Below are 72089 nucleotides of genomic sequence, written 5' to 3' on the forward strand. Positions count from 1 at the left end.
CACAAGGAGCAGAGAACACTAAGAATTCCAAATAAGCGAACAAGGCAATAGGGTTTTCTAAATTCCAGAGAGGGTTAAATGCCTCTCTTGAAACTGGGTGAAGCCTTGAGCACCCTTGAGCTCCATGAGACCTTTGCAATTGCCTTTCAATGCACTGAGGATTTCAATCATTAGTTTGATTCCTTGTTAATAGACTGCAGGATGTGATCCAAGAGAAATGCCAACAAACAGGTTAGTGCATTCAAGGAAAGCTGTGAAGTGTATAAGGCTCCAGCCACTTGAGGGAGTCTCCTACTTTAGCAAGTTCTACAGGTTTATTAGACTGAAGAGTAGTATATCTTTTGAGATTGAATCCATGCAAAAGCACTGTCCAAATAAAAGATCATGGTTTCAGTAGTCCAGTTATCAAAATGGGATCAGTCTGGCTAGTTGAATGAGAGATGATTGATGGACTTTGCAAAAACCATGTTGTTTCCTTTTTTTTTTTACATCTATACTGCTTAAGTGTCACACTATATTTGCAGTATGACTGATACAGCTTGTAACATCCATAGTCTGATAGACTGAATGAAATAAACCGGTGCAGCTACTCCAAAAAATATTGATACGCATTTCTTTTCCTATACTAGATAAATTATGAAACACATTACAAGTGGTGTTGCAGAAATAAGTTTAGATAACTTTTTATTTATTCTGGTAATCATAAATCACCTAATCCACACTGATGACCATTGTGAAGTAATATTTTATTTCTATGACATTTTTTCATTATTTGGTATATTTTAATTGAAAGGAATAGTTTTTATTTATACCACTTAAGAATAACAAAAGCAGAGAACTAAACCAAAAACCTTTACTCATAACATGTAAATATCATCATGTTAGTTCTAGATAACCCGTGCATTAAAACATGAAATATTTCTTAATTATGGATTCCATCTGTTTGTATTCCAGGTATCAGAACTGCTTCAATTATGTGTTGGCACTTTGCTGTGAGATTGCTTTACAGCATGATCTCTTGTTGACTGCAGCTTTATAATAGTCCCATGAATCAACACACTGTCATATACTTGTGACAATGACCCAGTATGCAACATACAATTGCATATGGCTTTCTCTCACACACAAAACCATGTCAGAAGAACTGCAGGGTTATCACCAACACTAGATTAAGCCATCCACATCCATCATTAAGATGAGTCTTGAAAATCTCCAGTACAGATAGCCCACATCTGCTATACTAAACCTCATCCAGTGCTGCACTCCTCTCCTAGTGAACATTTTTTTTCCTAACCTGAACTTTGTGAGAGACATACATGGCCATTATGCTGCCTTTCACTGTTTACATGAAATTAGTTGTCTTTATTGCCTTATAACCCCAGCCCACCTCAAGCACACACACCCCTTACACTTTACATGTCTAAACAAGTCCAAATCCCCCAAATAATCCTATTATATTGTTGTCTCCCATGCTCCTCACCGTCACGGTAAGCCTCCGCTGGATCCTTTCCAGTGCCTCGGTGTCTATCTTGAGAAACTCAGTCTCACTTCTGTTTTACCAGAAACAAAAACTTTGTAGAAAGAAATATCCTTTTGTTAGTTGGCAATGTTTTGGGCCCTATTCCTAGGGAGTCATGTTTTTCAGGCTCTAAATTAGGTTGGCTAGTTGGTTTGGTGATTTTGTTTTCCAAGTCCAGACACTTGAGGAAAAAGATAACACACAGTTACATCCATCAGGCATGGCCATTGTTTCAGTATTTATTTCTGGTTGGAGTCTTCAGCTTTCCACCTATTCAAACAGTGTGGAAGGGCATGAGATCAGAAGCAAAAACCCCTCTGAATTAATCAGGAAAGAAACTGTAACATTATGTAAGATTAGTACTTCCTATAAGCTCTGAACCAATTAGCAAATCACAGAATCACTGAACATTTGAGGCCGGAAAGCATCTCTGCATGTCATGCAGGCCAAGATCTTTGCTCAAAGCAGGTCCAACCTCAGAGCTTTGTCTGGTTGGGTTTTGAATATCTCCACAAACGGAGACTCAACAACTGCCCTGGACAGTCTGTTCCAGTGCTCAAAACCCCTGACAAATGTTGCTACTCATAACTTCGGCGTAAATTTAAAAGATGTGATGGGCAGATCAAGAACAGTATTGGAGCATATGTAGGGTGGTTTAAGGTGCTGAGGTGTGAACTATTAATAGTTCATTAAGGAACCAGATTTCCTTCCTCCTCCTACTATCCATATCCTGGGGACAGATCTGTACTTTGGCTACTGGGCTACATCATGATACTCACACTACTTTGTGTCTACCTGAATATCTGATTTTACATCAAATACAGATTGTTAGGAACTAAAAGGGAGAGAAAGGTTGCAGGAAGCAGAAACATTGCACTTTAAGTTTTTTTAATTCATAAGGGACTGAGATGAAAAAAAATGTTGCGTCTATCAAAAAGTGGATAATATTGGTTTATTTGCAATTAATTTTCTAATTCAATATGATTTTTATTTAACAAACTAGGTCATATAACAGTTGCTGTCATCGATACTTGTTAAATGAAAACAAAACAAATTTTGACCAGCATGCCAGACCTTTAAGACCCTGTTATGCATTATTAGTATCCAGGCTTTGAGTTCTGTCCTGAACCTTTCAAAATATTCTATTTTAGTCTCTTTTTTTTCGAATTTATGGCCATTTACTGGGTATGTGACACAGACACTAAGACACCAATGCATCTTCTTCTTTACCAAACACTGCCCTTTAAAAAAAATGCTTGTTTGTTAAATCTGAAACTCTTGTTGTTTGATCAGTTACCCAGCAAAAACATAATGTCAGTAACAAATAATTTTGGAATTGCCATACTAAAACCTGCTAAAAATAACAATACACTTGCAGATACATATTTATTGTATAGAGCAATGTTAAAATTTAGAATAATTTATATATCAGTCAATGAGACCTCCCTTTCTTTGATCTTATTCTCCCTCGTTTCTTTCATAGGATTGAGTATTTTCCTCCACATCTTTTTCTTCTCTCCTTTATAACTTAGGCAGCCTATTTTTCTGCCCCTATAGCTCTAAAAAATATAAAGATTGAAGAAGTAAGATCTTGCGATGATATAACTGGGCAGGGAGGGCATGATTTGCAAGTAACTGATTGTAGTCCTTTACCTTCTCCCAGAAAAATTTCATAACACAAAAGCTGATAAAAAAAACTTCAAACTAAAATCCTCTCACCTCCTGTAAGTTATTTAACTATGAATTTCATTATGACACTTAAGTAATTGAAATCTTAGTTCCTAACTTTTTTGTGGATACTTACATCCAGATACAAACTGGGGTAGGGACGGCTCAATTTAAGTAGCAAAGTAAAGCTGCTAGATGCTGAATTTAAAGAAATATGGAAGTTATTCTATCTAGAAATCCAGAGAGAGGAAGAGGGAAACAAAAATTTATAATAAGTTAACAGAATCTAATATTACATAGAAATCTACCCATTTCTGAGGCACAGAATAATTGAATTGTCACCTAGATATCAAAAAGGTGCAGGTATAACTTCTTATAGACAAGGCAGAAATAAAATACTGTATATCATATGCATATACATAGCATATTGCATACATATAAAACTATAATTAATCGCATTTACATTCAGATATATAAACTTCACTGTATGTAAATAACACTTATTTTCCTCCATAAGAGTGATATCTTAGTTCTTTGGAAACATTTAGGTGTTTGTTATGTCAGCACTCTCTCTGATGTCACAGGAATTGTTTTACAGTAAAGTATATAGACCAGACTATGCTCTTAAGAGATTACTCTATCTAAAGGATTTATTATTTGGATTTACTAATATATCCATTTGTCAACTGTTAGCTATGGAACTGAAGAAAATATCACTCTCCTCAACTGACTTTAGGAAGAAGACTGCTTCCATCTTTGGCAGTGGAGAAAACAGAGAGAAGAAAAGCATGCAATTTTACAACTAAAGATAAGTTGAAAGATAAGTAGCTGCACATTGGAAGTACCAATGAATGGAGTGTTGTAGGAATCAGTGATGTTGAAGAGGTTCATCAGAACAGATGTATCCAGTTCAACTCTGGCTTTGTTGCTTTTCCTTCTTCTCTCTGCTTTAATGCAACATCTTGATTAATTGAATTTCCTTTCAGAATTAAACAGTAAAGGACAGAATGCTTTTACAATTGTAAATGACTGGCACTTTTTTTTTATTATTATTATATCAATAGCAGCAAGCAATTACACTACATTTGGTGTGAAAAGTACACATAAGTTTGGTTCAATTCATACTTCATAAAATTGTTTAAATCTCTTACTTTACTCCATTAATTCTGTTGCCTACTGCTGCTCAGTTTATGGTGGCCTTGACACTGTTAGAATACAGTAGGATCTGCTTTGAAATACACTCCATCTATGAAAAGAAGGAGGCACAACCAAAGATTGACATGAAACAAGGAGAGCTGTCTTTTTTGCTTATTATTCTGGCAACAAGGAAAATATAAGAAGGAACACCTTCTTTTAAACTGTCGGGATGATTGCCTTAATGTGAGGCAAACTGCCTCCTGTGAGATCGAGTACTAAAACATGGTTATATTATGGGACTGAAGCTTCCTTAAAACATCTGTATGTTACAGTATTTGTCTGAGGCAGCTTAAGTTCTATTTAGACACGCTGCAAGTGACAGTGACACACTACAAATTAAATAAATAGCTACCTTATTTGTGGCTGAGGCAGTTCAGTTGCTTTAAGACAGACAAATAGAGCTATTTGGTGTGATCCAGCATATCTCCCCTTGTCTCCAGCTGCTACTTCAGAACTGCATAGGTCATCTGTTCACCTTGTGTCCTGTCTATCAGCCCCTTCACAGTGTCTCAGAGACTATGTGATGAGAAATATTCTTAGTGATGCTGGCTAGAAGACTGGCTCCTACCCTCATGAGTGTAGAGGTGGGATACAAACAGTCAGTTTTTCACGTTTCTTTTACGATGGGGACAGATTTTTTCCAAAGCTCGCTTCATGTACAGACAGGACACTGCAGTCTGTACATTATGTATTTATGACATCTGTGCAAGTAGTTTTCATTTAGCTTACATATAAGCAACATGGAAGAAAATCTATCTCTGAGCTTGTTAACACTTGCAACTCTTAATTTGTCTGCACTGAGGATGAAAAATGAGGTCTCAGACAATGCTTGAGTGAGTGTGGCTGTCACTGCTTTTCCTAGCAAAATGAGAGAAGATCTATAAGCAGTGTTACCCAGAAGCAGTTGCTACCTGCTCTGGATTTTCAGGGTTGTGGCGTATACTAAGGACAACTAAAAAGCACACCCACAGGATGCTACAACCCTGTGTGACTAGCTGCTTTTCTTTTGAGCAGAGCCAGTTCAAGATCAGAAAAATAAATGGGAAGTTGACACAATATCAGAAATCTTCTAACAGTAACAGTATTGTTCACATATTTAATTTGAGATAAATTAATTATAGCTTTTATAATGAATGATTGCTTATAGTGGCTCTATCTAGGCCAAGCTGTATGTTACTTGTTACTCCAGCTCAGGGCTCAATAAAAAAGGTGTTCTTCAGGGAAGGGTTAAAAGAGACAGTTCTAAAATAAAAAGCGTCTCTGACAGTAGAAGTGATTTTAAACAATGCACCATATTCCAATAGAAACGTCATTTTCTGACACTGAAAGAAGAAAGGGTATCAAGATTCAGAGTTGAGCTGCACAGCTCTGCTTCAGGTTGCCACTTCCACAATTTCTCCAAGTTCTGCCACCTGAAATGTTAGGGTACTGAAAGGACTCATTTTCATTTTTTATCTCAGGTCACTGCTCACTGAGTAGATCTCCATGAGAACATTAGTCATGTGCCAAAGGCAGGAGGCTCTTTGTCTTAGCACCACCACCTATCACCCCCTTATCTTACTTCTGATAGACTCCTTTCATTTCCATTCTCCCAAGGATTTAAAGTGACCGATGTGAGTGATGTTCTCCTTTTCTAAGGAGAAAAATGAACATATTTGAAAAGCTATAAAATAATGCTCCATTAAAGCAGACTGAAAGAAATAAAAAATTATAATATGCAGTCGCTCTTCCATCATGTCCAGGTGACATCATGTCTGAGTCATGACTCACTGACAACAATGCCTCACACCTTCTATTTTAAAGAGATGTAGATAAGCTTTTAGACAAGCTATTGTAAGTGTATTGCTTTGCATAGAGAAAGATTTCTTCCATGCCTCAGGAAGTGATCATTGCAAGAACTAAGCATGAGACCAGATTCTCATAGCTTCTGTTATTGCAAATGTTATTCATAGTCATAAAGTTATGTAGACCTTTTTAAAGTTTAACTATCCAGTGAGTCAAGGGCTTGCTAAAAAAAGATATGCATTCCTTTTCCTGTCACGTGAAACAGAACAAAGTTTTGTGGTTTCTTTTTTTTGGTTTTTACTTGTTTGTTTGTTGGGGTGGTCTGGGGGACTTGTTCATTGGTTGGTCTGGGTTTTTTTTGTTTGTCTTGTTTTGAGTTTTTAGCCTTTTTTTTTTTTTTGCATCATATGTTGTCAGCTATAGGTCCTATACAAGGAAAAAAAAATAGAAAAATAGATTAAATCCATGTGACTTGATGCCACAAAAGCTTGATATGAAGGATCATCCTTTTATCCTTTATAATCTTCAACTACTACTCCATCAAATAAAGCTCTGCATTTTGAAGTCTTTGTTGAAGCAGCGTAACACTGTTAGTTTGTTACTATAGAGACAGTCATGCAACAACACATGCATTTAGGCAAAACAGAGTACAATTCAGGGCAAAAGTTACCATTGTACTCTATATGGGGATCAAGCAGCATGTTGCAATCTAGTTACCCTTTAATTCATATCTAATGTTTGTGCTGCTTTACTTCTAGGCACTTTTACTATTTAAAAAGCAATTACAGTAGTCTGATGGAATTTGCTTTTCATTTGCACCTGTTTTGAGCAGATGATGCAAAAGATAAATGCCCACTTTTACTGATTTATTTTATAAGAACATTACGGAACTTAAAAGGAAATCAATATATAATCAGGAAATCTGTGATATAAACATTTAAAGACCTCAGATAAGTGCATAAAAGCCAAATATGTTGGGTTTTAGAGAAGCTTATGCAAGTATTTTAGTGGTCATCAGCATAATTTTTTTTCAAGTTAAGAACTACCATTTCCATTAAGCTTAAGGGTTTACAGATAAGTTAGACTACCAGCCTGTAACTTTGTGATATTATTATTATTTTTCTTTTAATGGGAAATTAATTTCATAGCTCGCTGATTATTTCTTTGAAGGTCTGTCAGATCCTATGTTTGCTCATTGCTTGGGGGTATCTATTTGACATGAAAGTAGCTTAAAGAACCAAATATTCAAAAGACATTTTATTCAAGAGTAGACTGGGAGAATCGTTTACAGTAGTTAGGTGTCTCTTGATCACTTCTGTACACGTGGTGCAACCAGCTTTCATCAACGTGAATTTTCTTTATAAGTTATTCTTGTGTTTTCTCAGTTCTCATATCCATTGTGTGTGTTTTGCACTCTATGAAGCAAACTGTAATGCAATTATTGTAATCTCAACTTGTTTAAGGACAGAAATGCAAAGAAGTAGACTAGTATAACCTTGTCCAAAATCCTTATTTTGTAAAGTCCTGGGTTTCTGTTTTAAAGGGTAAGACAGGATCTAAAACATTTTTCTTGGGGTTTCTCAGACCTGTCCTTTTGCAGGGAAAGAAGGTTTATGGCTGCAACAACTATACTATTTTAGAAATCATAACTTACCATGCTGGCAAATGTATGATACCTAATCTTGCTATCATTGGAGATAATAGTGTAGAGATGGTATAAGAAATAAGTGTACTACAAGTGAGGAATGGAGGGAGGGAAGAAGGGAAAGAGAAACTAGCTCATATTCCTTTAAAGGATTTAATATTACATGTTTTTGAGGGAAATACAAGCTAACAGCATTGGGTGGGATAATAAAACTCATAAAGGACCCTAATGGGAAAAAATTTATGCATGTATGTATATATGCATGCATATACGTCTTTATACATATACATAGATGAACAAAAAGAATAGTTAGCCAGACTTTTGAAATTTTCTTCTCATGAAGAAGTGCACACATGCTCAGATATATACATACTCTCAGACAAGTTGAGCTGAAGCTCAGTTTTACAAGGGTGTATTTAAAAAAACCAAGACTTTCCAAGGGTCTGGTAGTTCAATTATTATCCATAACAAATGCTTTGAGCTGGCATTGAAAAAAAATCTATTCCTCATTTGCAGAGCTGCCAGACTACAAGTCTCCTGTGTACATTTAAATGAACTGATGAGTGAAAAAATAAAGAAAACAACATTTAACTATTTGTATGTGCCATGCTCAGGGTGCAGCAGCAGAGTATGAAGATTTAATGGTGCAACACTTTACAAAAGCTTTTGCTTGTATTCAAAGGATGCAGAGTATATCATACCTTTATTTTTTAGGTAGTGCATAGATGATTGAGAACGCTGTGGCAGTTGCTGTTTACCCACCATCAGTTGTTTTAATGTCTGGGAGTAAAGTAAAAATTCCACTGATTTGAGGATTTGACACAAATGTTTGTATGGATCCTTAGTCCATATGCTAAACAACTCCTCAGAAGCTCAGCTGCACATGAAGTGCAGCACCGTCAGCCTAGTCTTTCCAGGTCAGATGCTGTTGAAAGCACTTGGTGACTTTTCATTTGATAAAACAATAATTCAGAGATGACTGAACACGTCTAGCTGATGAAGAGAGATCAGATATTCTCCTGATCCATGAGATAATATTTCTGAGTGAAAAGTACAATATTTATATTAAATAATTATTTTATGCTAATGTGATCTGGAAAATAGTGACTGTTATCTATGTTTGTTCCATGAACTCAGTCTTTAGCATTACTCTAGCATTAGCTATTCGTCTGATTTTTCTTTTTATTTTTCTGAGATATGTATGCATGTGTATGTCTAGATTCCACTTTCCAAATGTCTTGCTTTAAAAAAATAGAATTATTCAAGTCATCTTTCAGATGAGATAATTCATAGTGCTGACTTCCTGATGGCTGCTCATAAGATTGTTTCATTGAACCTGAGAGTGCTTTCTTGAATTTTAGATTGGCTTACCAAAGTGCATATACAAAGTACATAGAAAATACATGTTCATTCACCATCTTAAACTTGTATCAGTACTGCTCTTCCCCTGACAGTTATTGGCTGTCTTCTAGTTAGTAGTTCTTTAAGAGTAAATGATGGCGGCATCTATAATTAGTGGGGACTACAGAAGGTAGGGAGGAGAGTGAAGAGTGTCTCTGAACCATCTTCTGTGCAGCAGAAAGGAGATCCACATGGAACTGAGAAGATGAGAGTTGCTTTTTTAAGCTTTTCTCAGAAATATCTGGAACTCTGTTCTAAAATTGACAGAAGGTTCATAATCTCACAAATATTTTTCAGTCCTCATATTTCTAATCTGGAGACTGATTCAATACAATGAAGAAGTTGAAGCCTTTATTCTTGATGTAAAATAGAATCTGGTTTTACCATGTGCCTTATTCCCAAGTGTTTTCCCAAGAGTATAAAACTCTGAGGAAAACAGATTCAGAGAAATATGAAAGGGCTCCTAATGTCTGGTGACAATAAGATTATAGCAACACAAATTGTTCCACATTAAATCTTCCTAAGCTTGAAGTATCTTCCTTCCTTGAAAAGGACTGCCTCCAGAAGTACGGTAGAAGATTCAAGAACAGTATCAAGAACCAGGTAAAGTGAGGGAAAACCCAAATGTTTCAATGTAGTTTATCTTTAAAAGAACAGAAATAATATATCCATACCTTTTCCCAACCTTTATGTTTACTTAGACATACAAATAAATGTAACATTTTAAAAGGGGGTGAAAGGTAAACCATACGTTTCATTTCCAGTGAGAAAGAAAAAAATTGCAGTGTTTATGGTGGGAGTGCATTCAAATGAAAATGAAATCTCTGCAACAGAAATTATTCAAAATGGATTAAAAATGTTTTTTTCTCTCTATACAGGTCGAACTATGCTTTCATGGGAGGAGGAGTAGACAAAAATGTTGTCTCAGACACACAACCTTTGCTGAATGAATAACTTGGGCCGGAGGTCTTGGCTTTTATAGTTCCTTAGTTTGGTCTTTCCCTTCATGTTCTCTCAGATTCATTAATCTCTCTCTGTCTACCAAGGCTTTCATAGTGTTTGTATCACCTGAGTCGATTTGCCATTGACCTTCAAACAGAGCCACCACAGTCCTGGAGATGAGGCATGAAACTGACAGACAGGAGAAGAGAACTGTATTTTGTCCTTTCTTTGTTTCTTAAGACAACACAGTCCATCAGATCCCTTTTGGTTTAGGTATAGTAAAGGAATGGTAATTCTTTATTATGAAAAAATACTTTAGCACTGATAAGTTTAACAATTAAAGATAGGAGTAATACTTTCATTACCCATTCTATTAATTTATACTTTTCTTTCTGTTTTTGAATTTCCTTTGCTCTTTTTGCCTGTAATTATTTCAAGACTTTGGCTTTTCCTTGTTTTGTGAGAACTTACCTTCTGACAACAACATAAAACAACTGTAAAATAATCTCACAGCCATTAAAAAATCAACAGTTGTGACTTGAAGTGAGCAAATAACCTGAAGTGCTGAAGTTATTTATTTGTGCAAGTATTAGATGCATCTCAGATGTCATGAAGCACTGAATGTAGGCAACTGTTGCCTATTTAATGCAGAACAGCATGTGATTCATACTACAAATATATCATGCAGCAGGCGGAAGAATCTAGGTACTCCAAACTACTCACACTTGATCTACTAAACTATTGGTTCTCAGGCTGTCTGTCTGAGCAGGGACTGAAGTGCTCTGGAAACTGAATTATCCTTTCCATTTATGAGCTCATCTACCTAACAATCTGCTATTCAAGCAGCTGAACACAATGGAAAGGAGCTGAGTTGACATGATTCTCCCCAGGACTCTAGCCCAGCACAGGCTTTGTAAAATCATGTTTGACATTACTTAAAGCAACTACTATTTGAAAGGCTAACCATGTTGTATTTTACTCCTGATTGGTTGATGGGAAAATAAGCACAATTCACTTCATTGTGCCTACCTTGTAATCTAGGCAGACTACTCAATAACAACTCACCTTGTTTCAAAATAATCTGTAATACGTTGTAGCAGACATAAAACTTTCTTGGTCAGCTTCTCCAAATGAAGGATAAATTCCATGAGGAGAATAGCAGCAGCATCTTGGTGTGTCTGATCTGTGAGCTATACGTTGCAGTATCATTGATCTAGTGTAATTCTTTTCCACAATAACATAAAAACACAAAAAGAGCTGGGCTTTATTGTTGTGGTTGTTTTTTGCTTGTTGTTTGTTGTATGTGAGTTTGCTGGTTTTATTTTTTTTTTTTTTTAATAAGTAGTGGACGTGTATAAAAGTAAAATTCCAAATTCTAAGAAAGATTGTACAAGATGAAACAAGAAGCATTTAATATATCCGTAATTATTATTTTTAAAACAAAAACTCTTTACTCTTTGTTAATTAATTAATTAATCACCATTTTCAGACAATGATCAGACAGACTTACTTGATTACATCCAGCCACATTTCATGTTTGCAGAGATGAATGTTACATGGTGGAGTAAACAATGACACCCAGTGGCCATATTGACTCAAGGCCTGTTTGTGCTGTTTTGGATTTTCTCAGCACAACTATTTCTGTTGTTTAGATGAGTTAACATTGGCATTGTGTTGACTTGTGTTTTGTTTTGTTGTTTTTGTTATTTGTTTGGGGGTTTGTTTTGTTTTTACTCATGATAGTAACGACACAATAGTTGAGTTTTCTTTGGAAACAAATGACGTAGCAGGTTTAATATGTAGAACTCCATGCCTCCAGTAAGAGAAGTGATGACTATCTAATCAGTGACAAGAGTCACACATATAATACTGTACAAATCATGATTATTAAAGAAACCTATTGTTGAAAAATGTTGGAGTACAAGATGTACTTGATTGGTATGATGAGGACAGACAGTGGATATTTATACTGTTTTCCAAAGGATGAAAACTGTTGGATCGTTGTGTGGCACTATCGTAACCTCAGGTGAAAAAAAAAAAAACAAAACACCAAAACCAACCTGGGAATCAAAACAATCCCCCTCTCAAATGAACAAACAAAAACCAAATACAGAAACAAAACCAAGAAACCCAGACAAATAATCAAACAAAAATAACACAACAAAACAACCACACAAAACCAAACACAAACACCATGAAAATTAAGCTTATATTAAGGATAAAGATTTTAATGAGTTATGGTTTATCAGGAGATACAGTGTATCTGAATCTAACTGAGAGCGAAGTAAAAGCCAAGAGCAGCTGACTCTAATTAAATTGGCTAGAAGATGCAGATCTGGAATGCTTTGTGTGTTCCTAACTTGCATGGTATGAAACCACATATTTATTACTTATGGCTTCTGCAGTGCATCAGTCACTGAATTATCTCTTGGACCAAAGCTAGTATGCCATTTCTGTCATGAGCTGCACCCATGTCTGATCTGATTACAGACTTTCTCAGTGATATAGAAACAAGGAAGTAATTTTTTGAATAAAATTTGCCTCATAAAATACTGGTTTGCTTAATGATACTATTGTAAATTGGGCTTTCCTCTTTTTCTGCTCTTACTTCCCTCTCTGCCTGAAACCACTGTATATGCATCCCAAGATAGTGAAGCCACAAGATGAAAATTATTTTATTTTCCACCACACTGCTCAGGAAAAGCAATGCTCCTAATGCCGCTAATGATGAATGTTAGCCAATATCATGCTGTATAGACTGCAGTAAAAAGGCTTCAGTAAGAAGTGAATGCCATGTGCAACTGACAGTGCAAGATTCAGCCAGGATGATGATGTCATAAAGCGTTTTACAAGCAACAGCAAAACTTCATGCCTCTACAATACAGAGATGATTGCAGTGGCTGCTGCAGCTGGAAGGTAGTGATCTCCTTCAACAAGGGGTAGATGACAGACCCACAACAGAAAGTAGACCTAAGTAATTGCTAAGATGGAATGAAGAACTGTTGACAGGTAGAGCCTGGTACAGACTCTGCTGGGAGTTAGTATCACTGGCAGAGACTGTGGCTACTCTGTGCAGCCAATCCCCAGAGCATACTGCATGTATCATCCTAAGTACAATAAAAGCAAATTTAAAAATAACTATGAGTAGGAACAGGTGAGTAGGTATGGAGGGAAAAATTGTAACTTATGTGTTTCTGTAGTATAAATAATAAATTAATATTAGCCAGTAAAATGCCTTTAATGCTTTAGTATAATTCCTTTCTTCTCAGTTACTTTGTACCTGTATCTGAAACTCTGTTTTCAGACTGGTTTACCCTGGTTTACCAAATTAATCTAGGTCATGTCAATGCCATTCTCTGTTCTGACACTTTCTGACTGTTTCATGCAATTTCCGTTGAGTGACAAACTTTCTCAGAAACAGAACATCTAGAATACCCTATCCATCATGTACAAGCTATACATCTAAAGACCTATAGTAGACTACTGTGATTTATACAAAATCCACTAGATTACAAGCTAATAGAACCAATGTAGCTGTTATTGCAAATGGTGAAAGAGAAGAAAGACCAATTCATGCTGAGAAACTGTTCTGGTGAGATGATTGCCATGTCATTATGAACCTCTGTAAACTCATGACGTCTGCTGAAAAAGCTCTGGTAATATTTCTGTTGAGAAATACAATCACAGAATCATTCAAGATATGAAAGGACTTCGGGAGGTCTCTAGTCCAAGCCTTTGCCCAAATCAGGGCCAGCTCTGGGGTCAGACCAGGCTGCTCAGGGTTTGGACCTTGAAACCCTCCAGGGACAGAAACAGCATGGCCTTTCAGGGTCACCTGCTCCACTGCCTCACTGTCCTCATGGCAAAATAGTTTCTCTTTCTACCCTGTCTGAAACTCTCTTACTTCAGTTTATGCTTGTCTCCCAAGTAGTACCCTTGGCTAACAAAAGACAACCACACTCCCACTCAAATCAGTGAAAATTTTGTGATTGGTTCCTGTAAGAAAATGATATTTCTCTTTTTCATTAATATGATTGTCTGTTCCATACAGAGAGCATGTCTGCATGGCCACAGTCTTCCTCAGAGTGAAAATGAATCTGATGAGTCTCTGAGTTCATACACTGTATGCCATTCTCTTTGTTTATTCTGTTTTCTTTACAGCCAACTTCTATGAATCAGAATGAAATACTCCTGACAGTAAAGGAAGGGGAATTGCAGATCTTCAGATTCATTAAACGGTATCTCCTATGGGATATATTGGACAAGCTTTTCATTTAAAAGGCAAGTGAAATCAAACTGTCAGTTCTGTTCAATAAGAACGAAATGAAGAACAGCAACAACAATAACAAAAGGTAACTGTAACTGCGACAGAAGCTGTCTCTTCATGAGATGCTTGTGAGACACTGTACACAGCTTTTCTGAAAAGAAAAAAAGATCAAAACCAACCAACCAACCAAAACAACAACAAAACAAACAAAAAAAGCCCATATCAAAATCAAAACCACAAACCCAACACCAGAAACAACTTGTCTGTAAAAGAACTCTTATTTTCCTCCCAAATTGCTTAAAGGGATGTGTGAAACCTGCTGCTACAGCTGTCACTCCTACTTACCTTTTCTCAATTAGGGAGCACAGCTGAGACCTTCATCTCTCTCTATGGCCCTTCCAGTCATGCCATGTGTTGATTTAATTATAGTATCCCACTGATGTGTCCTGAGAAAATGCTCTGCAACTGGGCAGGGTGGCTTTCAGTCTGGGAGTAGGAAAAAGCCTCATCTCTCACAGGGATGTTGTTTGAAATAGATTATTACTTACTTTTTAAGAATAGCCTACAATTACAGTAATAGCTTATTGATTTCTCAGTAACCCATAAATATAATATGTATGAGTACACATTTAATATTCCTTTTAATGCACATTCTCATAGTATTATTTTATTTATTTGAAGGAGCAGAAAAATGAGAATGTCATCACTGAGTTTTCTCCTCTCTTTTTTCTTATGGTTCCCTTTTCTAATTGTTCAAAAAACTCCCAGAATATCTTATGGCCACCATTCTTGCCAGCATAAGGGACAAATCTGATTACGAATAAGGGAAATAAAAAAAAAAATGATAGGATATTGCGAGTGAAAACCAAAAAGGCAGAGGCTTGTAAGTAAGTTGACCAGGCTGCTGTGCAAAGACTAATGTTCTGTTCTCAGGGAGTTCTGTAAAAGTACAAGGAAGGCGTAAGAGCAGCATGAACGGGGCTCTGTCTATCACCACCCCCAGCTGGATCCTCCAGCCAAACTAAATTTAGGAAGTACATGTTTTGGCTTCAACAGTGAGTCATATGATAATGATTATTGTCATATTAAAATTTGGAGCCTGAGAAGACACAGGATAAACAAAAAAGAGCAATTTTCTTTGTTTGCACAAAAGGAACATTACATCTTTTGATACATCTTCTCAGAAATATAAATCTTGATGTTATCACACTTCAGAATATGCGGGAATAATTAGGATGTAGATTCTAAAGCTAGCTGGAGTATTGCTTTTATTGGGTTTTTGTTTGTTTGTTTGTTTGCTTAGCTGTGTGGTCATAGTTTTTCTCTCATTGGCACAATTAATGTATACAAGACGTGAATACATACACTTCTACAACTGGAAACAACAATAATTTTCATATTGCAGACCCTGCTCTATAATATCAACTTACACAGCCTTCTTCTGTGTCACCAGCTTTTCTCCTTTTAAATGAGACAATTCTAAGATTTCTTTCCTCCAATAACTTAATCTGCTTCTTTCTGCCATATTTTGTATTACAAAAGACCTAAAAGACAAGGTCAGTTGATAGAAGCTGGGCCTGAAATTCATGTCATATTGAATTTTAATATATTTTTACTGCTACTTCTTTAACTATGAACCTGAAAGACATATTAAATAAATTTCTTAAGTATGTTGATTTATTTCATTTTCAAAAAATTTTTGACATCCAGCAGGAGAGTCTGAAGTTTCTTAAGACTTTAACAATTGTGGAAAATCATGTATTTTTAAAAAGATCAGAATCTCATATCTCAAAAAATGAAATATGCAAATAAGGAATCACTTTGGAAAATGTGGGCCATAACCATTCCCAATCAGTAAAATGTAGATAATGATTTTTGTCATGCTACAAGGATGATGTGAATATTAATCTGCTAACAGGGACAAGATAATGATTTTGTCAGTTAAGCATTATGAAGTGTTGATGTTATTTTGCCTGTAAATCTTTTCAGTAAGATCTTTATTCATTATCCTGCATTGGAAGACCAAGGTTTTTAAGATAATAAATTTAGGAGAATCTCTGTAGTGCTTCATTGGACTTCTCCAGCATAGTCCCTACCCTCCTGGCTAGAAAGAACTGCATTATCTTCACAATGTTAAAGTATACTTTTCAAAGAGCTGTATCAAGCAAACTTCAGTCCCAATTAGATCAGTAGGTATATATGCCTCGACAGCTATAAAAGTAGAAGAAGATCAAGAATGAGCACTTCTGGAAAACCCATTCATACTAGTTTCCAGGCTGATTTAAAGAAGAAAAAAATCTGTTGGCTGGTTTTCGGTTGGTTTCCCCACCTCAGCCCCAAGCTATGTAATTACATGCAGTATAAAATGGAAGAAAATATTTGTTTGTGGGAGTACTACAGGCACCAATACCTATATGTGCAAAAATGTATATACATTTTCAGGCTGATGTGTATGCATGTCTGTGATTATATTCACACACATACATACACTCACAGTTATGCAAAATACTTTTTCCATCCCTTCTCTTAATTTTGTTCAGTTTTAGGTATTCACTGTGGCAGTGATGGAGTAGAAATGATGCAATACTTCATCTGAGAAGAATAAGGTCCATTTTTCAGCCCTTTCTCCAGACGTGATGAAAATCTTGTTTTAAACAGGCACTAATACTTCTCTCAAGCCCAGCAAATACCATGACATCTAAAAATGCTGGAGTCTCTGCATGTCAGTGGACATGTGAGAGCTGTGGATTTAAAGCCATCTCAGAGATAGTGACAAATAGGACACAGGTGTCTTGTACCTCAACCGCGATGAAATAGAGACTGGAACAGCGATATTTTCTCAAAGCCTGAATCAGCTAGATAAGTCCAGGATCAAAACCGAAGTTGTGAATACTGAACTAGAAAAAGACATTTACACCTTTCCCACATCCAGGAGTGCACACAAAGGAACTCAGGTAACCTGTGGATACCCAAGTGCCACTGGATGACTGTCAAAGGACCTGCCTACCCCCATAGGAACTCTGTTGTCTTAGCACCTTCATGCTTCACTTCAGGAAGACTGACCTATAAAAACACCTTCTCTACAAGTATTCAGACAGAGCCCCTGTGTCTTTGAGGATCCTGCTCTGTTAGGCAACTGCTTAAACGTACTGATGCTGAAGTCCTTGAAGCACAACTCTTAATTGCGGATCCTGATGTCACACTGTGAAAGGGACTTTAGTCAGTCACTGATCCTCTCCATTTGCTTCTAGGTATTTTGAAGTGACTGCCTACTCAACAATCTCGCTCCCATGGATTCCAGTTTGGGTTATTATTCTCTCTATTCATTGTAGCCTGTTTAACCATCTCAAGCTAGGCAGCAAGTCATTTAAAAGTTAATCAGTGGAGTGCTCAGCATTTCAATAGCTGTTTCCTTTTATGTGTCTAGACATTAGTTGAGGAAACCAACTCAAAGAAATGAGCTACAGTTGCTGTTTGAAACCTCATACCTCATCCTTTCTGAATTTCAGAAATGGTTCATCAGGAAGCTTGTGTTCCAGACCTTATGTTTTTTCTAAGTCAAATGCAAATCTGAAAGAGATCTTTTTTCCATGCAGTTCACAGCAATGGCAGTTTCAATAAGAGAGGTGAATTTGTAAATTTTCCATCACCCACGCTGTGAAGTGATTGTGTATTCATTTTTCCCATTTAAGATCTAAATTTTAGGAGAAGTGCTGCATGTAGGCCCTTACCATTAGATAACTTATTAAACTGGAACTGCAAATATTCGTCTAATCCTAACCAATATATAGATGTGAGCATCACCTCTCTGAATTATTTTAAAATAAGAGCAAACATTTCTATGGCTAACAGGAAGCAATAAAGAGTAAATAAGCTCTAGAATTTTAGACTCACATACACATGAAGTTCATTCCAAAAAGTCATATAAAATGCAAACAGTAGTCTGTTTTCCATGTCCAGTATAAGCAAATAAATCCTGTTGACATCTTTGGGAGTTACATAAGGTATAAAGAGAAATTAGATACTCTTTGGTTTTGGCTGAAGTAGAAAAATGGTATTCATGAGGTACCTCATCTTCATATTTCCCAAGCCTTTATTAGTTATTGCTTGTTCTCTTATGTGTTATTGTTCCTGTAGCTCTTGCATAATGGGTGTGATTGCTACATTACATGTTCTTTTATAATTGTTTCCAGGAAAATTAAGCCCTGGATTCCTTTTTCTAAATAGATGTTTTATTAACTAAAGTAATTATATCAGAAAGTATTAAATTCTCCAAAGAAGTAAAAGCACCATTTCTTCAACCTTTTTATTTTCTTTTTTTTTTTTAATTTTTTTAATGATCATGAATTAGAGCTGCAGCGGGGTGGAAAGAATGTGCTCTGGTGTGCAAAAGCTCTCTATCGAAAAAAAACAAACCACAAAACAAAACCAAAAAAACCCAACTAACAAAAAGGCCTCCAGCTTCTCAGAACACAAGAAAGTGGTATGCATAAAATTAATGGACACATAAAGCAAACAAATAAATTAGTATTGTAAGTGCTGGTTTTGTAGAGGGTCACAAAGTTTCTTTCTTTTTTTTTTAATTAATTACTCTTACTAATGGAAAAATAACTAAAAATTGTCAGTACCTCAGTTAAGGGAATATTAGCAAGTCAGTATTAGTGCACTGTTGCACTTTTACTGGCTTAATCAAGAGACCAAATCAGGGAAACCCAACATTTTTGCAGTTCTTAATTTAAGTGGGGAATCCAGGCCACATCTGTTTTTTTGGCTATATCTCATTCTGAGAAGGAATGCTCCCTAATGATATTAAACAGTAGCCTGAGCTTCTTCCATTCTCAGGCAGCCAGTTTCCCTTTCATATATTCCGTCACCTATAATAGAAGAAATACATGCAAATAACACAGAAAATGACCATTTATAATTACTGTGTCAACATTTTTATTAAATGTGTATTTGGTTGAACATTTTATTTTGGTTTCATTTTGTCGTTCCTAGATGAGATTTTCCTATGATTGGAAAAAAAAAGGAGGGAGAGAAAAAGAATGTGTGACATTATGTGACATTTGACTATGCTTTCATCTTTTTCATTTTGGGAAATGCTGCTTTCACAGAATAAAAGTAGCTCATTTGGAATATATTAACTAGAACAGATTCTTCACTGAAACACTGAATCATAGCAGTGTGTTACAGTGCACTCCAAAGTAAAATTGGTCACAATTCTTTCAACCATTGCATGGGAGTTTTTAGCCTGTCAAAATGTGTTCATAAAATCTGAAATGTTTCACATGTAAGTATTAATTTTGATGAAAACAATTATCATTAAGAAAATTTTTTTTAAAGTTAAATAAAATACCCTGCCTTTCAAAATGTGTACATTCTGCCAAAATTCTTTGGGAAACATTCAAAGGGTTCCTTTTATTCTTCTACAACACTGAAAGACAACAAAAAAATAAGAACAACAAAACTCTTTTTATTATTAATCTAAGATCTCTGGTTAGCTTTAGTGGAAATACTTTCTTAAAAAGCCAAGAAAAAAATTCCTCTTCATTGCAAATATTTCAGTAATGTCTGAAATACTGTCACACAATGGAGTTTCAATCCTTTTATTGTTTTTCACTATTTCCAGATAGCTCTAAATTAGGTAAAGTTTCAGGCTCAGACTTTAGTTTTGTATTTATACTATTACTTTGTCTTATTTTCTCTAAATTATTTCTAATTCACAGTGTACCTCAAGCAAGACCTGGAAGGACCACCTGCAAAGATTACATGAGAATGAAAATTGTAGCCTATTTACTAATTACTATTTACTAATTGGCTTTCCTATATCAAATTGACAATTGCAGTTAGAGGAACAATTACTGGCTTTTAGGGTGGTGTTTTTAGCACATAAACTATGTCTACTAGAAAATGAGCCAAGCTTATGGAGTACTTTTTCCAAAATATGATATAGCAACTACATATAACCAAGCATATATCGTTCCTAACGTGAGTAACAGAGTGGGCAGAAATGCAGCTAATCACTTTGCTTTGAGTTGTTTGTCTTAATGTTACTGTAAAGAGTGATACAGAGTGAGCAACAGAGCAGCAAGACAAAGAAAAGCCACATTGTGCAGAGTTCATCAGAAAAGTTAGTGGTGATTTAAGAGCCACTAACTCATAGAGGCTGCATATAGGCAGCACTACACTTGCCACTCAAGCCTCTCATATAAAACAAATAATCTCCCACCTTCACATAATTGTTTTCTTAAAAAATAAATTAAAACGAAAATGATTAACAACTTCAGGCTGAGTTGTCAGCTCTGGGTCTTGCAGAAATGACATGGACAGTTCAGGAGATTTTCCAGAGTGATAGAGAAAGTCGTAATTTTCATTATTCCACTTCCAGGTTGAAATTGCAATTTTGGCACTTGTTTATTTAGGGTCAGACCTCAGCCATAGCAATACAGTCTCTCTAGCTTAATTTCTCATTTAATTCCCTGTGCTTGTATTTCTACAGAAAAATGTTACCTTCAGACCATGAAATCTGTTCCTTTTAGTGAGAGACAGAGGGATGCTGGGGTTTGCAAATTGAATAGCTCAAATTTTAAGCTAAACAACACTGTAGAGGATCTCCCATGTGTTATAATTTCACAACTTATTTATCTATACTCATTTATACAAAAAAAGAAATAAAAACCAAACAAAACCAACCAACCAACTAAACAAAAAAAAAAAAAAAAAAAACCAAAAAAACCATCCAACCTTTGTCAAATTCTAGATGAGCTCAAAAGGCTAAGAGGAACACTTTAATTTACAACTTTTTCCTAAATCCGTTTTCTGACTAAATTTTTTACAAGCTTGTGCCTAACTCAGTTTTTGAAAATGCCACTTAGCAATAGGAAAATTGAAGTTGCTTTTCAAAAATTCAATTTTATTAATTACATATGGTGTCTAATTTCTTTCTGGTATGGAATTGTAATATACATTACTCACTTAAAATGTGTTGCAATGAAACATAGCTATTATTAATCAGTATTTTTTTAATTTAAAACACTATTTGGTATAGAAAAGATGTTCAGCAAAGAGAGCTTTTTCTCTGGTCTCATGGACAGAGCAGTGAAGACTGCATAAGTATTACTATACTCTTAAAACCTTCAAACCAATTTGTTAGGGATAGAGCAAAAGACCAGGAAGTAAACTGTATAATTGTTCTGTATTTTACAGTGGAATATCTTGAAATAGTTCTTTTTTCCTTAATAAACTAGAGGTTGAAAAAGGAATGCAAAACCCAGAAGCTGTGAATTGGGGTAATAATAAACCCCATAAAATGCTCCATTAGGTTATGGCTTTCTCAATGTAAAACACTGTAAGAAAGTCCAAATAATTATCACTTCCATGAAGGATTTATAACATAAATAGATACAAATATTTAGATGAGTGATGACTAAGCTTGATTTTTTTCCCCTGCACAATGCTCAGTTTTGGCTTTAGGATTGTTCATGAGTGATTTACAATGGGTTCTGAAAAGCGACCTTCAAAATGCAGAAGTGGAAGAGAACAAAGCTACACAGAAAGCCCTGTCTTCAGATCTGCTCAGACAAGACTGTTATAAGTGAACCGACTTTCTGGCCACCGTACTGCTCCCTGGCCTGGCCTCAAAGGCACTCAGCCTTTCATCACATTCAAGTTTAATGTTGCCATATTCTTCTTTTTTTTTTTGTTATGTCACCTGGTATTGGCTAGAGAAGAGCAAGATTATTTCATTATTATTATTATTATCAGTATTTTACCTATATCTTAAGCAGCTGGTTAGAAGAGCAAAAGTTTTTAAAGAACATTTTTTAGAGTCCTGGAAGTTCTCTTACAGGCACGCTGGAGATAGGAAGACATAGCTAGCAACCTAGGCTAAAAAAACAAGAACCTTCCTCAGAATCTTTCAATTTTGAAAAGTGTAGATGTTCTTCCTGTTATTTCTGACAATGATGATGTGTGTCTTTCAGAACTTTTAACTATGGTGCTTTTTGTCCAAAGAATCACCAATATTCTTCTACACTTGCATCTTTTCCCTTAGTTACAGTGCATGTGAGGAAGAAAAGTAACATGAGCCAAAATATTTCTGACTGCATTTAAGATTGCTCTATAATGTCAGGTTCTCAGGGAACAATAAGCCATGTTTCTGAGCAGGCAAAGTATATTTGCTTAATCATTTCTCTGTAGTTGCAGCAAGAGTTTGGAGATGTGTTTTACTCTGGTAGCTGTAGTATGGAGCATTTTTTTGCAGGGTACTTCAGAATGTTAATGATCTGATGAAGCCAAAGACCTGGCATGAGTCTGATACTCTGGAAAATTATTAGAAAGTTCAATGCATTATTTCATCTGTGTCTAAATCATCTGCAGAGTTCTTTGAAAACTCATAAACAATTCTGTGACCTGGGCCTGCACTTTATTGATATTCCTAGGAGAAAATGCTCTTTCCCTTATTTCTGATTGCATTCACTTCCAATAAAATTTAACATAAAAACAAAGACTAGCGAGAAAATGAGAAGAAAAAGATCCTCTCCCATTTAAAAGAAAAAAGTTAGGAGCTAATAAAAAAAAATTTCGAATTTGCTTACAATATAAATTACTTCTAAAGTCCGTAGGACTTTAAGATCTAGATAAAGATTTGTTCATTGTTGTTAATGTATCTGAATAAGATCTTTTGACAAAATATTTATAATTGGAAAATTATCATACAATGAGCCTGAAAGAGTTTATGAGAAAGGGTTAAACCTGCCCCATTTTTTAATGTAAATTTTTAAAAAATGAAAAAAATGTTCAAAGTACTCAGGACATATTAAAAATGAAAAATACAGGAGAACAACCCCCAGTATGTAAAAGCTATTAATTTGAAAATATAATAGAGCTACAATAAAAAAAATCATTTAGGATTTTTAATTGTTCATCTATAGAAGCCTTATTTATCATAAAATAATTATTTCTAACAAATTGTATTTGATTTATGAAACTGAGATTAAAATGTTAGAATTAACTGCAATAAAACTTTTTAGTGAAAGTACATATATGTATTTAGCAAATGGTTTCAGTAAAATTTGTGATGCCAATCTTCACAGAATCAGAGAATCACAGAATGTTAGCGATTGGAAGGGACTTCGAAGGATCATCTAGTCCAATCCCCCCACTGGAGCAGGAACACCTAGATGAGGTTACATAGGAAGGCATCCAGGCAGGTTTTGAATGTCTCCAGAGAAGGAGACTCCACAACCTCCCTGGGCACCCTTTTTCCAGTGCTCTTTTACCCTTACTGAAAAGAAGTTTCTTCTCAAATTTAAGTGGAAACTCTTGTGTTCCAGTTTGTAACCATTACCCCTTATCCCGCCTTTGGAGCCTGGCTCCATCCTCGTGACACTCACCCTTTATATATTTGTTAATATTAATAAGGTCACCCGTCAGGCTCCTCTTTTCCAAGCTAAAGAGAACCAGCTCCCTCAGCCTTTCCTCATAAGGGAGGTGCTCCACTCCCTTAATCATCTTCGTTGCCCTGCACTGGACCCTCTCCAGCAGTTCTCTGTCCTTGAACTGAGGGGGCTGGAACTGGACACAATATTCCAGATGTGGTCTCACCAGGGCAGAGTAGAGGGGAAGGAGAACCTCTCTCGACCTACTAACCACCCCCCTTCTAACACACCCCAGGATGCCATTAGCCTCCCTGGCCACAAGGACACAGTGCTGGCTCATGGTCATCTTGCTGTCCACCAGGACTCCCAGGTCCCTTTCCCCTGCACTGCTCTCTAACAGGTCATTCCCCAGCTTATACTGGAATCTGGGGTTGTTCCTACCCAGATGCAAGACTCTACACTTGCCCTTGTTATATTTCATTAAATTTTTCCCAGCCAAGCTCTCCAGCCTGTCCAGGTCTCGCTGGATGGCAGCACAGCCTTCTGGCGTGTCAGCCACTCCTCCCAGCTTGGTGTCATCAGCAAACTTGCTGATAGTACACTCTATTCCCTCGTCCAAGTTATTGATGAATATACTGAATAATAGTGGTTCCAGTACTGACCCCTGAGGCACTCCACTAGATACAGGCCTCCAACTAGACTCCATCCCATTGACCACAACTCTCTGGCTTCTTTCCTTCAGCCAGTTTGCAGTCCACCTCACTACTCAGTTTTCCAGACTGCACTCCCTCAGTTTAGCTGTAAGGATGCTGTGGGAGACTGTGTCAAATGCTTTACTGAAGTCAAGGTAGACTACATCCACTGCTCTGCCATCATCCATCCATCTTGTTATGTCCTCATAAAAGTCAATGAGTTTGGTCAGGCATGACTTCACCTTGGTGAAGCCATATGACCCTCTTATCCCTGGTATGCCTTGAGATGGCACTAAGGATAAGTTTTTCCATCACTTTCCCAGGGACAGAGGTGAGGCTGACCGGTCTATAATCACCCGGGTCCTCCTTCTTGCCCTTTTTGAAGACTGGAGTGACATTTACTTTCCTCCAGTCCTCAGGCACCTCTCCCATTTCCCAAGACTTGGCAAAGATGATGGAGAGTGGTCCAGCAATGACCTCAGCCAGCTCCCTCAGCACCCGTGGGTGCATCCCATCTGGACCCATGGATTTATGGATGTCCAGATTGCCTACAGAATCACAGAATCGACTGGGTTGGAAAAGACCTCAGAGATCATCGAGTCCAACCCTTTGTCCAACTCTAGTCCGTTTACTAGATCATGGCACTAAGTGCCATGTCCAATCTCAGTTTAAAAACCTCTAGGGACGGCGAGTGCACTACCTCCCTGGGCAGGCCATTCCAATGCCTGACCACTCTCTCTGTAAAGAATTTCTTTCTAATATCCAGCCTAAATTTCACCTGGTAGAGTTTAAGCCCATGCCCCCTTGTCCTATTGCTAACTGCCTGGGAGAAGAGACCAATCCCCACCCGGCTATAACTTCCCTTCAGGTAGTTATAGAGAGTGATGAGGTCACCTCTAAGCCTCCTCTTCTCTAGACTAAACAACCCCAGCTCCCTCAGCCTCTCCTCATAGGTCTTATGTTCAAGTCCCTAACTGCCTAACTGCTCCTTAACCCAGTCCTCATCAACCAAGGCAAACTCCTCCATTTTCCTGACTTCCTCTGGGGCCTCAGTGGTACGGGGGCTCCTCAGGACAGCCTCTGGCAGAGTAGACAGAGACAAAGGAGGCATTCAGTAACTCTGCCTTCTCTGTATCTTCTGTCACCAGGGCACCCACCTCATTCATCAGTGGGCCTACATTGCCTCTGGTGTTAGTTTTATCTGTCACGTATTTGAAAAAGCTCTTTCTGTTGTCCTTGACCCCTGTCGCCAGGTTTATGTCTAATGAGGCCTTAGCTTCCCTACTTGCCTCCCTACACCCTCTGAATACAGCCTTATATTCCCCCCAAATGGCCAGCCCCTCCTTCCATGGTCTATAAACTCCCCTCTTCCACTTGAGCTTACCCAGCAGCTCCCTATTAAACCACGCAGGTCTCCTGGCTCCCTTCCTTGACTTCCTACATGTTGGGATGCTTTGATCTTGTGCCTGGTAGAAACAGTCCTTGAACACTAACTAACTATCTTGGGCCCCTTTATCATCAAGCAGCCTTACTCATGAGATTTCCCCTAGCAATTGCCTGAAAAGGCCAAATTTTGCCCTGCTGAAGTCCAGGGTTGCAATTCTGCTTGCTATCCTGTTGCTGCCACACAAGAACCTGAACTCAACTCATGGTTGCTGCAGCCAAGGCAGCCTTCAACTTTTACTGCTTCAACCGGACCCTCCCTGTTAGTGAGGATGAGGTCCAGGAGTGCACCTCTTCTAGTCAGCTCCTCCACCCTTTGCATCAGAAAGTTATCATCAATGCACTGGAGGAACCTCCTGGAAACTCCTGCGGCTGGCCGGCCAAGTAGTCCTTCCACCAAACATCAGGGAAGTTAAAATCTCCCACCACAACCAGGGCCTGTGATTGTGAAACTGCTCTCAGCTGTCTGTAGAAGGCCTCATCAACTTCCTCACCCTAATCTGGTGGCCTATAATAGACACCCACAAGAGTATCACCCTTGCTGGCCTGCCCCTTAACTTTCACCCATAGACTCCCAATTCGCGCCTTATCTGTGCCTGGACAATACTCAATACACTGTAGTTGCTCTCTCACATAAAGAGCGACTCCACCACCACGCCTGGCTGGCCCATCTTTCCTCAAAAGGACATAGCCATCCATGACCACATTCCAGTCGTGTGCTGTCCCACCATGGCTCCCTTATTGCCACCAGGTCATATTCTCCTGCCCAAACACAGGTTTCTAACTCCTTTTGCTTATTCCCCGTGCTGCGAGCATTGGTGTACAGGCATTTCAGAGAGAGAGCTGAGCACACCAATTTCATCCTAGGGGTATGGGAGGCCTCCCAGCCTTAATGAACTCTAGAGAGTGTTGCCCCACTGAAGCAAGCCCAGCTACAACCCCATCCCGCTTCGAGTCTAGTTTAAAGCTCTCCAAATGGTCCCTACTAATTCCTGTCCCAGCATCCTCTTGCCCCTGCGAGATAAACCTTTCCCCCGTATCACTGTTTGGACTGGTGTCTTGTAAAACCAGCTGTTATCAAAGAACCCAAAGCCCTGCCTGTAGCACCAGTCCTGTAGCCAGTTGTTTACAGACTGAATTTTCCTATTCTATCCCATATCATCACCCAAAACTGGAAGGAGGGAAGAGAAAATCACTTGAGCCCCAGACTCTTTTACCATCTGTCCCAAGGCCTCAAAATCTTTTTTCATTCCCATCAGAGTGCGGGATGCAGCTTCCTCCCCATCTGTCTGGAAGATCAGCAGTGGGTAGTAGTCCATCGGGTGCACCAGGTTGGGGAGTGTCCTGGTGATGTCCCTGATCTGAGTTCCAGGTAGACTGCACACTTCCCTACGATGAGGGTCAACTCTGCAAATTGAGCCCTGTGTTCCTCTCAGAAGGGAATTGCCTACTACAATTACCCTTCTTTCTTTCTTATCTGAGGCGGTCTTGAGGTGTGGGGTCAACTGCCTCTTTCTATGTGACCTTGTAGGTGGGCCTTGCACCACATCCTCACCTACCTCTTCTTCAAGATCCAGGGCCTCAAACCTAGTACAGGGGGGCACCTGGGAAAGCAAAGCAGGTAGGGAGGGGGGTTGCCCACAGCCCCAAACTGGAACTAGCTTCCAACCCTCGTCATCTTTTTGGTCTCCTACCTCTGCCCGACAGCAACAGGGCAGGGGTTGTCTCAGGTCTTCTCCCTCTGCCCGACAGGGCAAGGGGTCCATCACCTTTTGGGGGGTATTACCCTTGAGCCTCTCTGAGTGACACACCAGAGAGTTACTCCACCAGTCAATTTCCTTTTCACACTCCCTGATGGACCTCAGTGCCTCGACCTCCTCCTTAAGTTTATACTGCCTATGTTGTTCTTTAACTCACAAGCATGGGGTAAGATTAGTTGGGCTAAAGTCTTTGGAAATGGCTGAAAACTATGGCAGAGGAATCTGAGATGTCATGAAAGGAAGACTAGTTTTAGAGAATATCTAACTTAAAGCAAAAAAATTGTTGAAGGAAGGCGAAGACTCAGTCCCTTGTGTGTAGATAATATTTGGTTGATGAGACTCCAATTAGCCTTAATCCACCTCTTCATTTAAAATGAAAGGATGTTTTTAAACATCATGTTTGTTCTGGAAGGCGATTAAATACATTAGTCACTGAGGAATGTGAAGTAGATTTCAATGTGAGGCTGACTTTTTTTTTTTTATTTCTGGAACAAAGGTGTATAAAACAGGCAACAAAATGCACTGTATATGACAGTTTGAGAACAGATGTGTATTTTATGTGTAAGGACTTCTATAGCTGTGAGCTCTAACTGTTTTGTTTATGTGAAATAAGAACATAAAAGTAGTTTTCAGCAACACAGCTGTTCTATGTTGAAGAAAAAAATAATGACATTTTCTTCAGGTTTAAACTTGTAATTACACAAGGCAGAATTTTTTTACAGGTTATTAGTTCTTTTTAAACTGATGCCAGCAAGATGCATTCAGTGACCGACAACTCTTTCCAAGAAAAACTCTAAAAAATAGCAAGGTTTTAGCATGGGTGCTTCTTTTTTATCATTGGCCTAGACATCTTATGCAAGGGAGAGTTTCTAGCGCTCACATCTCTCTAATTTCCATGATGAGACTAGATATTTTTATATTCTACTTTTGTTTCAGAGAGGGGATTTATTACAGAGTGGCTCATTAAATTATCCTATCATAAGTACCTCAATGTTCATCACATGCATGGAAGTAAATAATCACTTAAGACTATGATTTCTCTGATCTATATTGTGAATGTGACTGAGTTGTGGAATTTAGGTGACACTAGTGATTTAGGTGACACTAGTGATTTCTTAATTTGTCAGATCCATGGATTTCTGCTAAATTCAGTGTTTTTCCCTTCCTGTGATTAAGTGCTGGAATTAAATTGGATTTTAAAGTTTCTGTAAGATTTGATTTTTTTTTTCTGAAGCTAAGAAATAGAGAAATAGGGAGAGATGAATGCATTTAGTACTCATATCTTAGGAGCACAGTTGAAAGCATTACTGGTGATTTCCTCTTAAAGCTTCATCCACTTTTCTTTCCAGAGTCCCAGACACATTGCTTGGCACTCTCATTTTGGCTTCCAGTACTGCCTATTGCTGTGGTAGCTTTTGAAACTTCTTATCCTTTTGGAAATATTTCTTGAGATGAAGCTATTTAAACTGCATCTGCATGGCACTCTTGAGAACCTGATGTGTAAGAAGGGAATTCAAGGCAGACTAAGAGAAAGACTTCTGGTTTGAAATTGTGTTTTAGTCCATTATCGACACTAAAAAAGGTGGGTCAGAAACTTCCTTGCAGACAATGTAAAAGTCAGCACCATAAACTTTGGATAAGAACCATTACATGTTTCTAACCAATATTAAAAATATTCCAGTAAAATTGGTTATTTAACGGTTGTAGTTAACTACTGCTGTTATTTAATGGATATATGAACTACAGTTATTTATCCCCTGTTACCTGGCAAATAGTCAACAAAATCTGAACTTGGCTGAAACTTTCAGCTTACTCAGTGGCATATTTACCTTCTTCCTGGATATAAACCTCTTCTGCTGGGCTGATGTGATTAATTGATACATTTTCCTTAGCTGTCTTAAATGATTGGTTCTGGATACTTGGTGCCCCCAGGGTACCTGTCTTTTCCTCTTCTTTCTTTGCTGTCTCTTGGTCGGCTAAAATTAATGTCTTCTCTGCTCTTCTTCTCTTGGATCTCTGTTAGGCTCTGAAGTGCACAAGTGTAGCAAGACCACACAGAAGCAAAATATTAAGTATGATCTCACTTGTATCTTGTAAAGGACAGTCAATTTTTGGCATATACATAGCAAAGATTTGTACTGGCAGAAATAAAATGACTGTTAGCCTGGAACTATTGTCTATCTCAAACTGTCTAATCAGCCTCTGGGAGAAATACCCATATGATAATAACACCCATAAATATCCAGGATGAACTGGAGAGGAAGAAATTGATATTTGTTGCACACAGTAACAGAAAATAAATAGATAATTCTATATAAAAGTGAAATATTTTGTAAAATTAACTATTTTTATTTTGCATTTCAAAATTTTGAATCTTACTTCTAAGTGGAAAAAAAAAAAGGAAATGCGAGCAAAAATATAAACATTTTCTTGTCTTAAAACTTTCACTTGCAAGACTTTCTGAGTTATTATTTATTAATAGAAAACATTAGGTACAAATTTAGGTGACAAATAAATATGCCTAGTCTCAGTATAATCTCCCAGACAACATATTTAATATGTAATTCATCACCATAGCAGTTAGCTTATAGACATTTTCTTCCTAGCAGAAAGAGGTCAAACACCAGAATAAAATGCAGTACTTGATTCTAATCAACAGCTTTAAATCTCTGTACAGTTTTATTTTGGGAGTGTATTTTTTGTTGCAAAAAACATTAAATTATACCTAGACTGTTTTAAGAATTACGCCTTAAGAGCAATGACCCGTGCTCATTTTAACTATTTTTTTTTTTTTCCTTTTCTTTTCTTTTTACAAACCTGCTAGTACTCTTAAAAAACTTCTGACCTTGTATGAAGTATAATGCTGTTCTGGTTTATCTCAAGACTAAACTACTAAACTCCAGGAAATGTCTTTTGTTCTGTGGAGAAGTGAATTTTACTAGTATTTAATGAATTCTGGGACTCATCACCAGTCCCTGACCATAAATAAGTTTATGATCAGAACACCTGATCTAGGATTTTAAACACCTGCCAGTCAATGTCTTACTTGTTAGTGCAAATGTCAAAGAGTACTATATTTTTTTCTGACACTGTTGTTATTTCCGGAAAATCTATGTGCTTGCAATTGTAACCTGAGAGTTTTTAAAGAAAACATGCAGTCTTTAATAGGAATGCGATTCCGGGTCATTACATTTTACATTCTGAAATCATTGCTGTTTAATTATCAGCTAATACTGAGACTTCTCTGCCTGTTTTAAAAGGATGAAGTGGATTGAAATGGATTAGGAGTAAAGTACAGTTTTGTTTTTAGAAATTCAGTCTCTTTTAGATCAAACTTGAAACTGGCACCAAAAGCAATTTAAAAAGAACAACAATGAGGATATGTAGGAATTCACTAACAGAATAGCAAATAAATCACAAGATTAATTCTTTTTATAACTAAGTAAAAAGACTGAATACTCAAAGTTAAAATATTAAATTACTAATATTCTAAGATCCTTACGATATGTCAGAAAAATATGAGAAACTTGGCCTACATGAGCATATGGCTTTGTTTGGTTTGACAAGCTGCAATTAGATGTTGTTTCAGATGTGTGCCGAAGTATGGAAATTCAAAAACTTGTTGATGGAGTTTTGTGGCATTCTGAACCAGATAACGCATTATCTTATGTAAAGCAATTACCTCATCATCCGCAATACCATATCTAAGCTCCTTCCTTTAGAAAATAAAGCAACATGGTCACCATCTGCTATATAGTTTTATTCTTGTCCTCCTTTTCTCTCCTGGTCTTCACAGAGTGCATCGTGATTTCTTGACAGCAGTTTACTACAGAAAAAGTGCAGACTGGACATAGTCACGTTTAAGATGTTTGTTTTATGTTCCAACTCATTACTCTGAGACCAATCACAAGTAATTTTTTTATGTCCAGGTAATCATCGCTTTTATAATAGAAAGTTTCATTATGTTAGAGAAGTGTTTTTCCAGCACAGTGAAGAGAGTCAGTTTCTGGGTAAATGTTCAGATAAGTGTTGTCAAAAATATGGGCATATTGAAAATAATAAGTAGCTGAAACAAAAATATATTTGAATTTTCTGGTGCAGTTTGACCACCTATTTTACACTCTTTTTGAAGTAAATTAAGCAAAGATATTTGAAGACCTGTTAACCTGCTAAACCTAGCTAGCAGCTAAAACCAAAGTAGCTGCTTGCTCACTCCCCTTCACTCCCCAAGTGGGATAGGGAAGAGAATTGAAAGACAGAAACCTGTGTGTTGAGCTAAGAACAGCTAAATAAGACAATAAAAATAATAATATGTATATATAATGAAATAAGTGATACTCAAGCAACTGCTCAAGAACTCTGGCCATGCTGAACAGCCAGCCCTGGAAAGGAGAGCACCCTGGTCCCAAACAGTCGATCCCAGCAAGGGAACAAAAAGGCAAAAGGCCCGAAGGCCAACTGCAAAACAGCAGAACAGCAAAAGGCCAGATTGATATCTGACTCTGAATGGAGTGAAACAGAATTTAACTCCCAAACGGAACAGAACTAACAAACTGGAGAAGCGGTTCTGGCTACATACTGAGTATGACGCTTATGGTAAGGATTATTTTATTGGCCAGCCTGGATGACAATCTATGCGCTGTCCCGTTTCTGCCCCTTCACAGCTGCTTTTCACCTGCAGTTGGACAGCTGAAAACAGCTAGTGAAAAGAAACAAGTTAGCTCTTCTCAGGCAAAGCATGGGAAACCTAGTGTGTTATGACGTTATTCTCATAGTAAATCCAAACCAAAAGATCGTGATAGCTACTAATAACAAAAGTATATAGCTGCATGAAGAAAATAACCTCAGTTTCTGTTAAATGAGTACACCTGTGCTGTAGGATCTGAATTTGAATTAATTGTCTCAGTAAAACCACTGGGAAGAGCAAAGGTGCTTGCTGTATCCCAGTCTCCAAAGCAACTATATTATTGCAAATTTGGACTTTCTTAATCCTGGTGGATTCAGTCCCAAAATGTTACAAAATTGGAATACAGATTGAGCAAAACAAAAGTGCATAGAACAGAAGCCACATTGTCCGTGTGAAAGAGAAGCTCCCAAACAAGAAGTTCTCTCAGATTCCTTAGGGTCAAGAAACAGCAGTCCAGTCAGCATGAAAAAAACTTTGCAGACAGATTTCTTCCTTTTAGAAAACTAATATTATGGGCATATGTGTTGCAACATTAAAATAAAATTAAAAAAAAATAAAAAATAAAATAAAATAAAATAAAATAAAATAAAATAAAATAAAATAAACAAGCAAGGACTATGTGAGTGTCTGTTCACACTGTTTTCAACACTGGATAATTTATGCCAAATTGCATACACTAATATGATGGTATTTAATTGTATCATAAAAAAATTGCAAGACTGAATCTGTTTATTTATTTTCTAAAATCATTGTCCAAAATCCATGAAACAATTATTAAAGTTCAACTTATTCCTAAGTAAAGGCTGAGTATAATTTTGATGAAATATGCTTATCAGCAATATTATTACTCATTTACTGTACATATTCTAAATCCCTAAAATGTTGCCTAACAGCAATTTACTTGACAATATCGATACATTAATGTACAGTAAGGGGTAAGGTATCCATTACTTCATGTTAGCTCAATCAGTTCACATGTGTCTGTAAAAAACAGTGAGTAAAAGTTGTTTTGTTCACCTCTAACAATTAGAAACACTGTAAATTAATTCACATAACAAGGAAGTTATAGGCCCTTATGCAGCACATTTTTTTGATGCCATACGTACACCCAGTTTTATGTTATAAAAATAGCACTCTGGAGGGCTGTAGTATAACCCTGAAATTATGTGGTGCTGTCTGAAATGAAAAGCCACACAAAACAACAATCTAGGTTTAGGGTCACAAAGTCACCAAATAGACTCAGTCAGAGGGCAAATGGTGTGGATTAAACCGGCCTGCCCCAGAGTGGGCTACTTAACAGCATTATGATTGTAAATTAACTATACCATTTGACTTTCAAACTAGCGGCTTATGCTTTGCCTTCTTTCTATTAGCAATATAAACTTAGCAGAGTACATTTATCTGCCCTTCACCTGTAGCTTCTTGAAGGATGCTGAATTTTGAACAACTCCCCAGAACTTGTGCTATATTTACTCCATGAGTCTCATCCTCTCTGCTCAACAGTTCACATACAGTAGACTGTATGTGAACAACTTCATGAGTTTGGGGCCTCCAGGTGCAAAAAAGACATTGATAAACGAAAAAGTGAAGATCTGCCAACATGGCTGGAGACTGGAGCACATGATGTGTGAAGAGAGGTTAAGTGAACTGGGCTTATTGAACAAGTAATTATTCCTCATTCACTCATATACAAAAAAAAATATTTAATGAAGGTTATAAAAATAAATAAAATGAAGTAGTTTTTCATACAACATGGCATTATGACATAAAGCCTCCTGCTCCACAGTGTTGTGGATATTAAGTCTACATCACTTCAAAAAATTACTGGAAGAAAATAAAAAAGTAATCTCTAACAAGGACATTAAATGAAGAGATGGACTTTCTGTCTCAGGAAAAAATCCTGACTTTCATATTGCTGTAGGCAGAAAGATTCCTGAGAAAATATACCCACAGTCTTGCTGAATCCTTTCAGTCTTCCCCAGATATCTGATGTCAGGTATCATCAGGAACTAAGCTAGATTGACCTTTAACCTAATATGGTATTGTTGTTTTTACTTCTGTGATAACCAGAATGTCAAGTGAAGGAGGAGAGGGGCTCCAGATCATTCCAAGTGGCAAGATAAACAACTTCTATGTTTACACTCTGCTTCGTTATGTAAGAGTGAAAACCCTGATCAGTTTGAGCAAAAGCAAAGAGAAAGATTCCCCTTGAATCAATCAGGCAGCTGAAGAGCCACGTATGTGGGCGAGCTTTGAAAACTGGACTTGTTTATTGAGGCATATCATTACAATATACACAGTGCTGACTGCTGAAGTACTCCTGCTGGGTGAGGGCAGGAAATTTGGTTTTCCATTCTCCCACTGCAGAGATGTGTCACTGCTCTGCATCAATATATTCATGTTTGAACCATCTAGGTTGGGGGCTAATGAAAAACAGAGGGGTGATAATCAGTATCCTTAAAATGCAATGAATTAAAGAATGTCAAATTGGACAGAAACAGCTGGAGGTTCTTTGTATCATTCTTGGCTAAGAATTTGACTATCTAGCCAAGTTATGAAAGGAAAATAAAATATTTCTCTGACAATGTTAAACTGTTTAAGAGTATATGGAGACTAAATACTAGACATAGTTAAGAAAATACTGATTTAGTTCGGGTGGAGTATTTGAAAGATTACAACCAGAAACCATTTTAACATTTATAATTTGTATATAAATCTTATTTCCACATTTGGATTTACATTTAAGAATAGTTTAGAAAAATTATTCAGAAACATGGTGAATTATAATGCTGCACAGATTCTATAATGTCTTCATTCTCAGTAGGAGACATGTAATTTACAAAATAATTACTGGCACTAATACAAGATAATTGGGAGATTATAAATCTTCATACTCTGGGAAAATGAATAATATACATTACATGGGCATCTGAAGAAGAATATCCCATTGTTTTCCAAATCCAAATCAACCCAATTTACAAGGACATTGCTTTCTCATGCATATATTATGAGAGTAACTAGTAACTAGAGAGTAACTAGGGCCTTATTTAAGTTGAAGGATATTGTTAGATTACTATTATTATTATACACTGATAGAGTGTGCTGAAACAGTGTGCTATATATAAAATTAGGGAGGCCATTATTTCCAGAGTTGTTGGTGGTGTTTTTGCTGTTGTTGTTCTTCTTCTTCTCCTTTTTTCCTTCTCCTTTTTTTTTCTCCTTCTTCTCCTTCTTCTCCTTTTCCTTCTTCTTCTCCTTCTTCTCCTTCTTCTTCCTCTTTTTCTTCTTCCTTTTTTTCTTCTCCTTCTCCTTCTCCTTCTCCTTCTCCTTCTCCTTCTCCTTCTCCTTCTCCTTCTCCTTCTCCTTCTCCTTCTCCTTCTCCTTCTCCTTCTCCTTCTCCTTCTCCTTCTCCTTCTCCTTCTCTTCTTCCTCTTCTTCCTCTTCTTCTTCCTCTTCAACAGTATACTGGTGTTCGTCTAAAAAGCAAGTGCTGTTTGCCATTAGAGATCAAAATAATGTTTTTAGAAAAATAATGTTTTTTCAAGATTAATCAAATAACTTGTTGTTGGCTGATGAAATAGGTTATTTTTTCTACAATCAATTAAATTTTAATACTGGTTTTGGTTCTGCTTATATAGAACATAGATAATTAACAGAATTCTGCCAACTCTTCACCACGTTTAATGACTTGCATTCTTTTTCTATTCCATACTGTGTCTCTTCTTTACAGCTTAGGATTTACTTCATCTATTTTCTGTATTCAAAACAAGTCCCAATTCTGATTAAATCTCTGGGCTATTGCATAAAGTTGCCCACCACCAGCTGAACGCAGTCTTACACAGTGTTTCTTTAGAGGTGCCTTGCTGATGACCTTACCGAATTTTCTCCTATGAGCCAAATAACGTGCAAACCTCTATTTCAAGCCCTGGTAATTTTTTAATGTCATTTCCCCTTCTGATTCTTCTCTGCATGAAGTCAAAGATAAAAAAAAGCCACTTCCAGGAGACAGCACAAATCCACTTGCGTAACTGTGCATACCACATCTCCAACTCTCCTTCTTAACAGCTGACAGGCTTAATCTTGAAGTTTCCTTTCCCCAATTTTGTCAGTCAATGCAGCCAACAATGAGAAGAAAAAGAGTGGGCAAAGACAGTCAGAAAAGACTGAGTTGCTTAAATAACTGTAACTACTGAGTTTCTTAAATAACTGTAAATACCTTCTGCCTCATAGCACTCGGCCATCTTATTTTCTTCAACACTGCCCTCCATCTTTCCTTCAATTAAAAGTGCTTTCCGCTTGCATGTAATTTTCCTGAGAGGCAACAGGAAATGGTGAGCTCTGCAAAACCATTCAAAAGAAAAGAAAAATGGATTGGATCTTAACTAGTAGAATCTAAAGCCTGCCTGGCATTTGATAAGAATGGAACAGGAATCATCAACACAATAATGAAAAAACAGTTGCGGTATAAGGCCAGATTTTTTAGACTAAATAATGATGGTCAGTTTTGCTTTAGGGTTTGTACTTCTTTACTTAGGTGCCTGCATAGGGATTTTAGACACAAGATTTTAGGCATCTATTTTTAAAAGTCTTGGCCTGAAGCAATTTCATGTTTGTGACATGTTCACGAACGTTGATCTGCTTCCTCAGTTTGAAATTTTCAGTTGGCATGTGTTTGATATCTTGTCCAATTAGAATATAGCCCACTTGTAAAGCTAAGTACTTGACTAGCTGGCAAATTATATGGAACACTACAGCAAATCACCGACATTGGAACTGTCAGACCTGATCCGGACAAAAAGTAAATATATATTAATGCAGGATATAACCTTTTGAAAAAAATTCAAGTACATTTATTTTCAAAATAAATGTTTATTTTAATCTTTATTTTTTGTTTTATTTTTGCTTGAAGCACAAATGAGCACCTTTTTTTCTCAAATATGAATGGAAAAGATGGAATGCCTGCTGTTTTGGCTGTTAGAGTTCTAGACCTATAATCCTATGACAATGGGTAGCAATGTATTGGGTAAGTGGTAGGTAGGACTGCTTATCATCTAGAAATCCTGGAACAATTACAACTAGATATGCACAGAAAAGATAACTTGTGTATCACTATGAATATTCCTATTTTATAACATATGAAATGTTAAGGCAATCTCTATGTGTGTAGTAATGTGTTGGGACTTACTTACCTTCATCTGAGCATTCAAAATGCTGTACTGGCCATGGCTTTCTAAGAACTATCAGTTCCATAAATTTGGAGGTAAAGTAGGCATCGTAAAAACCAACCAAACAAAGCCCTGTTGCTTTTAGAGCTTTTGGGTTAAGCTAACATGGCATTCAAAAAGGGAAAAGTGTAAGCTCCAAGCAATGATGTTCAAATCTGGACATAAGCCCCTCTGAAGGACAAGTTTTGGTGCAGGAGTTGTTCCTGCTTTGATTTTGAATTCTGTGACAAGATGTGGCATTCTTCGAATTCCCAGCTCTCACACAGAAGTGGAGGTGGTCATAGTGGTCCCATGGAGTGTCCACAAAATGAATTATCATCTTAATAGCATCATAAGATTTAATTCTCACAGATGACCTTTAATTCCATGTACTCATCTATTTATTCTCTTTTTGAAAAGTCATTGATCACCCCAGTTAGGAAAGTGAGTGTTCTTAAGACAGGCATGCCGAAAAATGCCCAAAACACCAGTTGCTACAAAAACACAGTTCAGACCTTCAAAAAAGGGAGAGGGATGAAAATCAAGAGTAACCAAAGAAATTTGCCAATAGCAATGAAAATTAAGCTTAAAATAATAAAGATTATTTTGGAAGTTCTGCATGGTGCCATATGTCATCTACAGTGATTACTGAGGAAAACATAGCGTGTAAAAGAAAAAACTAAACCACTGTAGAAATTACAGATAATTTATTTTCTGAATGGTCTTCCATTAAGATTATTTGTTTCATAAAGTGATAGATACAGAGGGGTTTGTTTTACTTTTATGGGCTGTATTATTCTTAAAGATTTCATAGCCAGGTTAAAAAAAAAAATCTCATGCTTTTTGAAAGAAAAAGAGATAAAATGGAGAACACACTTCTCAGTAAATGTAAGGAGGAAACATAGTTTAGGATTTCTGCTGAGTCTTTCAGGATATTTTTGTTAAGTCCTTATCTGATATTTACATTTAACACAAAATATGTAATTCCTCCACAGTCTAATGCGAAACGTACATTTCTGATAGCTATTTCTTTCTACCTAAGCAGATATGAGTTAATTTATTACTCGTATAGGGTAAGGGTACCCACTAGATCAGATTTGTGCAGTGTTGTGCCACACAGTGTTTTGGTGGCTCCCCCTGCCCAGCCTAAATGTTCAAGCTATTTCAGTTTTGTTCCATTATTGGTCTCTGCAGAAAAGAAATTTGCAGTCTTGGCAGATTTTGCCAAATTTAATCTTCATTTTTCTCATCTCAAATAATGGAAACATAAGAAGGCAAGGAAGTTTGTAAGAAATGATAACTTACATATTTTTTTCAATATTATATAATTCTTATTTATTTATTACTGTCATAGTACCTGTGCTTCAACTGAGGGAGTCTGTATGAAGCTGAAGATTTTACAGCTATAAAACACAACACAGTTTATGCCTAGAACACCTATAGCTGAATGCAGCTCCAGCTGATATAAATAGGATCCACGTGTATGCAGTTGCAGTCTATAGTTAGACCCATGTTTTAAAAGCTGGTGCCAGAATCAGTCTGTGAAGATCCAGTTGCAGAATCTGGGCACACTTACATTTCTTTGCTTTTTTGTGAAGATACTCTTTTTATGTCTACAATTCCTTTTGCTACTTGGAATGTTTTTTCTTATTTTTTTCTAAGAACCTAAAAGTATCAGAATCCTTGAAACCTACAGTAGGCACTAACTGGTGATTCCCAGTACTTAGATGAAAAGAGAGTTTGAATCTTTCAGCCCATCAATCATGCATTGTTCCCAGCTCTAGAGAAAAAAAAAAAAAAAAAAAAAAAAGAATGAGGGTGGAAGTTCCACTAAATTTTACTACAAAGAGGTACATTGAAAGCACTGGTACTTTCAAGAAAAGCTTGGAAAGAATAAACCTGTTCCTCTCCAGCAGTGGTAAAAGTAAAGTGCAGTTTGTGCACCAAATTATCCTGGTTAGAGTGACTGACCTTGGGACTGTAATGAGAATTTGAGTGACAGGTTGGACACAGTAGCCTGGGTCTCACCCTAAACCTGAAACCCTTTTAGAGTTCCTCTTCCTGCTCATTTGGTACAGAGCTGTTTAATTCCTCCTGCTGATATGTTCAAAACCTTCACTTGACTTGAAGGTAAATATAACCCCAGGGGGCCTGTGATATGATTAAGAGCAAACTAAAAGGTTAAATGGCCATCTTGCTGTGAAGTTTAAACGCATGCTAGTATTTGCAACTTGCAACCCTCCATCTAATCCTTGTGGCAGGGACTAATAAAATCTGTTGATTTTTTGAATAATCAATAATCTTAAAAAATGTTATTTCATTTTTGGGTGCTGACAGGATACAGAGAAGACTTAAAAATAAACTCAGAAGAATGAATAATTACCAAAACTAATAAGTTGCACCCTTGTGCAGTATTCTATGATATCCAAAGAGATAGAGAACTACTGTGTCTTTGAGTGCAACAGTCAAAATAGATGTACTATAGACAAAGTTCAGGTAGAATAGTGGCATAGAACTGCCTTAAAAATAAAGTAACCAATACAGAGGAAAACAAAGTATAGGCCACATCTTCAATTCCTAATCATGGCTCCTAAGTGCTGGGTATAGACTATTCCTTCTTAAAATATGTATAATGAAATTTATGATTTGCTTATTAGTCAGTATGTAATACCAGAGATGCTGTAGTTACCTAAGAGTCATCTCTTCTGCCACAAGACTGAACATGCATGGCTAGACTGGACTTAATAATGAAGCCAACCTCTACAGACAGAATTTACAGAGCATTTAAACTCACTGTCCCAAAAGACAAATGCTAAACTTGGCATACTCCTAATGAATTGAAGAATTCACATCTATTCACTTCCACTTAGGTTTTGTTCTCTCTAAGAAAACTCTCTAATTAAGAAAATTAGCAGTCAGATATATCAGTGTTCCTTTCACCCTTGTTTTGGATACTAGTGTAGAAACAAAAAAATCTTTTATATTTTTTAATAATTTTAATTTAGGATTATATTCATCAATATATCCTTTTTTGTCCTTATCTTCTAAAGCCAAAGGAGAAAGAAAACTCCTCAAGAAAATAAATCAGAACACCTAAGCTTGGGCTTCTGCCCTGAGCCATTGCTTTGGTGAAGGCCATTTTTTACTACTGGCCGAAGACTTAATTTCTCCTCCTTAAAGCCAGTCTTTTCAAATGCACCATCCTAGTATCGCTGTTCTTAAAACTGACTGAAGCTTTACACCAATGCTGAATACTTTTGAAAATAATACTTTTTGTATCCAAGTTACATCTTTCACATGCATTCACAGCATTTCATCAAATTACATCATCTCCTGTTTGTGTTCCTTAATGCCTCTTCTTTTGTAGCTATACTGCAAGCTTTTTATTCACTTGCACTAGTTTCAGGAAGTGACACCAGACCACAACTAATGCACCATGTCAGAGTGCAAGTATTTCCTACAGGTCAGTCAGATCCTGTTTATGCAATGCTCTGTTGACTCTGAGTGTCAAAGATGAACAATTTGCATGAGCTTTACTCATGCAAAACTACTTACAAACACTGTAATCATCAACCAAGTCAACTATCTCACTTATTACATTTAAATGTTATATGACAGAATCCATTTCAAGACCCTGAGTGAAGTTCCATATGTCTGGTTTATTATTATTACCAATTATTATTGTTGTTATTATTATCATCATAATCATCTTCAGTTTTGTATAATACCATCAGTAAAACACAACATGTAAGAGTCTTCTACGATACTCCAGAAATTTCTAGAATCATGTTTACAAGTCCGTTATGAAAAGTACTTTTCCATGGATAGTGTCTATGCCAAGCAAGCTCAAGCCTGATGAAGTAGATGCCTCAGAGCATGAGACAGTATGTACATGCACCAGCTAGAAAGGCTTCTTAGCACTGAAGAAGTCCCTGGAGTAAAAGCTTAACATACTAGAAAATCTAAAGACTGAGGTAGATAGGTCCTGTACAAATTTCTGGTGGCCCTTAACTACTGATGAATGTTAGTGCAATTAACATTCAATAATTACCCAGTTAATATGAAGTTCTATTGAAAGATATGCATCTATTAATGTTGATAATGCTAAATATGTGCACAAATGTTTGCAAGGTCAGGGCTATATCAAACCATATTGTCTCCATTGGAAAGCAGACACCAGTTTTGCAGAAATTAATTTGACTCTGATTTCAGTTGTTCTCATGTCAATCCATTCACTTCAGTGGAAATCCCAGTGCTGCCTGAAACGACCCATGAGGTATGCAGCTATGGCAAAATGCGCTGCCATGAAAATGCCTTAACTACAACCAACTCAAGCACAAAAAACCACCCTGCTGAGAATTGCATCTCATTTTATTATAGAAAAAGTAAACTTCATCCTAACATTTTGCACCAAAAAAAAAAAACAACACACACACACAAAAAAAGTAAGAAAATACAGAAAATCAGTGTGATATATTTCTGCTTCTATGCTATAAGATCACTCATGTATATGCTGAAAGTAGTTTTTCTACATACCATGAGATGAAACAGGAGGGCTCCAGCACCAGTAGCTCTAGCTGAGATTCCACATCTGGAACTGCTTAGTAATGTATATGTAAAAATTATCTTGATAGACATCACAATATAATCCCACTCAGACAGCATTATGCTCCTAAGTAATGTTGTTGGCTCAACTCAATAATTCTAACACTATCACTAGATATAGATTTTCTACTGTTATGTTTGCCATATCTCTTAGTTAATTTACAACTTTTAGTCAAAGACTAGAGGCATTGATCGCAAAGAAGGGTGTATGTAATGCAGGAAGTGCATCTTTCTACAGAATAATTTCTCCTGCTGGTTTATGAATAGCTGATGTCCAGCTATAGCAGAGAAATCCAAGCAGCTGTAGCAATTAGACATGACGAGACATTTTCCACATACTGTTTTGTCTAATGAGCTCTGAGACATTGCAGTTCCACTGACTTTTAATTACTGCACCACCCACAGTCTGGACAAGTTCACCTACCTTTTCTATTTGAGACTTAATTCATCTTCTCAAATGCATTGTTATTAAAACTGATGGGTCCCAGTTTGGTCTTTTGCTAAACAGCATAATATGACAAAAAGGCAATATTATGGTAAGCAATGTCGTTCAGAGCAGCTGTTCTTTTTCACTCAGAAAAATTCATTTTCCTACCTAATGGATCCGAGTCTCTACCTTTTCAAATCAATTTGGGTTTTCCAATAAAAATTTCAGATTTTATTTGACAAATACTAAGCATTTCTCTAACAATATCTTGGATAAATCAGAAGAATGAAAAGCAAAAAAGAATTCTTGATACTGTGCTGTATCTAAGATCCCAAGGAAATTCTCCTAAATAATTTTTTATTATTTTATAAAGCTTAATATTGGCTATTAAAAACCCAGGTATTTCATTGTCTATGCAGCTCATACATTAGTGCTGAAATCTGGCATTTGTGGGAAATATAACTTTTTAGGTAAAATGTTTTGCAATTAATCTGACATACAAAGCTGTTTGCATTATACTTTTTCTGAAATATTTCCTTCTTTATTTACTATTTTATTAACAGGATTCTTGTCCAGAAGAAAACTTCGGAATTTTGTATTTTTTTGCCATCGATAAAAGCCTTACATGATATGAATGATGTTTCTATAGTAATATTATAACGCATACAATAAGAACATAGATTAATGTTTTAACAAGGTATCTGCATACATAATCTCTAAGCATAAACTGTATATTTTTTTTGTAACAAAAGTGTTCCAATAGACATGAGACCAAAAAAAAGTTCCAAAATAGGATCTTCATTGTGCAAACCAAGAGAGTTCCCTGCTGGTCTCCCTTAGTATGCACTTTAGTTTTAGGACTAAACCCAAAGTAAGGTCAGTGCAAATCTTCACACTTAAATGATCCGTAGATGTTTGCCAACAGGTTAAGGAGAGTTTGGGGAAACAAGCTCACCTTTCCACACTTAGAGGCAAGATGGATTATTCTCCAGCATTGAAAGATCAGTGATTCTGAGACAAAATAAAGAGCAATTAAAAATATAAACTGGAAGATTAAGAGAGCATGAGTTACTCTCTGCAAGAGTATTTCAGACCTGTGGAACCCCTCCAGAAATTCTTTATAAAGAAACACTTGCATCATCTCAAACAAAAATGACACGTTATGACAGATATGAATATGTGTGTGCTTTGGATGAATGGGAAGCTTGTATAGAAGTGGTATGAACATCTGTGGTTGTTCATGGAGAGGAGGATGGTAAACAAAATCATGGTACAGGGAGTCAAAGGGAGACCAGTAATTCCCACAGATAATGCCATGTGCTCAAGGAAATCAGGCTTTGGCCTCAGGAGCTGCTCTTGCAGCTACCTGAACCAACCCCTTAAGCCATATGAATCAGAGAAAACATTCATCTGTTCCTTTAGGACCATACCAAGCAATGCTTGCTGAGGAAGTCTGGCATAGGGAAAAAAAAAATACTTGGTGGTAGGAAGGCTGATCAAGAATGTTTATCCCTCTTCAGTTTTTATGTTTAAAAATTATTAGTCCTAGGGCAAAATAAGACCTTTTTAAAAATGGGCTTAAAAATACATAGTTTGGCATCTTCTGTCAGGTGACAATTTCCTGTAAACAATAAAAAATTTATAAAGGAAATTTCAACTGATATAAATTAACAGAGATGATCATATCCTACCATGTGTTCAAGGTGTAACCAATTATTTCTGCAGATAGGGACCTTCCAACATTTTAGCAAAGTAAACACTAACCCATCTCATCCTGAAGAAGGAGTTTCCTGCATTGCCTTTCTATCATTTGGGATCATCAATGTGATTATCTACTGAGAAGGAAAGACAAACGTAAATATTTTTTTTAAAGGCGCACTAATCCTATGACATCATATTTTATTAATCCAGAGAAGTTTAAACAATAATATAAAAAACTTATTGTTCCTTATTTGAGTTTGGAAAAATATGTTAAATTCTCAGTAGAATGAAAGTCAAACTACTTGAGTGCCAAAATATTCTCTTGTTCAAGAGAGACACTAGCAAAAGATGTAATGAGATTAAAAGATCTAAAATTGTGTTCACTGGCTGAGTGATCTTGGGTCTTTATTACATATCATACACTGAAACATGGAAACTTTTGTTAGAAATTGTGTATTTTAAACCACACAGACAGTATGGATCAGCAAAATTGTTTATATCTGACGAAGAATATTAATTCTGCAAACTATATAGCAAACTGGGCTCTCAGCTCAGTAAATCAAAGCTAAACCTTCGGTGAAAACTCTCTAGACTACATTACTTTTTTAGTGTTGTTCTATAACTGTACAGGTTCTGTACTGATATCCCATTGAGAATACAAATAAAATTGTCCTAAAAATAATGTTAATTTATGAAGTAATTAATTCCATTTTCACAGCAACATCCACATAAACACAAAATTTCATATTTCATTAATTCTAGTAAAAGGGGATATGATATGCAGTGGGGTTTTTTTTATTAGCAAGAAATTCCTTATGATACTACATTTCACATTTTTATATTCCAAAGGACTGAGCAAAATCATGATTTGCACTGGCAAAAAAAAATAAATCTTGCGTATCTTTAGACAGAAAGTACCTGTTATGTGTTTGCTCACTTTGCTCACTTTTTACCCTTTGACGGTGCAGTTTTTCTAGAAACTACAATTACAACTTCACGATAAAACAAACAAACAAACAGATTTGATGGTTGGTTGGTTGGATGGTTTGTTGTTTGACAAGGAAAGAAGACAAAAATCAGATTTACAGATTGTTCAGGACCATATTTAAACAGGAATACGAACCACTTTATAAGAAAAGGAACGCTGTGTTTTAGACCAATGGAGCAGTTTTACAGTTATTTTTTATTAAAATTCTAAGGGTTTTTTGTCTCCATTCTGAGATGAACACTTTTTTTTCTTGAATAGCAAGAACCTTAGCTTTGTGTCAGAGTGATCGTAAAATATAGTATTTTATCTTTTTCTGAATTCCATCATTTTTCAGGTATTTGTAATTATATTTCAAAGTTAGAATGCACAGTTAATATGCAGCACTGTTGCTAGTAAAAAAAAACAAGCCCTGAAAATATATGTGACTTCATAACTCACAAATCTTGAAGGACTTGGATATTGTGATTTATTATACTGCCTCTTTATTTTCCATGTATTTTGGTGTTACCTACAGCTCTCACAATTTATCTCTCAACATTAAATGAACTGCAGGGGTGGAAGGGAAGAACAGCAAGAGAAAAACTATCTTTCTGGTTTAGAAATATAACTCACTAATCCTGTGTTAGAAATCACACATTATTAGTACTTCGGTTTACATTTTTTTTTGTTACAGCTCATTACTCACCTGTATCTCCTTACAAGTGTTTACCACAAGAAAACCATGGTTTCCCTACATAATATTTTGCATACTTAATGCTGTACAGATGAAGGTTACTATGCAAAAAATATTACACACCCCTAAGTGCTTGTTACGAGAACATAAAGCTGCTTTTCATAGGAAATACGAGTGATAACTTGTTTGCATTTTCCCTAAAGAATATCAGTGCAAATCTGTGCTATTTAATGAATTTCAGAGCACAACAGAAAAGGCTACATGGTATTAATATGTATACTGCTGGATCTGTTATATCAGTAAGTTACTTTAATTGCAGTCTCCCTAATTCTCCCATTTCTCTTTCTATCTTTCAGACCCTGACTCGATTCCTGTCACTAAATCGTTTGCCAGTGATGTGAGAAACTCATTGAGCACAGGTTTAGGGAGCAGCAATAATTCTGAGTGCAATTTGAATGCAAAGAAAGGGAGGCAGAAGGCAAATTCAATCAAACTCATTTCCTTGGAAATGGTGAGCTGTCCCCAAATGTGCATTTTCCTCTTCAAAAAAGGAACACATTCACACATTTACAAACCTCATTGAAGACTTCAATCAGTGGCACACTTGATAGGTGTGGAGAGCAGTATCAGAGGAGACTAGTGCCAGTCCCATTGGAAATGACCCACCTGCCTCCTTGTAAGCTGCCCGAGAGCACCCTGACCCACAGCTTCAGGCAGTGCTTGTGCAGCAGACAATAGCATAGCTATGACTCACAGAGGAAAGCCTGCAGTAGATCACAGCACAACAAAGTCTTGTTGGACCTCCTTCAGTTCACACAACTCTGAGGTTAGTGCAAGCTGGGCATGAGCAAAGGCAGACCCCATTTGAACAGTTTGACATCATCTGCATCCACGGCAAATATATAGTTTTGAACCTCCATGTCCTCATGACACAATCTGTGCCCCTCCTTTAGAGCAGCATGACTATTATGAGTATGAGCTAATCCTGGCCATAGTCTCCAAATGAAGCTATTAGGAGATGGTGCCATAAATGTGTAATAGAATTCTATACTAATTCAAATCAAAGACATGGAAAAATTGTAACTGTAAATACGTTTTAAAAATACCTCCTTAAAAAATGAATCAGCTTTATAGGATAGGATAGGATAGGATAGGATAGGATAGGATAGGATAGGATAGACTAGACTAGACTAGAGTAGAATTTAGAATAGAATAGAATAGAATAGAATAGAATAGAATAGAATAGAATAGAATAGAATAGAATAGAATAGAATAGAATAGAATAGAATAGAATAGAATAGAATAGAATAGAATAGAATAGAATAGAATATTGCAGCTGGAAGGGATCTACAGTCATAATCTAGTCCAACTGCCTGACCAATTTGGGGCTGACCAAAAGTTAAAGCATGTTGTTAAGGGCAATGTCCAAAGGCCTCTTTAACACTGACAGGCTTGGGGCATGAACCACCTCTCCAGGAAGCCTGTTCCAGTGTTAAACCAACCTCTTGGTAAAGAAATGCTTTCTCAAGTCCAGTCTTAGCCTACTCCGGTGCAGCTTTGAGCCATTCCCACAGACCCTGCCACTGGATCCCATGGACAAGAGCTCAGCACCTCCCTCTCCATTTCCCTTCCTCAGGAAGCTGCAGAGACATGAGGTTGCTGCTTAGCCTCCTTTTCTCCAAACTAGACAAAGAGCTTTTAATAAACCAAGGCACTGACCCAGACTTCAGCGAAAACAATGGGCTGCCCCTTCACCCTACTCCAGGAAAAATCAGCATTCAAAATCAGATTTAACAAATCCTTTGTGAAGGTTGCTCAAAGTTTAGAGTGGAAAGGAATCAGAGCTGCAGTTAAAGGATGGGGCCACAAGGAATTCTTCTCATAGCAAGAACTTAGGCCTGGATTTCTGCCATCTCCCTCTGTGATTGATGTTTTTCATGTGATTTCAGCCTGGGATGAAACAAGTAAAAATTAAAAAACCACACACACACACACACCCCAAAAAACCCCAAACAAACAACTAAAAAAACCCCACCAAACCAAACAAAAACAAAACCACTCATATCCTCTAGGAATAGGTTAAAATCAGGAATTTTGTTTGACAGAGACTAAAATTTAAGACTAATGGCAATGGAATTTGCAGATTAACTTGGAACATCAAAATTCCCTTTGTTCTAACTACATGAAGGAATAATTTTCTTGACTATGGGGCTTTTGAGAATTCTGTCCTCTGATGTTCTGCTCCTGGCTTGGGAAACCCACTACAATTGCTCAATACCGTGTGTGATGCCTAGGGGCTGAAAAAAACCTCATTTGGTTTCAAATGACTGAGAAGAGATGGTTATTTTCCACTTATTTCTTCTAAACACATTAAAATTATATTATTTGAAGTTATGTTTTTTATATGAGGCAAAGGGAAGACTCAGATAAAATCTACAATAATCTTGTTCCTATACAAGTTCTCCTTTAAAAGACTGCACGAAATCATAAACATATAGCTGAAATTGAATATATTTTTATAACATTTTCATGTAAAGCCAAGGTCACATTAAGGTGAAAAACAACATAGAAATTGAGATGGAAACATTTTAAGAGTTTAATATTATAACCAAGAACAAAAATAGTTTTAGTCTCCTTCATGTACAGTATCTATTTCAATCTTATGTGATGTTTTTCATCCAGAAGTGCCCTGGATGAATTCTGTGAAAACACCAAGAAATAGGTAGAATTTTCATAGGCCTTTAGTAATGAAGGTAAGTCTTTGTCTTTCTGGTCTTTCTCTAGGTGAGCATTTCTCAAATTATTGAGGTGTCATGCTGCCCTTTGTGTTTACACTTAAGTCCATGGACCCATGGTTCTAATGAATTTTAATGAATCCTCAGGAACTTTTTAACATTAGTCAGTAGTTTGTAGTGGTAGCATGTATTGTGTGTTAGTAACAGACATTTTTCCATTTCCAAGCCAGCTATTGAGCAGCATATGTTCTTAAAGTAACAGATTGGGAAAAATGCTATACTAATTGCTCTGAAAATAATTATAAAAAAGGTACATATCAATGACAATAAAGTTGAGTAAAAGGCAATTATTTACTGAAGCAGGACCTTAATTCAGCAGTCCATTGGTAGAGAATTACAATGTTATTTGTACATGAATGAGTATATGGCATCTCAGACTTTATTTAGGATACAGTCTAAAGAGAAGGGATGAAGGCAAGCAACATTGCTACAGAAGTAACAAGACTTATTCTTGTTCCTTAGAGCATGAGTCCTTCTCTGTTTAAAAGTAGACACAATCTATTGAAGCTTTAGCAAATATATCTGGCCATGAACTCTGAGTGACTTTCGGCACTGAGTGAAGCAATCAGAAGCCACCTGGAAGAAGTCAGGCCCCATATCTAGTCACAGGTAGTGTTAGATGGTAAGCCCACTTTGGGCAGTCGAATGTCCTTCAAAACATGATATTCTCTCTCCTTTGGTCGTAGAGGACAATTTTAAGTAGCATAGCTGCAAGTGAATCAGCCAGTCTCCCAATCAAGAAATGTGTCTCTTGTGAAAGCGGTACCAGCCTCTCTTTAAACCCTGAGATTGAGTGGTCCATGTTTTTCCCTGAGCAGGTCAAAATCTATTATCTGACATGAATCAGAGAAGACCTCTTCCTACCTCTGTTCTGTTACTTTTATAAGAAAGATGACAAGAGTTTTAGGAGTTTTGGGGTTTTTTTTACCATGAATGAACTAGAAATTACTCAATGCCCTGTTTCATAGGTACACCACTATTATTATAATACATTTTTTCTGCATCCAGTAGACTGGTATGCAGAGGACATTTTGCTGACATTCAATAACAATGATGTACTGGGTCACTAATGAGAGCCCTGTCAGCGGTGCAGGAACCACATTCCATTTGCTCTGGATCCCTGAGAGCCTCCTGGAGAAGAGCTGCTCCATGAGGTGAATGAACCAGAAGCTACAGTGACCCAACCAGTGTCAGGGCAGAGCCTTTGCAAAGGAGGGCCCAGTCCCATGGGACCTGAATAAGGCAAGCGCAGCAGGGCTGCTGGTAATAACAGGTTGTGCCAGCAGTCCAGTGACCTTCAGACAAATTAAGAGCATCAAGTCAGGTCCAACATTCATCCAAGAAGTCCAGCAAAGTCAGGAACAGCAGAAGGCAGACTTTGGTCTTGGGGCAGCAGAAGAACAGCCCAAGCACAGTATGGAGGCCCAGCCTGAGTTAAAATAGGGCTTCTGAGATATAGGCAAGGGAATAGGGGAGGTCTCTAGTTAAGCCAGACAGGGCCATTAGGACCTCCTCACTGCAGTAAGCAACATTCTATCCTTAACTGTCTCAGGCCTTGCACTTCAGGACTTTTAACTCAGGTATTGCCTGAAGTGAGAGATGTAGCAGGTATAAATCCGTTGTTCTTCAGTGTAGAGGGCCAAGGGCTATTATCATGATCTGTTATTGCTACTACAGGAGCAGTTATGGACTGAGGGTCCGTTGTCCTTGGCACTGCAGAATAGAGCTCTTCCACACACAGTTCAAGGCTCTGCTTCATAAGGGTTAACAAGTAGATAAGGAAACAAGGGCATAAAGGGAGAGAAAGATAAGTGAAATGTATAATTCTGTGCAATGAACAGCATTCTCACACCAGCTCTTGTTTTAATGGTTAATGAGAATTACTCAGTGTTTCTTTGCTCCCTCCCCTGCCTGCAGTTCATAAAGCCAAGTGTGGGAGCTCTGAACTGCTGAAGAGAATCCAATTAACTCTCATTTTTCTAATTTAACTTGACAATTTAAGTGGTTTCACTGTTAATAATAGGTACTTTTGTATGTATGTGTGTTCGTATCTATATACAGGTGATAGCTTTGAAGAACCGTATTGGGGTTTTTTTGGGGGGGGGGTGTTTTTTTGGTTTCTTTTGGGGTTTTTTTGGTGATTTTTTTCTCCTCCAAGTAGATTATCTTTCTGATTTCTAGTATGAGAAACCTTTTGGATGATACAATTTAATAGCTCTTGCAGAACAGTCTTTCTGTCTTTGGGTGCTAAGGTCTAGCAAGATTCTCAGTACCAAGTATTTCCAAGTTAGTCAGAAAGCAGGGGAGAACACTGACAATCAATTACCAGGACAAAGTAAACGTTGCCTTCTGACCTCTTATTATAAGAACATAACTCACATCACTTGCCTCATTTTTATGACTGACCTTTTCCTGTCTATACACAGTCGAATTAATCAGATATGACTATTTCAGAAGACCTCTGTATGTCTTACTGTTTTCTTATGACAAGTTCTGGGTTCGGTTAAATTAAAATGACTGTGTTTGTCTTGTTTCATTTACTTTACAATGTTTAATTAGGTAGATAGAGAAATAATGTCAGTCTGCATGAAAGGTATCTGCGTGAAAAACATTGATACTTATCTATATTCTGTCCAGGTGAAGATATGATTTTTGAGTGGAAGCCTGCTATTAATTCCCAGCTTCCAATGTGAGACAGATTGAAATCTATCTATGCTCAAAAATTTTTAGCCCATTCAACCATTGGCAACCAGACCCATTCTGGGATGAATTACTGGTGACACAGTATCACCTTTTAGAACATAGAGAATCGTTTCTGAAATTAACGGGGAACAAGGAAACCATTTAATTGAGAAGCTTTGTTATTGAACATGATTTTAGGCCACATTCCTGGGACAATCAGAAATAACATTTTTTTTTTCACCAAAGAAATGCCAGTATCATTTATCTGTATGCAAAAGGAAGGGGGAAAAAAGGCATAGAGCAGATTAGGGACAAATTATAGATGCAGATTGTCATATAAAAACAGAGCTGTAAATTTTCTTGGTTGTTTCATTTGTAGGTATGAGGTTTGAGTATAAAAAGACATCATACTGATCATCCTTTGGCCTTAATTTGAGAACTTCCAGAGTTAACAGAGTGAGCCAATGTAATCCTAGCTAAAGGACAAATTCAACTCAGTGGGAGCTGTAGCAGTAATACGCATCATAGACAAAGAACATGAGAACATATGACATGTATTGCTAAAATGAACTCTTATGTGACTTTTACAGTTTTCAAGTACTGTTGAATGAAAAAAATGTGTTCATATGAATGTTTATGGATAATTAATAACAAAGATTGAAGGCATAATGTAGTGAATGGAAAGTTACTAGCCAAATCAAAGTTGGCAAATACATTTTTTTTTTCTAGAGGCTAAAGTACCTATTGCTGGCAAACAATATTAGTTAAGTACTGCTAATAAAATACATTGTTAACTAAAAACACATAGTGAAATGTCAGACCTTTAAAATGATGGCATAAGCCACTTTGACTTCAATATAATTAAGATTAATTAATATATTTTCATGTAAGCAGTAATGAAATAAATACATAATGTCCTCATTTTATTGCCAATTTTTTGTTAAAATTCAGCTGCGCTAAAAAATAATTTATTATCAACTATTCTCTGTATCAAAGGAGCTTTCTGTGTTCAAAAATGGGCCAATTATTGAAGTTACTGACAGTAACCACTCATACATCTGCACATTTCTTCATCAGTGAGGGTGGAAATTTACTGTACTTCTTAGTGGTCTGGCAATCAAACAAAAGTTTAAGCTGTAACCTTTTTACAGTCCTTTAAATGCATTGTTTTCACCAGGCAGAAAGTTCTGCTATATGCCTCACAGAAAAAGACCTCAATTTTTTTTTTTGCTAACACATATGTGGTTGTATGTTGAGGCTAGCATATTTTGTGATGGACAGATTCAACAGGCAAAAGGGACTAGGTCATTGGTAAATGCTTGTCTCATTTATACATAAATTTATTGATCTGAGAGGTCACCCAGCATATAAATTTAACATGCTGCAGCATTAATTTCTCTAAAATGCAGAGAAACCTCCCTCTTTGTGCTTAATTAGCCATCTGAGGCCACACAGGAACAGCCATAGTGCGGTTAAGTCTCCCGTTATTCCAACCTTGCAGAGGCCATCTTGTGCCAAATGATTAATGCATTTGTCTCACCATGATGGATTAAACAGATGACTTGAAGCTGGGAGCCTGAAGAGGGTGGGTGCTTCATTAGACTAAAGCACTCACATTCGCACCCATGCCATAGGTAGCTCTTAGAAAAGGTTAGAAGCACAGAGATTTAGGTGTTCCTTCAGGATGTGAACTTATTACCTGTCTCAGGAGAGAAATGCAGTAGGAATATAATACTTCCTAGAACAGCACCAGGTCAGACAGCATGGCCTTGGGTGTTATGGTGAAATCTTAACCTCAGTGAGCACAGAAGGAATGCTTTCAATAATAGACACTGTGCTCAGTAGAGGAGCTGATGCTGGTTTCCTCATCTCCAGAGATCTTTTCACCTTGCATATAATCACATACAGCAGATCGTACTGTCAATTTGCATTTCCTTCTTCCCTCTAATACTAATCTCTGGTACTAGGAAAGGAGAAAGATAAATATTGATTTTCCAGAGGGCGGCTTGCCTCTTTCATGTAGCCTGTCACTGTCTGCCGCTTTTCATCATATGACCTGACACCTGTCTGAAAATAGAACTGTCTCCTCCTCTGTATCAGAGAGGGCATAAACGCAGACAGAAACTTTTAAGAGAAGAAAAGAAAAAACACTGAATAAAAGGAATTACGAATGCTACAGACCTAGCAGAATCCATTCAGTCAGTCCATTAATTTCCTGTCAAATCTCATCAGGGAAGAGATGAAGCACTTCAGAAATCACAGCTGAAGAGTCTGAGTTGCCTACACTCTCTTTCAAGAATCAAGGCACAATGTTGGTCTTTATGTGAGGGAGCGGATTGTCCATATTGCCTATCTGGATCCAACTAATGACCCATCTATCCCAGTGTTCTCTCTCTCATAGTTCCCAGATATTCAGAGGCAAACCCCCCTAATGATGGTAAATTTTGAACTGAATGTCCATAACATCTTTTTTTTCCCTTAAAAATTCATCTTTTTCCTGAGAAAAAGTCTTCCAAATGACATTCCACAGAGGCCGTATTATCATTGCTCCTTTTCAGCAGCTCTGCAGAAGCCTAGTATGGAAATAACAAGGTATAGTAGGTGACGAGGAAACCTTACATGTTCATGACAAGAGAAGGCTTGGACTTTTACAATTTTGTTCTTGAAAAACAACTTGGAGGTAGCCAGCTGCTACTGTATAGTTCCTTATGCCTTGCTTTTAGTTTGCCTTGAGTTTAAGAGTTATTGTAGTTAGACCTACTGAACATCACAAATCATTCAGTTTTATCCAGAAAATCTCACCAAAATTTATGAACAAAGCCAATCAAAACACTTCTTAGCCTTTACAACCCTAAATCTGGTGATTAGTAATCATTTAACACTAGTCAGCAATCTGAAAATTAAAATTCTCTGTAATCTCCCAATATATGGGGCCATGTTGTTAATTGTCTCATCTTTCATAATAGCTAATATTTCATTCTCCAGAGAGAGGGAGAAAAAAAAAAAATCAATTTTCAACAGATTAATGTAGATTAAAGCAGGCTTCTTTGCATCTGGAGATGGACAATGGAATCCTTGTTAAGATATAGAGAACAATGTTTAAACATAATTTCTAACTTTCAGCAAAGTGTTATTTAGCATGTTGAGTGCTGTACAGGTGCCTCTGTCTTTGCTAATGTCTGTGAAGGTGGGGAATAAAATTCGCAGATTTTAAAAGCAAAGGGACTATCCCAACAACCCTCTCTTTCTTCCCTCCCCTTTCTGCCCCAGATATACTCATGCAAACACAAACACACATAAAATAAAAATTTTAAATAAATTTTCTTCAAATTACATCATCTTATTCTAAAGTCCCTGCTGGGGTACTGCACCATCTCCTTCAATAAGATAACTTTTATATAGTTGCATTGCTACTCCTATGCGGCTAGGAGATATAATCTTATTTCAAGTTTAATTTTTACACATTCAACTTCCAGCAACAGTATTCTGTTATGTCTTTATTACCAAACTTGAAAAATAGCAGATATGTCAACTTTCAGTCTCCTTTTGTACCAATGGAAAAACTAAACTACTCTGAATTAAAATATTATTGTGAGCATTCTTTGAATTCTCATTGTATTTTACTGTTCTTCAAGGCTAAGCATTAGATCTCGACAAAATTTTGCACAGAAAGGCAAGATCATTTCCCTCCTTATTCTCAAAATTACACTTATTTTAATCCCAAGTTTTAATAAATCTTTTTGTTGCAACATTACAAAAATATTTTCTAAAAATCCTCTATGTTTCTCTCACTTGTAAAATACAGATAAATTACATCTTCTTTTTTTATAAATACTTTTGAAAACTCAAAAATGGCTATTAAAGTCATTTCCTCTTTTTTGTTGGTTTGAAACATTATTGTTATAGTAATTTCCCTACTAGGCACAATGGTGAATGTGCAACCATTAGTAGCCTTTTTACAACACTCTTCATATTAACTTTTTAATTACTTTATTCTAAAAAATTACAATGTATGATCCAACAACACTGAATGAATGTATACACATTGAAATTATTCATTTATATATTAAAACATCATTACAAAATATATAGATTAAAATATATTAAAAGTTCATTTTAAAAATATAATTTTAAATATTCTTTCTGGAAAAAAAGATCTTCATTTTAAAGACTCTAAGAAATTATGAGCCAATTATCTGTCTAGGTCAGAAAATAGTGAGAGATTATCTTTAACTCCAATACCTCCTTGATTCTCGCTGGATTGACTGAGAGATGACATAAACACAGCCTTTCTTTCTCGTATCTTCAGGACTTTTTGAAATTCAAAGTTCTTCAGAGAAAATATGTTCCATAATTATATATCTGTGGATATTTTCACAAATAATGGAATTAATATATCTGAAGACCAAGAATTGTTCTCCCTAATTTAGTATTGTATTAGCCAGCTCATCTAAATTGACTGGCTAATGCATACCACCCAAAAGACCTCTATTAGTTAACTAATTCACACCATCTGCTCCTACTACCATTACTTCTTAGAACTTTCACTTTTCAAGGTGCTCAAAGGAGATGAGTAGTTGCCTGGTTCTGAGGCAGGTAACGTTTCAGGGTACAAATCCCTATACCACTTTCCTAGGATGTAAGGCTAAATGAAACAGGCATGAAGACAGGTGTGTTCTGCAAACAGCTGTTTCCACTGAGAGGGTCACCACTTTCCAGCTGTTTCCCAGCTGTTGGACACTTTCTCTTGCCAGTTTGCAGATAATGCTTCTTTGCACAGTTCAGGTGAAAGAAGTTGCATTGCTTGGATGAGCTACTTAAAATGTCTAATCTTGTTTAGAGTGAAATATGTTAAGGATCCCCAGGGCTGGGGAAAATGAGCTAGTTTAATTTAGGCTGAATACCTCAGCACATTTTGACTGAAAAGAGGTGCATAAGCAGCACAGCAAGGTGATTAGTCACTATTATATTCTCATTTTAGTTGCAAATGAGACAGAATAAAAGCTGAGGTAACTTATCGTTGGCACTAAAGCAATGTTGGTAATGCACCTCACACCTGTGAACTCCTTATCTGAGGTCAAACATCTATTGGATCAGCCAGGCACAGAGATGACACTCACAGCAGTTCAGTGTTTACCTACTATTAACCGAGTTAAGAATTTGGTCTTTCTGTTATTACCTCTTTGCTGTAAATCCCTGGCCTTTACAAACCTCATCAGAACTAAGAAAGTCTGGTGTCGTGCAAGTTTGTAACTCTCATCTGGATTCTCTGGTGTCTCATATGTTTCAAATGTCAATCAGGTTTTCCCAACCCCTCCATCGCCCATGGAACTTCAGCTGTCACATTAGACACACCCCTCCAGAGGTAGTACCAGGAAGGTCTCCCTTTCTTCCACCAGACCCCTTTTCCATGATGCATGTTTTTGAGGCATCTCAGGCTGTCACATCCTGCTGTCAATTTCTTCAAATAATTTTGGGGTATGATAGGTGTGGACACACATATGTAAATACACCCAAAACAATGATCGTATGTGTTTTTTCTCTTATGAATGCCCTGATGCATCACCACAAAACTGATACAATTCACTAAGAGCAAGAATCTAAGTTGCTTATAAGAAAGTGCTAAAAACAGTACATGTTCCTTTGACCTAGCTGCAAGCATGATATGAGCCTCTGCCTTTGTAATGACTTACACTTAATTGAAAAAAAAATCTTTAATGCAGGCATATTTTTTCAGAGGTTTGGGGGTTTTTATATATCTTAGTGTGTGTAGCACTTCTTGAAAAAGATTAATGTGCACTTTGCATTTAAATATTCTGTACAGATCAGCAACATTATCAGAAATATCTCTGGGAAAACACTACAAATTATAAAAGGACTGAAAGCATTTTTTAGTTCTACACTAACAGTCTCTTAAACTATAATCTTTTAATGATATACCATAAAAGCCTTTCACTTCATGAAATGCAGGAAAAGAGAATACTAAGATTCATTATAAACAAATGATTGAATCCATCCTTTGCAGCAATATGCAATGTCTCCACTATGACTCATAGCAATGAATAGTGCTCCTAAAGTGACTATTTTTTTCCCATTTATTATGTACAAAATCTAAAAGAATAGATTGAATATGTACTTCTATAGGCAGCTGAGAGTAGCCTCACAATTAGGCCCCGGTTATCATGGGGGATTTTAACTACACTGATATTTGCTGGAAGGACTACTCAGCCATCCATCCACAATTCAGGAGGCTCATCCGGTGCACTGACGATAACTTGCTGATGCAAATGGTGGATGAACCAACTAGAAGAGGAGCACTGTTGGATCTCATTCTCACTAACAAGAAGGGTCTCACTAACAAGTAAAGGCTGAGGGCTGCCTTGGCTACAGTGACCATGAGATGGTGAAGTTCAGAATCTCATGTGGCAGGAACAGAATACCAAGCAGAATCGCAACCCTGGACTTCAGTAGGGCCAGCTTTGGCCTTTTCAAGCAATTGCTAGGGGAAATCCCATGCGTAAGGCTGCTTGAAGGTAAAGGGGCCCAAGACAGTCGGTTAGCATTTCAGGACTACTTCTTTCAAGCTCAAGATCAGAGCATCCCAACACATAGGAAGTCAAGGGAGGGAGCCAAGAAGCCTGTTTGGTTAAACAAGGAACTGCTGGGCAAACTCAAGTGGAAGAGGAGAGTTTACGGTTCATGGAAGGAGGGGCTGGCCGCTTGTGAACAATATAAGGCTGTTGTCAGAGGATGTAGGGAGGCAACTAAGAAGGCTATGGACTCTTTAGAATTAAACCTTGCGAGAGGGGTCAAGGACAACAGAAAGAGCTTCTTCAAATACATGGCAGATAAAACTAACACTAGAGGCAATGTAGGCCCACTGATGAATGAGGTGAGTGCCCTGGTGACAGAAGATACAGAGAAGGCAGAGTTACTGAATGCCTTCTTTGTCTCTGTCTACTCTGCCAGAGGCTGTCCTGAGGAGCCCCGTACCCTTGAGGCCCCAGAGGAAGTCAGGACAATGGAAATAATTCACTCTGGGGACTGACTGCAAAAGCCAGCATGGAAGAAGCAAGAGACAGAAGCAGAGTTAGACTCTGTATGGACCAGAAGGGTTTGCTCCTAGAAGCACTTACGTCACACTGAACCTCATGTAATGCCACCCCTCTGTTTCATGCTATAGGAATATTACTGCTACATATTATTCTTATGTTACACCAGGAAGTTTAAAATAAGTAAATAAATAAATAAAATCTGACCAGAGGGAAATCCCCGAAGAAAACTCAGAATTAATTATGAGGGCAACTTAGCATAGAAGAGGCTAGCTGTCAGCAAAGCATACAAAAGCTTGCCTGTACCTCCTGTCTTCTGAGTTAGGGATTTTTTCCTGATGATGATTCGTTTCTCAGCACAGTTGCAGGTGTTGGAAATGTTCCTGATAACAGTGGTAAGGATGAAGATCTCCACAAACTCTACCCCAGTGCACAGGAAGCAAAGATCTTTTGTGTGGAGGAGCTGTGCTCTGGGTCTAAGCCTGGATTTCTTGTCTGCCTCCCTCCACTCCAGTGCCTGCCAGAGTCTTCTATCCCAGTAGCACCTGCTTTAGGATTTCTTCCAACAGAATAGTGACTACAGTCCAGGGAAAGGCACATCTTTCTTCACTGATCTTATATGATGTAATCAATTCATCCCCCTTGGACCTCCACATTTGCTCATATTCCAATGAACAGATTTTTCTCAAGACCTGGGAATAAAAAAATCATCTTTTCCCCTCTAGTTTCTGTGCAATAAGGGAAAAACTTGTCTACAGTGCATCTGAGCAAAAGCCTCAGGCCCATAGAGAATTTGCAGATCTCTGTTAGTACTTTTCAGGGTGCAAATATATTTAGCTATTCAATGTTCTTTTCTTTACTGTCAACAGTGGGAAAGTAACTGGTACCGAACTGGGATAAATGAGAAATGTAATTCCAATCATGCTCTGGTTCTATCCATTGGGAAAATGCATATCTGTGCAACAGATCTCATAATCTTCAAATTAAGCTTGCTAAAAATCTAAGTTTTTTTCATTTTTTTAATATTTAGGATGAGGTTCTAAGTCTCAAAGCTCATGCTAGCCTATAATCATGTATTATAATCAAGCTGTCAAATGTTTTCCTACAAGCTGTGGTAATTTGGGAATTGTTTCTATACACTATTTATGGTCTCCAGCTGATATCATGCTATTAAATTGACATATTATGAAATTGCTGTGTACGGATGTGACTTGTGATGCTGCCATACATGTCTTTCCTTTCCACGGCAGGGCAGCCCACACAGATTTCTGTGCTTCGGCACTGAGCTATGGGGTCCTGACTTCACAGAAGGGTGTCAAATGTGAGCTCTGCACTTGGGGGGAACGTGCCTCAGAGCACAGAGCTAGAAGCAGTGCTAGCACTGTGCTCAGGCTCCAGAGATTTACAGCATATGAGATCCCATAAACTGTAATGCTAAGACAACCGTCTGGAGAGCATCCAGTCAGGGAGGGAGCTCTCCTGGGGCTGTGTGCCTCACACAAGCCAGAATCAAACTGTGCATACTAATTTTGATAGAATTTGTTGTGGTTTTTTTTTTGGTTGGTTGGTTGGTTTTGTTTTTTACTTTATCATGTATTAGTAACACACTACCTAAATAACTCCTTTAATTATCCTTAAGACATTAAAAAAAAAATACAAGGTCCTTCAGCAAAAGGAAGACTGAGAACAACCTTACAGAGGCACAAACAGCAAGGCAGAACATGAACTATTTAAGCTAAACTGTAACATAAGTACAACAAACAGAGAAGTAGCAGAGAGAAAGCTTTTGCACATAAATGATATGGGCAAAATATGTGCCAATTTTCAGATGATGATGATGAATTTACAAAAGATACTAGACCACTCAGGTTCCTAGTCACATTTCTATGTAAACTCATTGAGGAGCTGAGCAGTTTAGTGATGTTTCTGCACAGTTGATTGTGCTTTTGACTCCCTTGAAGAAAGAGTAATTTAATCATAATGTTGGGGATTCTTTTGTGGGAACTTAGAAACTAATCACTAATAGCAATTCACCTTTCTAGTATGGCACATATCCCTTTCATTACCTGGAATAATGAGTTGGTTGGGAAAGACACAGCTGATTTATTTTTCTAAAACAAGCTACTCCTTTTTGCATTTTGGAATATTTGAAAACTTTTAGTTGTTCTATAAAGTGACTGGAAAGTATGGCAGAACTCATAAATATTTTTTCTTTTTTTTCCCCCTCTTCTAAAATATCTGAAACACATGTGTTTCCACCAGGTCTAGTGAACTCACTGGAGGCTAGTAAGAAAAGATTCTCATGAGCGTGCCTGGCCCCCCTCCACAGTTTGCAGGCAGAAGGAGGAGAATCAGAAAGGCTGTGCTTTCACCCATCCATGCTGAGCTTGGGCAAAAGTGTACAGGACAAGGTATTTGCTCTGCATAGGTACAAGAGAAAGGAGACCATGCCAGCACAGCTAAATAACCTGTCCTTGCAAAACACCACTTCAGTGCACAGCTTAGCAGAGCCTTCAAATACTCCATGTGGGAAATGCAGGTGTAGCGAAACTTTCTAGCACATAAACTGGCAGAATGTGGCCCACAGCCAGGAGCTTAAGTATATACAAAGCATTCTATATAAAAAATATATTTCGGGGACAATTTGCATTCCTATAATACTTGTGAACCACAATTTATTGTTACCTAAATGTTCAGAGCTTGCAGATTTTATCAGCAGAAAACTGGAAAAATTTGCAATATCATTTTCGTCTTTAGATCCTTTAACTCCTGTATATCACCGTATTTACAGAGCACAATACTCATTTCTAAGCAGTATTTGCTTATTTAAGACCAGCTGCTTCCTGACACAAAATGCCATTTAAACAAGTAATCCTAGCTCTCTGTCAGCCTTGCTATTTGCCCTTTCAGTAAACTTTTTTTTTTCTTTCTGGTATGTGAGCACTTGCACTCTCACCTGCAGTTCAGCTCAGCTCCTGGTACCTCCGAAGGCTACTGCTTTGCTGTGAGTGGTGTGATTGTAAAAAAAACCCCTCGCTTTTATTAACAGTAGTGGTTCTATTCACACCCCCAATCAACCTCGAAATTGATATTCTTCATCTGATCTGCATAGGTCATCTGGCAGGTCACTGCCTGTGTTACATTACACCAGTGTTTTTCCACTAATCCAGTTAACGAGGTTAACTAGAAACATGACAGACAGAAGAGAGAAGCTGGACACATGGCACATATTACTTGGTTTACAAACTAGTGAAGGTTTCTCTGTGGTGAGAACATAAGAATACATGATTTCTTAGTCAAAATAATTTTAGTTTCCTGTGGTTTTTATGAATGTAAAAACTCTTGAGAGACCAAATCATGTCCTTTTCTGCCCTCTCTACTACAGGAAATTCATCTTGAAATAAACTGTTTGCAAAAAAAAAAAAAAAAAGGAAAAAAAAAGGCAAAAGCTATTTATTTGCTGGCAAGACTTGAGAGAAGAGTTTTATAAATTTAACTGCCAATATACCATCTGCCTCTGCTGCTCCTTTGAGCCTAATTCTTCTAATTGTGTCTTTAACAGATGACAAAAACCTTACAAAAACCCTACATTCCTTTTGGGTGCTGTAAAATAATAATTAAAACATGAATAATAATAATTAATGAAGCACACATGGTGCAGTAAGTCTTTAGGCTGAATAGGCTGCTTATTCTGCAGGAAGTCTGTGCATACTTAGTCTTGAGAGATAACTTTAGCAGGCACTCCATCCAATGCCTGGAGCTGTGGCCATCAGTCTTGAAAGGGCAATTTTGCTCAGTAAGTGATACACTGCAGCAAACTCTATGTTCTGCATTGCTTTATGCTTTTTAGTTTTCACTGACAATAAGCCGTTTTAGTGGGTAGACCACCAACCAGAGGGCTGAGCAAGCTGTGTTTCAGACATGAAACTTGTTCCAGGTTAGCTACTATTTTTTCCACCTGTTATAGCCAGCAAACTGAAAAATCAGTTTGTTGCAGTTCTTAGCTGTGTTCCAGTTAATTTTTTGCAGCTCTGCTAGTTTAAAGCACCGTATTACTTCACACGCTTGGCAATGGAAGCATCAGCCCTATGTAACAGATCTGGGAAAAATCTGCTGGGAAAAATCTGATGTCACTTTTCCCAGATGTAACATGTGCTGAGGGAACCAGGGTTATGAACTCCAGTGATCTCCAGGTGATCTTTGAGTCTTTAGAATAATTGGTATATCATATAAATAAGAATCGGGCTTCTTTAACTTATAGTGACAGGCTGGTCCCACTCAGTTAGCCTGTGGGCTGTTGCTCACAGTATTGGACCTGCTGCTCCAGTCCACCCAGTATGGCCTTTCTGGGCTGTGAGTACAGCCAAGGACTGAACTGTTCAGGCCTGCAGCAGCAGAACCTGATGGTTAAACTTCAACTTTGTCCTAGCCCCATGGCACAGGACACTCATAGAGTTTTTCTGAAGACACTTTTGAACCTTTAGAGCCTTTGGTTTCTTAATTTGTATTTTCAGATTGACCCTTTCAGAGTGTCCAAGAAGAATTTGCAGGGGGGGTGGGGGAGAGGTTAAAACTTGCATGCAAACTACTGTAATTGCGAGTAAGAATACCCGTAACTTGTAATTAAATTCATGCAATAATCCATGTGTTCATAAATTCAGTTCATTATTAATGTTTTCCATTTTGGCCACAGCTGCTCAGTGAAGATACTGGCTGTTCTTCTTCTCCCTGGTGGAAAGGTGGCTGTGCCCCAAAAGGCATTTTGACATTTTAGCACTAAACAGTGCTTTCAGCAAAATTACCCTCCCACAACACGGGATTCTTTCATCTCTTTTATGTGAAATTTGAAGCATGACTATGAAATGCTTAGTTTTCTGCAAAATTGAACATATTAATTTTTTTAACTTTCCTGATCCCTGGTTAGTGTTCAGTCCTGGACTAAGGGTCACAGATAAAAAGAATTACAATGTATTTGTGTATGTAGCTGCATGTCCATTTGATCTCCTCTTCTGGCTAATAGAGATGTAAGCAGCCACAAAGTTAGAATCAGCTGTTTAAAAAATCCTGTATTGATGGAGGAAATCAGATCAAATGCAACTCCAAAAGTGCCTCCACATTACTGACACCCACAATTTCCTCAGCCGTCATTAAAACAATGAACATTCAGGCATTGTAGTCAATGCCTTTTCCTAATGTTTTTTGGTCTTCATGCTGACTGTAATGTAATAGTAAAGTGAAGCCCAGATAGATGATGATTATGTGCTTTCCAAGCCTATTCAGCAACTTTAGTCTGTTGCCAGAAGCTAATGCCTTCTAAGTGCAGACAAAACACTGGAAAATGCATTTTATGTAAGACGATCACTTTTTTAATATTTATTAGAACTTATCAACTATGTTGCAACAAAAAGCAACAGTTATCATAAATTGACAGCTTATTAACAGTAAAGTGAATCTATTATGCCTCATGATTTTTCCTGATTTGATAATCAAGTGAAATTAGCAGTATGAATAGAGATAAATGTAGAAACATATAATTTGCTCATAGACTTTCCAACGATGCAAAGTTCTGTTGCCACATTCATAAAGCACTGAGAGTTACATACTAAAATGTATTTCGTTTAGATCCAGGGTTTGCCATGGATTTCTAATCTTCCATAGTTCTAGCCTTAATGATTTCCCATAGCTACATAAAGAATGAATTGGTGTGTATCTGTACTTCTTTTTATTATGTAAAGCAACTTTGCATTTAGCAGAAATATTTGACAACATTTTTTGTTAAATGATCATAATGTAGTAGCTACTTATCTAATCAATTTTTCTCAAGCCTTACTTGTATGGAAATGTTGGCATGAGCTGTAAGCAAATTTCTGCCAAATGTTGTAACAGAACAATTGTTCCAAAGAAAATTTTCTATTTGCAGTTTTTAATGTCTCTATTTTAGTTGGTGAAGGAAGCATATGCCTGCTTCAGCCAATTTAACATCTAATTTTCTCATAAAAGCTTACGTAGAAATAGACTTAGAAAATCCTAAGAGATCATGGGAATATTGCTAGCATGGTACCTGTATTAGAGTGTCCAAGAGCTCACTTCCTTCACTGTGATAAAGCTGCAATAAAATACTGTATGTCTGATACATCAACATGTATCTTTCTCTCTTCAGATAAGTGAAGTGAGATTCACTTCACTCAGATAAATAGTTTAGCCAGTGATATTCCCCATCTTATCCAGGGCATGAGAGAAGTGCGTTCCACACAGCAGCAGTAAAGAAGAGCTGCCCACTTAAAACTAAAAGTAAAGAGCCCAAATGGTTTATTCCAGGAGCCTTCACTGGTGGCTGGCCTAGGCAGGTAATAAGAATTATAATAACAGACCAAGCCTCCAATGGACCAGTCAGGACAATCAATGTTATCATGTTCTCCAAGCCTGTGTGTTGACTGGTGGAAACAAGTCTTACTGAAAAGAATCAGCTCATAGAAACAAAAGGAAATATAGATCCCCAGTTATTCACTGCGGAAAACAAAACTACCATGGTAAGAATATAGGGCCCGTTAATTTTAAGGCAAGTCACAATGTCGCTGTAATGGGAAAAATAAGATGCTTTCTCTGGTCTTAGGAATTAAAGCTGGTCTGGAAGGAGGCGATAAGAATATTATATAAACAAAATGTGCTAGAAGTCAGCTCTGGAGTAGATCTATAAAACCTTGGCCATACAAACAGTTTAGCTAAATTAGGGGACTATCTGTGGCAGGATATTATCTAAGGGTTTGTATGTGTGGAGTTCTTACCAGCAGCCATCATGTGCATCTTATTCTACCCACACAGCGCAAGGGCGGAGAAAACTATTATGGGGTTAAATGGATCTTGAGCACTTAAAGACTAGTTCAGCTACAGTCACACTGTTGAACACCACATGCTATCAAAAGAAAGAAATCTTTAATTTCTGATCGTTTCTGGAGGGGTTTTTTGTGTTTGTTTGTTTGGGTTTTTTTTCTTCATTTTGGGGGATTTTTTTTGCCTATATGTACTACTTTTAATTTTCTTTTGATCGTGTTCTATCTATCGGATCCGTGACCTAACCTATGTGCTATAATAATGAAAATACCATTTCAAATGACTGTATTGTATTGTATCTTTCTTTGGGTCATTTACTGCAGATTATATTCCTCCCCAAATTGATCTAATGTCTCAAGCTGGTAAGAAATTATCTGAAGCTTCACCTTCATTCTTTTTCCAATTGTTTCATTAACTGAAGCAGAATGAATATACATACGGATTTCAGAAGTCCTCTAGGCTATTGGCCTATTGTTTTCATAATCTTATTTTTAAAGGTCAAAACATCCTGCAATGCAACAGAGGTGAATGCATGGGGGAAATGGTAGCTTCTCCATATTCCTCCAAGGCTGGAAGTCTTGTACTTTTTCTCATCTGGGGAGGACACATCTTGAAAGCTAGTGTCACAAGCAGATTTTACACTGAACCTTTAATGCCAGCCAGACAAGGTGCTGTGGCATCTGCCTTGTTTACTAGTCCCTCCCTGGTAAGAGCTGGCTGCAGAACAACCCTTGTCCTTTCCAATAACACTGAGGAAATCCCCTCTGCCAGGAGCCTGCCACACTGGCAGCACCCTCTGCTACGATGCGACCTGTGGGAAGGCAGCACTGAACAGCTTCATTTTGGGCAGCTGCCCATGACAGACTGTCACTCAACAGCCTGACATGTCCCCAGCTGACTTTTACGAGAAGAGGAAAAGACTCAGCAGGAGAAAACAGACAAATAAGAGAATGAGAGGTCAAATATTTACTGCAGAGCTGTAAGACAAGAGGTCTGATATACTGGGGCAAATGGTAACAGGGTGGCAGGGAAAACAAAACACAGGGTACAGTATAAACACACAATGATGCATTGTAGATCACCATGCAACATGGTATCAAATAGCATAATTTACCAAGCTAATAATTCATTAGTACAAGGTACAGTTTCCATCACTTCAGGCTTCTGCATCCAGTTACAAAAACAGGCTTCAAAACTTTCAGGCTCTTGACAAATACTTCATACAGGATTTCAAAAGGAAATGGATCAGAAATTTATAAATTATCATTTAAAGTTTTTAATATCTGGAAACATTTCTAGGTTTGAGGTGAAATTAATATTTAGTTTTAGTTTACATAAATTAACAGGTAGATATATGACACATTTAAGCTGGATGCATCTTTTGTTTTAGTTGCTACACAAAATTTCAATCACACTTTTAAAAGAATTTTTAAAAGTATAAAGCTACAAATTTTGTCTTCCACTATAAAAGAAAAATATCTTACAATTTCATATTTGAAAGCAAAAAGTCCTCTGCTCGTTCTCAATACAAAGAAACAAATGTTCATTCATGTCCAACAAACCAAAGACTGGAAACTGGGCGGAGGGGCAGGGAGGAAAGGATTTAAAGTTTTTTGCCCCTTTAAATATATACAAAAATCTATAAAATAAAATAAATGTAGTCTTTACAGTGATGATTTCATCCTCTGGCATATAATCTACACATATATCTAGCAATAAAGCTTCATGATCATCATTGTGCAAACAAAGATGCAGGAAAAGTTAACCTCAGACTGACAAAGCTCGTAATTAAGAGTCAACTGGATCCCACACAAATCCAGCCCAATGGGCACGAATCACCGAACAACTCCAGTTTTAATATTTAACTTGCCTGGAGAAATGACTGGAAATCAGGTTAATGGCTTTAATGAAGAAACTTTTTTGCCTCTAAATGAACTGGAGAAAACAAAGCTGAGCTATAACTCTCCTCTTCCTCTTCCTCTTCCTCTTCCTCTTCCTCTTCCTCTTCCTCTTCCTCTCCCTCTCCCTCTCCCTCTCCCTCTCCCTCTCCCTCTCCCTCTCCCTCTCTCTCTCTCTTCCTCTTCCTCTTCCTCTTCCTCTTCCTCTCCTTCTCCTTCTCCTTCTCCTTCTCCTTCTTCTTCTCCTTCTCCTTCTCCCTCTCCCTCTCCTCCTGCCCTCTCATCAAAAAGTGAAGATAAACTGTGTCAGACACACTCTGGAGTGATTTCAACTCATCTGTATTCTGTTCTCATTCTTGAAGTAGGAAGGAAAAACGAAGTGCAATCATTAGCAGTTTTGCTTCATTAGCAACACTTGGAGAAATCTAAACTGACCTCTTAGACATAAAATCATTTTCATAAAGGACAGTAAAATGCCTTCTTTTCAACAGCTCAGTCAGGGCTTGAACAGTTTTCAGATGACTCTAATATTCTGGGTATTAATTTAAAAAAAAGCACAAAAGTCTGATAACTGATTTGTTTAAGGGGTGGCATTTTCTCTGAAATTCACACTTTAGGAACAAATCTACATTTTGCAAACAAATCTACAGTCGATTGAATTAAGTTAAAATCTGCTTCAGCTTTCTTTTGGGAAAAGTATTTTCTGTAGTGATGATTTTTATAACACATTTAGATAGATAGTTTCCCAAAATAGAATGGAAGATTATGAAAGAACCAAGACACTGCAAAATGGGATAAGAATATGGATTGTTTAAGAATAATCACACATAACACATGGAGGTTTTTATAATGCTCTGCTAAAAATACCTGTTAAATACAAACAGCCCATTGTTTCAGGTAAAGCATTCAAGACTCACAGAAGAAAGTATTACAGTTTGTTATTTACAGAAATGAGTGTTGAAACACACACATACACAACTTTCCCAGTCAAAACTGACATAGCAGTTTCCCTCCTTCCAATTCAATCACCAATCTCTGCTTTTTACTGACTGAAATTATTGTTTTGTAGAACACATTATTTTGTAAGTTAGTTTTAAAGGCAATATTCTGTTCTTTCTTTGCAGTACTGCAGCAACGTCTGTGCTAGTAAATTAACTAATGCAAGACCTCAGTTTTTTGTCCTCTGACTTGTTCAACTATTAAAAGAAGAGTCCTGGCAGGCTCTTAAATTAAACAAATATTTAGTCTCCCAAACAACTTCTGTGCAAGGTTCAGGAATGAGCACATGCAAGGGACCATTCCCAATAATTATTTTGCTTGCCACCACTCTGTTTTGGAGGCTAACAGAGTTTAATTGTATGGACACAGACCATTTCACTCCAGCTGGCCTTGCTGCCAGGGTCTAGGTTTCAGCCTGTTTAACTTATTGGTTAGACTAGCAAACTTGTCAGACTACATCAGTGAGAAGATTAATACTGTCTTCTGAGTTAAAACTTTCTTGGCTGAAGATACAAAAGGACACATAAGGATGCCTTTCTTCAAAATCCACTTTCTTTTTCGCGTGTTGGTGACAGACTGAACCTTGTCACACCCTTAGAAAAAGTCTTGCTGAAATAAAGATGTCTTTGCTGTTTGCCTTAAGAAGAAAAGTCTTTTTAAAAGCAAAGAAATCTGAAAAGCCATCAAAACCAGATGTCTGTGTGGTTCAAAGCAGCAACATTTTAACAAACTCTAGATTTTTAAACTCAATGGCTGAATTAACACAAGTCTTCCAAAAGTAAAAATGTTCCCTTCACATCTGTTGTTTACAGTGTCAGATCCTAGCCTACATTTGCAAGAAGCTCAGGAGAAAATTCACAGTACATGTCGGGGTGGATGCTTTGAAAGTTTGTTTACCCCCATCCCTGTGTCCCACTAGAAGTGTCCCACAGTGCCCAGGATCTTGCCAGGAGCAGGGCAGCTTCTGCGGGTCTTTACAGAAACTCTCACCAGCCCCAGAGTTTCAGCTGTGCTCTATGCTGTGGTCCAGACAGATGTACAGCTCTCATGCATACTCCCCGTCTTGGAAGGGGGATTGAGGATAGCAGTATATGTACACAGCTTTCTTCAGCTTATAAACTGAAAGAGATTTTCTATACCTGGGTGAAGGCCTTCTAGAGCCATGTTGTGCTGCTCAGCACTTTCGCTTGCTTTGGCTAGAAATAACTAGTAAGTAAGGAATCAGTAAAGTACTGGCTAATTCTGTAAGTGCTGAGACGTATCAACAATATTGGTTCCCATTCTGATAGCTACCATTCTGATACTTACCCTTGTTTATCTGCACTGAAAGGAAACACTTCATTTTTAGAAAGAAACATGAAAAAGTATTTTTGGCACATGTTCTCTACTGCATTCTCCTGGAGAAACTGACTGCTCATGGCTTGGCTGGGTAAAAAACTGGCTGGATGATCAGGCACAAGGAGTTGTGGTGAACAGAGTTAAATCCAGTTGGTGGCTGGTCAAGACTGGTGTTCCCCGGAGCTCAGTATTGGGGATAGTTCTCTTTATTATCTTTATAAATGATCTAGACAAGGGGATTGAGTGCACCCTCAGTAAGTTTGCAGAAAATAACAAGTTGGGTGGGAGTGTTGAACTGCTGGAGGGTAGGAAGACCATACACAGGAATCTGGACTGGCTGGATCATTGGGTTGAGGCCAATTGTATGAAGTTCAACAAGGCCAAGCGCCTATGTATTCACTAACTGCCATGTAACTAGATGTCTAAGTAGTGATACTTGTGCTCACAGGTTAAAGAAAATATACATATTTAGGGAAGTACTTACCTCTAAATGGATATTTTCCTGAAAAAAAAGCCAACAGCAAGTGAAAAGATCAATAATCTAGCTTCAGTCATGCAAGCTCATCTTGAAATTATAAGCCAATTAATAAAGAGTAGGAATTGTATATTACTTGTCCACAAAACTTATCAATATCATAATATCTTACATGACCTAGTCTAGCTACATATTTAAGCCTACTTGCATATTTGTCATTGTATACATATTTGAGAGAAGAATTCAAAATAAAAATATCCTGATATTTATTATATATGTGTTACCTTTATGAAGCTTACAGATTGTGTGAATGACAGTAAAATTTGGCTTCAGATAATAAAATAATATATTTCCACAAAATTGTACATAAAAAGTATGGGCTTTGTGATGCATTTATGTTGTAATATACTGTAAACAATTATTTTGATTTTTGTTTTAAACTCAGGTTTTGTTTTTCTGTTAATTTGAATTTCACGGAACAGTAATTTCTTAAACAGAATTGAAAAGTGTTAGCTCTATAAACAAACTAAATAAGCCACAATTAGGTTGAAATTCCTGTCACACCCAAGGGATTATGAAATAGTACATATGAGACCTAAACTGAATTAGTGAAAATAAATAATGCAATAATGTCTTGGTTAACTTGCTAACAACATTTACCATTAAAAAGAATAATGTGCCATGCTTAAACTCGCTGATTAATGATTGACACTGCAACATTTTAAACCTGACCGACTGACCTACCAATGTCTTACAGCCTTTGCTGTGCTTTAGTCTTCTGTTGGGCTGGTGAAAAAGGCAACTTAGCAAATTTCCTAGAGAGCCGGAACACAAATCAGAAGAGTTTATGAAGGTTGGATTAAAAACATTCCTTCTTATATATACATGTACATATATGACAAGTAACATAAATAATATTTATAAAACCTAGTCTGTAATCTAATGAAAGATATTTAGCTAAGTTAATAAGATGGATGTTTCATACATTTTTGTATGGATCCATTGCAAAATATTGTGCTAATTCAGTGAACTAACCCAAAACTCAACTGAGAAATATTTCAACTAATATAAGTACGATCTGGACCAAGCATTCATTCTTCATGGAAAGAAAAGCAGAGGTGATTATTGAAAATCTTGACATTTCGGATCTTCACTGTGACTCATTATTTTAGCTTAAAGTCTGAGCTATCAGTTTTGTATTTGAGACTTCTCATATATCTTAAAATGTAGCTTTTTCTTTTGCATTCAGAAATATTGTTTAGTGAAAACTTGAAATGTTATGCTTTTTCTAAGGTAGTGTTTGTTGCTTTAATGCTGGAAACTGAGATAAAATTGCAGACTTTCAAAATATCTTACTACAAATTCTGGAAGAAATTTTCTAAATTCTGGAATTAACTTTGCAGAGAAATATAATGGGACAAACAGTCATATAATCTTGTTTCATGCACAGTCACCCTAGATGGATGAGGAATGTTTATTAGAAAGTTAAACACGAATGTACAAAAATCATGATGAAAAGTAGTATGTTTGCAATGTTTTCCCAGTTATTTTTGTGTTCCAATTTGACCTTGAATATTTATAGCATTATTGACATTGTTATAGCATTACTTAGTTAGGTGTGTGTATGTGGGTTTTTTTTAAAAAATAGTCTAGCATATAATATCGTATCATACCATATACTATCAATGTGTATATAATAACAGCACATTTTACTAAACATACAGTTCATATTAATTATATGGTATACTCTACTGGTAGACAGAGTCATAAGTATGCATTTGTATTGATTATATAGACCAGAAACTGAAATCAGACCAGTGGATTTTGTACCATTTTTATCATTATTGGATATATTTTAGGTATTGTGTATCATAAGAATACTACTTTTAATATATCTGGATGCTTTCAAAATAGTTTAGAAGAACTATGTTTAACTTCTCCATGTAAAAATAATTTTTTGTGCAGACAGTATGCCCAAAAGTACAGACTTTAGGAAGAAAGAAAAAAACACCACCAAAGAAAACACCACTCTGAA

At 37.0% G+C, this 72089-nt stretch overlaps 1 protein-coding gene across 3 annotated transcripts; it reads right to left on the reverse strand.

Annotated features, from left to right (window-relative positions):
* Window positions 1–33104: 33104 nt before the first annotated feature.
* LOC135580237 (uncharacterized) lies at window positions 33105–43636 on the reverse strand. 3 transcript variants are annotated; one of them, XR_010474638.1, is made up of 3 exons: window positions 42127–42750; window positions 36603–36724; window positions 33105–35876 (listed from the first exon to the last, which is right to left on the reverse strand). XR_010474638.1 is itself a non-coding variant. In XM_065073768.1 (3 exons), exons 2-3 carry the CDS (start codon window positions 36652–36654, stop codon window positions 35411–35413), a joined length of 504 nt encoding a protein of 167 aa, XP_064929840.1. In that variant the 5' UTR covers window positions 36655–36724; window positions 43578–43636; the 3' UTR covers window positions 33105–35410. The 3 variants fall into 3 exon arrangements, 2 of the variants coding, with proteins under 2 accessions (XP_064929840.1, XP_064929830.1); XM_065073768.1 differs by lacking the exon at window positions 42127–42750 and adding an exon at window positions 43578–43636 and having other exon boundaries at window positions 33105–35862; XM_065073758.1 differs by having other exon boundaries at window positions 33105–35862; window positions 42127–42757.
* Window positions 43637–72089: the final 28453 nt, after the last annotated feature.

This window comes from Columba livia, chromosome 1 (genome assembly GCF_036013475.1).
Source record: "Columba livia isolate bColLiv1 breed racing homer chromosome 1, bColLiv1.pat.W.v2, whole genome shotgun sequence".
In the NCBI taxonomy this organism is placed as follows: Eukaryota; Metazoa; Chordata; class Aves; order Columbiformes; family Columbidae; genus Columba; species Columba livia.

Excerpts from the sequence above, each read along its gene's own strand:
- LOC135580237 (XM_065073768.1), bottom strand. The coding sequence starts at position 36,654 with ATGGAGGGCAGTGTTGAAGAAAATAAGATGGCCGAGTGCTATGAGGCA. Across the intron at positions 35,863-36,602 it reads CGAGTGCTATGAGGCAGAAG|ACGAACACCAGTATACTGTT; the intron begins GTATTTACAGTT and ends CTTGCTTTTTAG.